Source organism: Cenococcum geophilum (genome assembly GCF_001692895.1).
Source record: "Cenococcum geophilum 1.58 unplaced genomic scaffold K441scaffold_11, whole genome shotgun sequence".
Classification (NCBI taxonomy): domain Eukaryota; kingdom Fungi; phylum Ascomycota; class Dothideomycetes; order Gloniales; family Gloniaceae; genus Cenococcum; species Cenococcum geophilum.
Window position 1 is genome coordinate 3,052,374 of NW_027137569.1, and position 72,089 is coordinate 3,124,462.

The 72,089-nt window shown below is 36.9% G+C and overlaps 5 protein-coding genes across 5 annotated transcripts; 3 read left to right on the plus strand and 2 right to left on the minus strand.

Moving 5' to 3' along the window:
• Window positions 1–35,008: 35,008 nt before the first annotated feature.
• On the minus strand, window positions 35,009–36,156 carry K441DRAFT_656547 (uncharacterized protein). Its single transcript, XM_067648026.1, has one exon. The coding sequence runs from the start codon at window positions 36,064–36,066 to the stop codon at window positions 35,449–35,451; it is 618 nt and encodes a 205-aa protein (XP_067506639.1). The 5' UTR covers window positions 36,067–36,156; the 3' UTR covers window positions 35,009–35,448.
• A 444-nt stretch (window positions 36,157–36,600) lies between these two features.
• Window positions 36,601–39,496, plus strand: K441DRAFT_632070 (nucleolar protein 14). The gene is made up of 2 exons (XM_067646331.1): window positions 36,601–36,919; window positions 36,977–39,496. Exons 1-2 carry the CDS (start codon window positions 36,638–36,640, stop codon window positions 39,236–39,238), a joined length of 2,544 nt encoding a protein of 847 aa, XP_067506640.1. The 5' UTR covers window positions 36,601–36,637; the 3' UTR covers window positions 39,239–39,496.
• K441DRAFT_606842 (LETM1-domain-containing protein) lies at window positions 39,492–41,713 on the minus strand. The gene is made up of 3 exons (XM_067645419.1): window positions 40,980–41,713; window positions 40,646–40,924; window positions 39,492–40,589 (listed from the first exon to the last, which is right to left on the minus strand). Exons 1-3 carry the CDS (start codon window positions 41,553–41,555, stop codon window positions 39,807–39,809), a joined length of 1,638 nt encoding a protein of 545 aa, XP_067506641.1. The 5' UTR covers window positions 41,556–41,713; the 3' UTR covers window positions 39,492–39,806.
• A 124-nt stretch (window positions 41,714–41,837) lies between these two features.
• K441DRAFT_632076 (adenylate kinase-like protein) lies at window positions 41,838–43,239 on the plus strand. The gene is made up of 2 exons (XM_067646332.1): window positions 41,838–42,312; window positions 42,368–43,239. Exons 1-2 carry the CDS (start codon window positions 42,156–42,158, stop codon window positions 43,009–43,011), a joined length of 801 nt encoding a protein of 266 aa, XP_067506642.1. The 5' UTR covers window positions 41,838–42,155; the 3' UTR covers window positions 43,012–43,239.
• Window positions 43,240–62,346: 19,107 nt separating this feature from the next.
• On the plus strand, window positions 62,347–62,688 carry K441DRAFT_656550 (uncharacterized protein; the record flags this gene model as incomplete). Its single annotated transcript, XM_067648027.1, has 3 exons — window positions 62,347–62,395; window positions 62,461–62,552; window positions 62,639–62,688. Exons 1-3 carry the CDS (start codon window positions 62,370–62,372, stop codon window positions 62,683–62,685), a joined length of 165 nt encoding a protein of 54 aa, XP_067506643.1. The 5' UTR covers window positions 62,347–62,369.
• Between the last annotated feature and the right edge of the window lie 9,401 nt (window positions 62,689–72,089).

Consider the following 72,089-nt stretch of genomic DNA (forward strand, 5'->3'; position numbering starts at 1 on the left):
TAATCTACCTATCGCCGGCCACCCGGGCTAAGGAAAGACCCTAAAACTACTTTAACGGGAGTATTATTAGCCGAATATGCATAATACGATACAAAGGTACGTCTTTAGCTACTATACCTACTAGCGAGCTAAAGCCTCGCATAAGACATATAACGGTCTTTTAAAGCCGCTGCCTGTTCCAGACCGAAGATAGAAGGATATCTTAATTAACTTTATTATTAACCTTCTTAAGAGTAGAGGCTGTATAAACATTATAGTAGTTATAGACCGACTATCTAAAATAAGACACTTAATCGCCTGCCCCAATATATTAACGCCGACTATCGCCTAACTATTCCTAGATTACGTATAGAAACTCTACGGACTCCCCAAAATAATTATCTCCAATAAAGGCAGCTAGTTTATCTTAGCATTCTAAAAGGAACTAACTACTTAACTCCGCATTAAAGCACTATTATTTACTACGTATTACCTAGAAACGGATAGCTAAATAGAACGCGTAAATGCTATAATGGAATAGTATATTCGGATATATATATTATATTTATAGGATAACTAAATTAACTGGCTTACATTTGCCGAGTTTATTGTAAATAATTCCGTCTCAGAAATTACAAAAGTCTCCCCGTTTTTAGCCAATTACGGCCAGCACCCACGAATGGGTTTTAAACCCTTTAGTAATGTTCCTTACCCCACTTATTACGCCTTATAAGTTATAGAAGTAAATAAATTTATAGAGAAGATGGAGGAACTACAATAGTTCCTTACTAATGAGATAATATAGGCTTAATCTGTCTATAAAGCCGTAGCGAATAAGAAATAAACCCCAGCACCAGCCTATTAAATTAGTAATTTCGTCTAGCTAAATATAAGAAATCTAAACACAAGACGACCTACTAAGAAACTTAATTAAAAGAACGCTGGCCCTTATAAGGTTGAAAAGGTTATTTCTCCTTATACCTACCGACTAAAGCTCCCTAATACGGTTAAAATCCACCCTATATTCTATACGTTAGTCCTCCGCCCTACTACCCCTATATTAGACGCCCTGCCTAAATAGATATAAGACCCTCCCCTACTAGTTGAAGTAGATAGTGAGAATAAGTACTTTATTAAAAGAATTAACGATATTAAGTACAATAAACGGAAACGCTAATATATATACCTTACGAAATAGAGAGGCTTTACTAAGTCCTTATGGGAACCCGTTAACTCTATAGGACTTATATAAGCCACAGAAGACTTTCACAAACTCTACCTAGAACTACTACAGCCCTATCTCGCAGAAGCTTAAGTTTAAAGGGGGGGTACTATTATAGGACACCCCCGTAATACCTTATATACATCTACCTATTTCCACTAACTTAGTAATTAAAGACTAACTATAAAATAGCAATCTAATAGTAATCTAATAGCAATCTAATGGTAATTTACGGCATTCTGCTATATTCTACTAAGTTCTACCAAATTCTGCTAAGTTCTGCTAGGACTATAACCTGAACCCTATTCCGCCTATATACGTATTAACTAAGTAACCAAGTTAACAATATATACCCCTTCTTCCTATTTCCCTACTTTTTTTCCTTATATAACGTCTTAACCTTATTATACAGTTTATATACATAGCTTAATAATATCTACTTCGTTATATATTATCACCACTTGTACTTACTCCGTAACAGTATAACCTCTTTATTAAGTGCCAGTATCTCTACCTATACTACAACCTATGCTAGTTATATCTAACACAGAAATCTAACGTCCGCGCTAGGGTAATGGAATTACCCTAACTAATAAGACTACTATAGAAGATATCACTAACTATATTAACTTTAAAATTAATAAGTATACTAAATGTAATTTTAAGGATAAAAGCCTATAGGAATTATACTAAGAGGACTTTAATAATTTTGAGGTATAGACATTTAAAGACGCTAATAGGTCTATAATTAAAAGACTTAAATAACTGCTCCAATGTAATAGAGTATAGGTCTTTAATAAGAAGACTTAAATAACTGCTCCAATGTAATAGAGTATAGGTCTTTAATAAGAAGAGCAAGTTAGTACCACAAGCACTATATAACGTTGCCCACGAGGACAACCCTACGGAATAGTTAGATACAAAAATTAAGCTATTTATTAACAACAAAGGACCCTTTAATTTATATATTATTAACCGTCGCCTCAAATCACGTTCATTAACTCCCTTAACGTTATCTACCCTAACCCCAGCTATCTTAAATAACCTCCATACGGCCAAGCCTTCCTCGTCTATAAACGTTATAGCTCCCCCTATAAACGCCACAGCTCCCTCTACAAAAGCTATAGCCACCATTAACTATAGTAAAAACTTAGTAACCCTAGTAAAGATATATATAAAGGAAAGTAAATATAGCGGAGAGGATAACAACTTTAACTATAAGCTTACAATTTTCAACAACCTTTATAATAGAGTTAGTATACCGTAAAAGGCAAAGATTAAAGGCTTTCCAATAATGCTATATGGTATTACTCTTAACTTCTACTATAAGAATAAGGCAACCTATACCACCTTTAATAGTATCTATAATACTATACGCAACTATTTTAAAGGACCGGAATATAAGCGTAGAATTCTAATAAAGTGGAATGCTATTACTCTTAAGACAGTAATAATAAAAAATAAAAGCAAGTCTATAGGGGATTGCCTACAGCTACTGCTTAACAACCTCTGTTATTTATAGTATAGTCTTAACACTAACCTCTATAATAACGATTTCCTATATAATAAGCTTATCGTCGCTTATTAAAACGTCGCTACTTACTAGGTAGCTTGCCTAAACTTACTTACTACACTTACTAGCCTTATAAACAGCCTATAATTATTAATCGTTACTTATAAGAAGATTAATAGTACTATAGGACAACCTACTAATGTATTCTTACAGCCTACAGAACAACCTATAGACGTATTCTTTACTAACTATTACTACTACCAACCAACGTCTCAACTAAGTTTATTAAATAATCGTTACAGCAATAACGCTAGGACGTGCTTCGTGTGTAAGAAAGGAGACTATTAATTAACTAGGCACACTAAGGAAAAACATAATAAAGTAAGAGAAGAATTTAAAAGACGTGTCTACTAGTACCTTATGGATAATAATATTAATAACTTTAATAAGGATATAGTTCCGACTACCACTAGCGGCAATTTCTTCTATAATAACTATAGTGTTAAGCACTTTATAACTTTAAATAGGCCAATACTAATTAAAACCGCTAAGAATATAGTCACATTTATAAATAACAATGCCTTTATCTACAGCCTTACTAGTAGTATAGAACCTAGTAGTACGGAACCTAGTATAGTAAGGAGTAACGACAAGGAGAACCTCACTGTTAATATCAACTTCCTTAACTATCATTTCGACGACAAATAGGTTATCAGCCCTTCCACCTATTTTCCCCTATAGACACCCCAGTAATACCTTATACGCGCCTACCTGTTTCTACTACAATATCCGCAATATCCGTAACGATATCCGCAACGTCTGCAATATCCGTAATATTCGCAATACCCAAAATATCCGCGATTACTGCCCTAAGCACCTGTTGACCTATATACTTCTCTTTTATACTTTCTTCTTCTTTCCTTTTTATAAATGCCGCCAGTATCTATACGAGTAGAGATTATAAATATTGTTACTAGATAAATGGCGTGGAGTGTATACGGCAGGGGCCGTATAGCGTAGCGTAGGTCACCTAACTACCTACGGCCCAATAGATAGCCCGACCTTTACTACCTCTTTCTTTCTCCTTTAGTAGACGAGGAGGGATACGTATTAATTAAGAACCAGAACTACTATATTGTAATTGCAGTACCCCCCCAGGTAATACTAATAGATAGTAATTAGGATATATCCGGCTTATATTAGGAGTACTATAAAGATATTTAATCCTAAATGCCTATGCTATAACAATCTGCTAATACTTCTTCTTTAACGCTAGTAGTAAGTAAAATTATATAACGCGAGCTATATATAATATATAAACTAGATCGCTTATAGTAGAAAACTTATATTTAGTTAAGAGATACTAAAATATTATATGTCCTCTAAGTATAGGATTAGATATATTATAGATTTATCTAGCCTATAGCTAAATAATAAGAATATTATAAAGATGTACGAAAATATAAGATACTATATCCTAGATAGATCTTATATATAACTAGGTTCTAGTATAGATAGATATAATACTTATATATATTAAAGAATAAAATAAGTATAATATACCCTCTTCTTAGCCTCTAAAAGTGTTTTAGAAGATAAATACCCTATTTAGGCGTGTTTTATTGCGAATATTTAGACCCTTAACTATAAAACTTTTACTACAAGCAAATTATAGTAGAGGACTGGGAAAGAATACGTAAATTATAAAAAAAGTATAATATATCTATAATATTATGCTACTATATCTAAGTTATAATATAGACGTTGCGAACTTTTATACATTTCCTTAGCAATTTAATAGAATTAAATTAAGATAATATTAAACGAAAAGACACGAACACGTAAGATACTTATTTATATTATCTATTTTTCTTAACGTATATATAGGCTTTATAATAGTATTTGTTATATATTTTAGTATTAAATTACCTATATAGAGTAGAATGCTAGTTATAAGTATATCTTTATATTATAAAGTACATAGTGTCTAATAGATCCTAAATATATTACTACTATAACTAAACTATAACCAGTTACTTATATATAAACCTATGGCAAGTATATACTATACTAAGGGAAGTTAAATATAAAACTATAAAAAACACTACCAAAAGTCTCTTTCTTTAGTTTTAAGATACTTATTAAAATATTTAAGAGATTTGCTTAACTAGGGCTATTAGGGTACCCTAGAAACCTATATAGCGGTAAAGTATAGAAAGAAAAGATTAGATAATTGCAGTAAGTTATTATAATATATATATAACTATAATATAACTATAATATATCTAGATTATAACCACACCTAAAGGTCTGGAAAATAGGTACTAGCCGTATATAACGTGGAGTTTAATTATATATGGCTAGATAATATTAAGGGTTGCCCTTATATTATTTTAACTTCTTATAGTAAACATACGTATCCTTTAGCGCCTCCGTTAAAGGTTCTAATATAGCTTATTAAAGAACTTTAATAATAAATCTAGCGATAGTTAGGGCTAGGGCTTACTCTAAGTATATTATATCTAAGCTATATTAATGCTCTATCCTTACTTTATTAGGCTCTTTTATATATAGCTTTTTAATAAAAGAGTTTTATAAAAAAAATATAATATTACTAGCCTTTTAAGCCTTTATTAAAGCCTAGTAAATCTTAATAAGATTTAATATATAATTAAAAAGTAACGGCTTTTACTATTTCTATAAGGTTAAGATATATAAGGGGTAATATTTAAAAAGTATCTGCATTATAAAACTAGTCCTAAATATATATAAGATATACTCCACAAAAATGGTAAGCTAATAATTATATACTTTTAAAAAGGCCAGGCGGAAATACTATTAATATTAAAAATATTTAAGATTAATATGTCGTTTAAACGAGTTGGTATAGCTAGGCTAGATAAGGTTATAATTGCTATAAATATCCCTAAAATTAATAAAGGTATTATATAACCTGGTTATATTACGGTTATATCTTTATTCTAATACGGCTATAGTTATTATATTAATAAGAGTTTTTGTAAACTAAGCTATAGGCTAATTAGCAGAGATATATTAACAACTTTTTTATACTATATTCCGCTTATATAAGAATTGCGGCTAAGTTATTAGAGTTATATTTATAAACGTAGATTTTATATAGCTCTTATAGATATAGATAGGGCGTAGGTAAAAGGTATTTTATAATGCGTATATGTTAGAAATATTACTAAAATATATTAGGGCTTAGCCTTTACCTAGTAGATATTAACCCCTCGCAAACCTAGCAGAGCTATATAAAGTCTGCAATTATATATTACTAAACCTATATTCTTCGCGGTATTTATTAGGTTATTGAAGCTAAAAAATATAGGCTAAGATAGTATTAGGTAATATATGGCTTTAATTATAGAGGTTATAAGCCATAAGCAATATTACGAAATTTTGGACGCTATTAAAGATATAGAGATATTATATCCTTAATTAATCTATATTATATCCATATTCTAATATTTACGGTTATAGAAAAGTATAGTAATAACCATAAAATTGTAAACTGGTGTTAATATAAGCAATATATATATTATAGTAGAATAGACAGTAATATATTCTTTATAATTATAAAGAATATAAACGCTGTTAAATGCTTCTCTTTTTAAGCGAATAATCTTGGGCGTTAATTAAGCCTTTTAGCTGCTATTTTAATGTTAGTATATCTTATATATCCGTAATATAGTATTATAATAATAATTATAGTGGGCAAAGAATTAATGTTTTTAATTTTAAAGCGTGGAAGGCGTATTATTAGCATAGAATTTTATATATATTACGAACTACATCTATCGCCAAAAGAATGGCTCTAGTAGAGAAGGGTAAATATATAAATTTATTATAGGTTTAATGTAGATATATCGCTAATATAATCTGCTATAGTTCTACAAGTTTTAAAAGAGCTAGAAAAATTAATAAAATAGGCCTATACTAGTAAAGGAAAAGCTAATACTATATTTATAAGTATTAAAGAGGATAAAGATTTTAATTTTAATAATATTATCTTGGATATATTATCTTCTGGAACTAGTATACGCCTATAGTTGTAATTACGAAGTTTGCAAGGCATATAATTAAAATCTCGCTTATAATCTATTGCTTTTATTTGCTCTAGTATATTATATTCTAGATTTTACCAAATTCTATAAAGCTAATATTTTTTTAGTTTCCTCTATTATAACATTAAATGATAGTTAGGTTTCGCTCTCTCCTAGGCCTATTTTACCATTAGGTAGGATTATTTAGATATATCCTTAATATATTTAGCTTATAAGCTAACTATATTTAGAATATAAAGTAGCACAGTCCTTACTTTATATAACTGTTACTTAACAAGCTTAATTTTTATAATAGTTAACGATATAGTAATCCTAATTAAATATTTATAAGTAAGAAGCCTAGGTTTTACGTATAGAAGCTAAAGTAAAAGTAATTAAACTAAAAATCGGAAGATATAATTGGAGCTTAGAAAATTAGAATAAGAACTTAGTTAATATAAAATTTTATATTTATAAGCATAAAGGGTAGAGGTTATATTAAGGTAACTACCTAAATAGAATAACATTATAATATTTAAGAGAAAGCTTAACATAAATTCTCCGCGCTATGCCTATGCTCTATATAATATTCTATAGCCCGCGCATAATGCTTTATAGTATTTATAATATAACTAGGATATAACTAGGATATATTTAAGATATATAAACGCCTTAACCTATTTAACCTATACACCGTAGTCCTCCTTAGCATTAAATAACTCCCTATTATTAAAGTTATCTATAACCTTTAGCAGCGTTATATTAGGTAAAATAAAGTTCCATTTATAATTAGATTATAAATATATTAGTAATATAATTAAAAACTATCCGTGGCCTGCGTATTTTCGCCTTAACTACCTACCTAAAGGGTGGGTAGTAGACACCTAAATCGCTAGAACACCTCAATCGCCACACTAAAAATTTAAAAATTTACATCTTAATATCTTAATAACCACTAAATAATAAATTCTAATAATTTGGATTTAGGCTTTTGTATATACTTTATAGCTTCTATTAAAGTTATAAAATAAATAGTTTAGTAGTTTTTAAGATACTAAAATTTGGAGGCTAAAATGAGGCTTAAATAAGGCCAAAATACTGTCTTTAAAACTACTAAACTATTTATTATATAATTTTAATAGAAGCTGTCAGTATCACCCAAGTGCACTTAATTGGCCTATTAACTATTAAATTTGATTTTTGTCTAATAGGTGTTAAAAGCAGATGATCGTAAGGATTGCAGTACCTAAGTAGGGGGCTGATGAGTTACCGTAAGGATGACTAATTAGAGACGTGACCACGTAACCTCTGTCCATATATTCTTGTCTATATATTCTAACAGAAGCTATAGAGTATATATAAAAGCCTAAATCCAAATTATTAGAATTTATTATTTAGTGGTTGTTAAGATATTAAGATTTAAATTTTTAAATTTTTAGTAGGGTTTATAGTGGCGATTAAGGTATCCTAGCGATTTAGGTATCTACTACCCACTCTTTAGGTAGGTGGTTAAGGCAAAGCTACATAGGCTACAGATATAAGTATACCTTATTAAACTAGATATATATAGCCTAGTTAGATAAGAATACTATTTATATTAGATCTAAGATATAATAGAAATATTACTAGCAAACTTACTCTTACCACTAGTCCTGTATAAAGAACATTTCTAATTTTTAGGCTTACTAATAACTTAAACATTATAATGCGATTAAGCTATATTTAAGTTAGATTATAGTTATATAGTAATTATAACTATCTAAACTTGCCTCGCCCTTAAGGGTTAATAGAATTCTAAAACGGAATATAATACGTATCTGCTTAACTAGCTCCTCTATATAGTTTGGTTAAATTTATAATATAGTAAGATTATAAATAATAATATACCTAGATCTGCTGAAGTTGCTTTATATTTTCTATAACCTTTAGCCATTAAGGGTATATTTTTAGCTAAGGGGGCTAAAATATATTAGTAATATATCCTAGATAGAAGAACAATAGTTTATACCATTATAATATATTCTAGCCTTTCTTACTGCTTTACTAATAGGGTACATAACCTGCAGTTCCTCCTTTATACGAATAGCTCTATAAAGCGTCTTCTAAGCCGCTAAGATAAGTTAGATTTAGGATATAATATAGATAAATAGATAAATATACTATCCAAATTATCTAATTTTAGTTCTTTTTAACCTCTAGACTTTATATTCCTAATTATATAGCCTCTACCTTTCTTTATTTTAAGGTTAGAAGGAGGTTATAACGTGGATACATCTAGGATTTTACTAAAAAATGCGACTTAATATGCTTGATTAATCCTCTATAACTATTTGCGAATTTTTTTCCTAAATATAAATAGTGTGCTTGGCATTTAGATTCTATTATAGTTAAATTTAGGATATAATAGGGATATATAGCACTTATAATTTATAGTCTTCCTAATAGCATAATTCTATTTATAGAAAATCTCCTCTAGTAGAATATAAGCGAGGAAATGTTTACCGCGAGGCTATATTTAGGTTATATCTTAGATATAAGCTAGATATATACTAGATATTACCTTAATATAAAAAAACGGAATCTATCCTAGGCGCTTTTTAAGTTTAAGGTACTATACCTTAGTGTATTAAGCGGGGGCACCGGAAATATGCCCCTTTATAATATTTGGCTAAAGAGCAGTATTATAAGTGCTAGAACACTTACCCTTACTACTATCTAACTCTAGATTAGAATATATCTTAAAAGCTACTGCCCTATTCGCTAAAGTGCTATATATAGCTATTATAATGGCGTTTAGATCTTAGATAGAGCCGCTAGGGCTACTAAGGACTTTATTAATAATCTATTAAGGTTAAATTATAGATATAATATAGTTTTGTTTAAATATAACTTATATATTTTCTAACCTCCATTTTAGTAAACGTATTTACCTGCCTATTTTGTAGAAAATTTTCGATTTATATCCTAGTTAGAACCTTTTTATAACTACTAGAAGTTACTTTACCTTATTATAAAATTGCGTGTTTAGACTATTAAGTGGTGTCTATTTTATGTTATATTATAAATATAACCTAAATATATACCTACGCTGCTTATATAAAAGTTATTATAGTTATTCTCTAGAGGCTAAAAGGGATTTGGCGGCAACTAATGTAGTTAAGTTAGATTATAATAATAATGTAGATAGAATATTAATAAATACCTCTCCTGCTTTAGATTGCTGGTTCTTTAGGATTTATTGCCATATTAGATCCTTAATAAAACCTTAATAAAACCTTAATATAATCTCCCAAAACTTACCTTATCTATATTATTACCAAGTTCTTTTAAAATCGTGTTAAATAATAGGAAGTATTTAATTAAAGCTTGTAAACGGCTGTAATGGCGTTATAATTAAAATATAATTGCGTTATTAACTTTAAACGTAATGTAATAAGAGTTTAATTATATACCAAGTAAAGCTTTATCAGAGTCAAAATATTAACACTAGCCGAGGTTTTAGTGCCTTGGCGGGCACTAACGGAGCTTTTAGCAATACTGGCTAAGCTATATATTCTTAAAAGTGTTATAGAGTAAGTATAAGCGACGATAATATATAGCAAAGTAGATATTATTAAGCTATATATATAAACTGTATAATAAAATTAAGACGTTATATAAGGAAAGAAGGTAGGAAAACGGGAAGAAATGGTATATATTATTAACTTAATTACTTAGTTAATACGTATATAAAGTAAAATAGGATTTAGGTTGTAGTCCTAGCAGAACTTAGTAGGATTTAGTAGAACTTAGCGGAATATAGCAGAATATAGCAGATTGCTGTTAGATTGCTATAGGTTGCGGTAAATTACGGTTTTATAGTTAGTAGAAATAAGTAGGCGTGTATAAGGTGTTACGGGGGTGTCCTATAATAGTACCCCCCCTTTAAACTCGAGCTTCCGCGAGATAGGGCTGTAGTAGTTCTAGGTGGAGTTTATAAAAGTCTTCTGCGGCTTATATAAGTTCTATAGAGTTAACGGGTTCCTATAAGGGCTTAGAAAAGCCTCTATCTAGTTCTTTTTAAGTTGCTATAATTTTTAGATAATTATACCTAATTAGTCTATCCGTGTCTTTTTGCAGTAAAGCCCCTAATAGCTTTTTATTATTTTATAGTTTAGCTTTTTAACTTAGAGCATCTGCTTATATATTGTCTATATCCTTAGTATACTAAATTTCAAAATAATATTCTATAAGTATCTTTACCTATTTAACCTGTCTTTAGTTAAGCTCTTTTATTATTAGGAATCTTATTAGGTTTTTATAATCCGTCTTAACTATAAATAGTTTCTCTATACCTTATAAGAATGCTCTCTATTTCTTTAATACTATAACTATACCTAATAACTCCTTATTATAAATGTTATAGTTTAACTCTAGTAGTATTATCTTCCAACTATAATATGCTACTAGGTGCTATCCGTCCTAATATTTTTATATAAAGTATGCCCCTAGTATAAAGTCTAATATATCTATTTCTATAACCGTCTTTAATCCTAGTTAATATATCTTAAGAACTGGCTCCTAGGTAAATAATTCTTTAACTTTTTTAAATAATTCTTTTTATTCCTCTCCCTATACCTATAGTTCTTCTTTCTTTATTAGTCGCGTAAACGGTTTAATATCCTTTAACTATTGCGCTATAAACCTTCTATAGTAATTGCAAACCCCTAGAAACAATTTTAATTATATAACGTTCTCTAGTTCTTACTAATTCACTATAGCCTTAATCTTCTTTAGATCTATACTAAGTTAGCCTAGAGCTATAGGCTTAATGTTAAGACTCTAGGAGGAGTATATTATTAACGGAATTTAGGGCTTAGCGCGAAAAGTTATAAAAGAATATTTAAATTACTAGAGAAATAAACTAACGAGGTATAAGCTATATAGAGGGCTATAACCTATTAAAATACTAGAAAGACTATAGGAGGTTATATTATAGGACTTTATTATAAAGCTACTAAAATTAAGAGACCTTATTTTACCGGATAAAATTATAACGTAATCTTAGTAATAGTAGACAAGCTTATAAAGTAGGAATACTTTATAGTATATACGGAAGAAATATTAGCAGAAGATATCGCTAGAATCTATATTAAAGAAGTATTTATAAGAACGGAGTACTAAGCAAAATTATATTAGACAGAGATCTAAGATTTATAGCAGCATTTTAGGAGGTATTCTTAGCGGAATAAGGAGTTAAGGTAGTAACTTTTACCGCATATTATCTGCAGATAGACGGTTAAACGGAAAGATTAAATTAGACACTAGAGCAGTATCTAAGATATTATATTAATTACGCATAAAACAATTAGGTATTATTATTACTAGTTATATAGTTTATATATAATGCAATACCATAAGAAGGGATAGGCATATTATTATTTAAGGCAAACTATAAATATAAGCCAAGAATATCGTTATTACTATAGTAAGCGAAGAAAACAAGTAGTATAGCTAAGGAAAGAATAAAGACACTAATAAATCTTTATATAGACCTTATAGAATTAATAAAAGAGGTATAAAAGAGAATAAAAAGGTATTATAATACTAAGAGATCTAAGGGACTAGATCTTAAGGAGGGAGATAAAGTATAGCTATTATATAAAAATTTTAAGAGTTAATAACTAAGCAAGAAGTTAGACTATGTTAGATTAGGACCTTTTAAAATTAAATAGAAGATTTTACTAGTTATATTTAAGCTAAATCTACTAGCTAAGATAAAAATCTACCCTATACAGTATATCGCGATGCTAGAGCCAGTATATAGGAATATTAAGCTATTAGTTTATAAGGCAGACACATATAGAGGATAAGAAGAAGACAAATAGTAAGTTTTAAGGATTTTTAGCTATAAGGACATTAACGACGAAATATAGTATAAGGTAAAGTGGATAGGCTATAATAAGACTACCTAGGAGCCATTATAAAATTTAAAGAATACTATAAAAAAGGTATAGGAGTATCGGGAGAAATTAGGTTAGGTAGCATTAATAAAAAGGATTACTAAAAAATAAGTTACTTAAGGGGGACCTAAGAAGAGCAGTTGCTGAACTACTTAGATTTATTTCCTTCTTAGTTAGAGGAGAATCTGTTTTTTATTGCTAAGTTTCTATAGACCCTATTTTATAAGTTTATACTCCTTAAAACGGACCTTCTTATAAACCTTTTTAAGACGGAGTGTCACGGGACACCCCCGTGACACTTTATACACGTCTACCTGTTTCTACCAACTTAGCAATTAAAGACTAACCGCAAAATAGCAATCTAACGGCAATCTAGCGGCAATCTATAGCATTCTGCTATATTCTGCCAAGTTCTACTAAATTCTGCTAAGTTCTACCAGGACTATAACCTAAACCCTATTCTGCCCTATATACGTATTAACTAAGCAACTAAGTTAACAATATATGCCCTTTCTTCCCGATCTCCTACCTTCTCTCCTTACGTAACGTCTTAACCTTATTATACAGTTTATGTATATAGCTTAATAATATCTACTTCGTTATATATTATCACCACTTATACTTACTCCGTAACACTACGTTACGTTAACTACTTATACTACTACCCGAAATGGAAAACGCACCTAAAGCCCCTATAACGGCCGCCAATATTATATCTATCCTTTAAGAATAAATGGCAAGCATATAGAAGTCCTTTATAGAGGCCCTTAAATAATAATAAGTTACCCTAACTTAATAACAAACCAAATAAGAAGTACGGTATTAGAAAATAATAGAAGCCCTCTAAGAAGAAGTTTATACCCTTAAAATGCCTACGCCAAAACCCTAAGACCAAATACCATCTCTAGAGTTAAATACGCGAAACGTGAGTCCCAAACCTATAGTAGCTATTTACCCTAAACTAACTACTATATTATAACGATCTAAGCGGTTACCTAACCCCTTAGTATTTACCGGTAAATAATAAGAGCTCCGATTATTCCTAAGCTAGCTAAAAAATAAGCTAACTAGTAATATTAACCGTTACCTAACCGAAGCTAACTGACTCTGTTACGCCCTAAGTCGACTAGGAGGAGAGGTAGCTAACCTTATTAAACCTCTTCAGCTAACCTTAGTATAAAGCCTAGTTGTACTTCTTAAAGCTTTATACGGTAACCTAAACCGCTAAGCTACTACCTAGAGAAAGATAAACTACATAGCTTAAGGAACGAAAAGTTTCCTAGTATACTTCTCCGAATTTAACCGTTATATAAGGGAAACAGGCTGGAACGACTCCGCACTAATTAACAGCCTTATTAAATCTCTACATCAGGAAATTTTTTTCGGGCTCGTTGTTGCAGTTTGCGGCAATTTGCGGCAAACTGTACGGTCGCGGCAGTCGTATATGGTCTTGTGCGGTTTGCGCATTTTACGGCAAACTGTACAGAGCCTGCGTATTTTACAGTAACTTGCAGCAAACTGCACAGAGCCTGCGTATTTTATAGCAACTCGCAGCAAACGCGCAGAGCCTATATATTTTACACGTTTTGTATATTTTATATATTTTATATATTTTGCACATTTTACACATTTTATACATTTTATATTTTGCATATTTTATATTTTTATATAACTATATAAAATATAGAGCTATTTATTAAGCAATTAAGATAAGGGGGATACCCTTTACAAAGGCTCCAAATTATCAATTAGCGGTATTCCTAACAATCTGCTGGCTATATACTAATTTCCTAACTAGGCCTAGTGCCTGCCTGCCTGCCTGCCTGCCTACCTATCTGTCTATCTGTCTGTACCTACCTATGCCTACCTACCTATACCTACTGTCTATGCCTACTATCTGTGCCTACCTGTCTGTGCCTACTGTCTGTGCCTACCTGTCTATACTTACCTATCTGTGCTACCTGTCTATGCCTACCTGTCTATACCTACCGTCTGTGCCTACCGTCTGTGCCTCCTATCTGTGCTACTGTCTATACCTACCTGTCTGTAATTTAGGGGAAAGGTCAGCCCAATCGAAGGCTCCGCCTGATTTAATTAATCGATTAATCGTATTAATTCGAATCGTTCTCTACGGCCGTTCGCTGGCTGTATATTCGAACGGTGGTCGTCTGGCTCTGGCGACGGTCAACAGTCGTCTGGTTCTGGCGACGGTCGACGGTTGTCTGGTTCTTGGCGACGGTCGACGGTCGTCTGGTTCTGGCGACGGTTCCTCAGCTGGCTGCCGTTCTGGTGCCTCCCTAGGTAGGGAGGATGTAAGGAAGGAAGGGTAAAAAATAAGGTGGCTACCTAGGTATATAGATAAGGGGTACACTTGGCAGAGGCACGTGTAGAGGCTATCGGGAATATAGCGGGGACCCGATGCAGAGCTTCGTGTAGAGCCTCCGTATGTCGCGCAAAGCCTCGTGCAGAGCCTCTGTACGTAGAGCTTCGTGTAGAGCTTCGTGCAGAGCTTCGTGTAGAGCCTCCGTATGTAGAGCTTCGGCGCAAAGCCTCGTGCAGAGCCTCTGTACGTAGAGCTTCGTGTAGAGCCCTTGTGTATAGGCTTCGTGCAGAGCTTCGTGTAGAGCCTTATGCAGAGCCTGTGTGCAAAAGCTTCGTGTAGAGCTTCGTGTAGAGCCTCGCGCAAAGCTTCGTGCAGAGCTTTGTGTAGAGCTTCGTGTAGAGCTTCGTGCAGAGCTTCGTGTAGAGCTTCGTGCAGAGCCTCGTACAGAGCCTCTGTACGCAGAGCTTCGTATAGAGCCTCGTGTAGAGCCTCGTGCAAAGCTTTGTGCAGAGCTTCGTGTAGAGCTTCGTGCAGAGCTCTTCGTGTAGAGCTTCGTGCAGAGCTTCGTGTAGAGCTTCGTGTAGAGCTTCGTGTAGAGCTTCGTGCAGAGCCTCGTGTAGAGCTTCCTGTGCAGAGCTCGTACAGAGCCCTCTGTACGCAGAGCTTCGTATAGAGCCTCGTGTAGAGCCTCGTGCAAAGCTTTGTGCAGAGCTTCGTGTAGAGCTTCGTGCAGAGCTTCGTGTAGTAGAGCTTCGTGCAGAGCTTCGTGTAGAGCTTCGTGTAGAGCTTCGTGTAGAGCTTCGTGCAGAGCCTCGTGTAGAGCTTCGTGCAGAGCCTCGTACAGAGCCTCTATACGCAGAGCTTCGTATAGAGCTTCGTGCAGAGCTTCGTGCAGAGCTTCGTGTAGAGCCTCATGCAGAGCCTTGTGCAAAGCTTCGTGTAGAGCTTCGTGTAGAGCCTCGCGCAAAGCTTCGTGCAGAGCTTTGTGTAGAGCTTCGTGTAGAGCTTCGTGTAGAGCTTTCGTGTAGAGCTTTATGCAAAGCTTCGTGCAGAGCTTCGTGTAGAGCTTCGTGCAGAGCCTCGTGTAGAGCTTCGTGTAGAGCTTTATGCAGAGCTTCGTGTAGAGCTTCGTGTAGACGCTTCGTGTAGAGCTTCGTGTAGAGCTTCGTGTAGAGCTTCGTGTAGAGCCTCGTGTAGAGCTTCGTGCAAAGCTTCGTGTAGAGCTTCGTGCAAAGCTTCGTGTAGAGCTTCGTGCAAAGCTTCGTGTAGAGCTTCGTGCAAAGCTTCGTGTAGAGCTTCGTGCAAAGCTTCGTGTAGAGCTTCGTGCAAAGCTTCGTGTAAGAGCTTCGTGCAGAGCCTCGTGTAGAGACTTCGTGCAAAGCCTTCGTGTAGAGCTTCGTGCAGAGCCCTCGTGTAGAGCTTCGTGCAGAGCCTCGTACAGAGCCCTCTATACGCAGAGCTTCGTATAGAGCTTCGTGCAGAGCTTCGTGCAGAGCTTCGTGCAGAGCTTCGTGTAGAGCTTTGTGCAGAGCCTCGTGCAGAGCTTCGTGCAGAGCTTCGTGTAGAGCTTTGTGCAGAGCTTCGTGCAGAGCTTTGTGTAGAGCTTCGTGTAGAGCTTTATAGTATTTTTGTTGCGTTTTTATTGCAGCCAAAAATTAGGGTCTACTTAAGTCGCAATTTGCGGCGATTTACATGGGTAGCCTATGTATTTGTAGCAAATTGCCGCAAGTTGCCGCAAATCGCTAAAATCGCGACTTACGCAGGTTTTGCAGACCCCGATTTTCGCTTGCGACAACGTGCCCAAAATTTTTTTTCCTGATGTAAGCCCTAAACTAAAAACCTCCTTAATAGGCGTAGACTTACCGGGAGCCTTTAACGCCTATATAAACGTTGTTAATAAACGGTATAATAATATACTACACCTAATACTAAAACACGCCCCTTAATACAATACGACAGCCCCGTAAATGTTTACTAAGTCGTTTTAGCCTAAGCACCCTAACGCCATGGATATTAACACTAGAACCCTAGAGTACGCCCTACTAGGGTCCCCTAAATAAGAAAGACGTATTAAGCTAGGCCTCTACTTTAAGTATAGAAGTAAGAACTACATCTTAAAATATTATCTTGTCCCCTTACCTACGCCCTAAAACGATTTATAAACGGCTAATACTAATAGCCGTTCACCGTATTAATCTTCTAGTTACCATCCCCAATCTTTACCTGGTTCCAGCCCTATGTTTAGTAAACACTATTTATAAGGACGAAGCTACAGCTAATGTCCTATAAAAACCTTACCCTAATCTCCTCTAAAAGGAAGGTCCTGGAGCTAAGTCGCTCTCTAAAACGGCTCTGCTATAGGATCTCGTTAAACGCATTTAACGTTACAAACTCCGACGCTTAGGACCATAGTATAACTATTAACTACCGTCTTTAGTAGAATGGTTAATAGGCTAATGCTTAAATCCTAATTAACATAGGAGCTAGTGGTATAGGATTTATTAACAAGATCTTTATGTAAGATAATAGTTTTACCCTAACCCCCCTTAACCGGCATATTAACGTATTTGGATTTAATAGCAAACGCACCATCTTAGGCCGTATTACCTACGTAGTATTCCTGAGACTCTAATACCTAAACCACAAAGAATTGATTAAACTTTTTGTTACCACCCTAGGTCACTTAGTAATCCTTAGACAACCCTAGATAAAGCTATATAAGGTAACTATTAATTAGGACAACCTTAAGCTTCTATTTACCGCCTCCCGTTATAAGCAGAAGTGCCTTATAACTCGCTACTTAGACCAGCGTGGTTTTCGATATCAATACTGCTAATAATATTGATCAATATTGTTACTAATCAATATTGGCGAGTATTGGCGAGTATTGGCGATATTTATAATATTTGCAGATCTTCTTGGCACCCCACCAAATTTTGGCCCTGCTAGTTATATACCCTCTTCCTAGTATATAGCTTTTGGCGTTCTATCTAGATCGTGCTAATTGACTACTAGAGCAAACGCAGAGATGTGCGTACGGCTGCGCAGCGCCGGCGCTGCGACGTGGTGGTGCGAAGAAGTCTCTGCTGGGAGGGTAAGCCCTAGCGAAGGCCTACGAGCACTACTATGTCTTTTCGTATAAGTCTAGTATACTTAAACTACGGCATCTAAACCAGCGTTACCCCTTTCTCCCTTCCGTACGGTATATAACTATATATACGGCAAAACCTATACGGCACGGCGCTGCGACTGAACGTATACGGCTGTAACTAAGCGTAACGGTATATAACCGAACGCGTACGGACTAAACGTATACGGTATGACCGAACGTATACGGTATGGCGGCTAAACACATATATATACGCCTTAGGAAGTCTATAATAAGCCTCTTATTCCCTACCTTACCTAATAGCCTAGACTTACCTATATAGTATTTTGTCTTCCTCTATATCTTTAGCTATAGATATATATAGGGGACCTAGGTTAGGGACCTAGGATAAGATACCTAGTTCTATATTTATCCCGCTAGCTTCTTTATAATAGAAATTATACTATAAGTAGAAGGACCTATGCGTATATATATATATATATATATATATATAGGGTAATTAGGGGAGTAAGGGTAGGCATATAAAACTATACGGCAATTTAACTTTATTAGGAAGTATAGTACGAGCGGTAAATAGGGTAAGATAGGCAATTAGAATACTCCTATACGCGTACGCGTACGGGAGTTTTAGATTAGCGACCTAAAAGGTACTTTTTCTCCCGTTTTTCTCCCGTTAATATAGTACGGATACTATCTAAAGTACTACCCCTTATATCTCCCTATGGAGGTTTTTTATATCTATATTACGGTAGTAGTCTATATAGACTTATAAGAGAACCGCATTAGATATAAAATAAGAACTAATAATAATAATATATATACCCTCTAAATAATATATATATACTACCCACCTAAATAAACTTAAATCCTTTCTCTTTATATTAAAATATTATATATATCCGCAAGTAACTATTATATACCTATACCTAAATTAATACTTTATATTTACTCTATTTTCCCTATATCTACTATAGCTTTTAATCTACCTCTATTAAAGCTATATAACTATATAAGCCTTACTTTTAATAATATCTATAAGTTTATTAAAAGGTAGGGCTATATAATATTAATTTTCTACTAAAAAACTAATAAGTAATTACTGTATACTATATATAAAATATAGCTCTATAGGCGTAGGTATAGGTAATAAGTAAAGGNAGTAGTAGCTAAATTATTAGNGACCTAGTTAATTAAGGCACGAGTACGGTAAGAGGGACGCGTAAGCCTATATAATTAGTAGTCTATAAANNAGGATNTAAAGCTAGAGAAAGGAAAAGAGATAAAGGGTGGCGCCGCTNAAACGTTATATATAATCCTATAGTTATATAACGGCAACTATATAAAACTATAAAACTATCTATAATTATCCGCTATAATCTACTAATATCTACTAGCGCCGTAATATAAATTAGTTTATATACTACTTTATAAGTTACTACATAATTTAATTAATTAACTTAAAAGTAAATAATACTAACGTGTCTGTAGGCTTATTACGGCAATAGTAGTTCCTAAGGAGATTAAAAAGTAAGGTAGTAGAGTACTATAAGTAACTTATAGACAACTTATAGGCGAGTCTTAAAAGGCAAAGAGACGGATTATAGGGTTTTCTTAAATAGAGTTTTCTCCCTATATATATATATAAGGAGTAGTCTATATTGGCCTAATAGGGATCTAAATTAGATATTAAGTAATAAATAATAATAATAATATACCTATTTGTTAAATAAATAAATATTTATATCTAAAATATTAATAAGCTTTTATAAATAAATAAATAANATATTATTTANAAGTATAAGATAAGATAAGATATTTAATTACGCTATTATANCTCCTATTAAGGTCTATATAGTGGGCCTATATANGTATATATATAAGAGGGAAACTATATAGCTATCTAAAGCTAGATAAAACCTCTATTTAAAAGTATAATAAGGTAAATTTAATACTTAAANTTTATATTTATTAGCTAAGTAGTTATATATTTTTAATTAAACNCTATTATACTATATAGAGGCTCTATATATAAAAGCCCTATAATCGCGAAGTCCTACGTACGGAGACTCTATATATAGCTCTATATAAAGCTCTATANAAAGCTCTANATAAAGCTCTGCACNAAGCTCTANANAAAGCTCTATATAAAGCTCTATACAAATAAAGCTCTATATACGGAGGCTCTGCACAAAGCTCTGCANGNNGCTCTNCACGAAGCTCCGCACGAAGCTCTGTACAAAGCTCTACANNAAGCTCTACATACGGAGGCTCCGCGGGAAGCTCTGCGGAGGCTCTGCACGAAGCCCTGCACGAAGCTCTACACGAAGATCTACANAAAGCTTTATATAGAGTCTCTGTAGTAGAGCCGTCATACGCAGAACCGTTGTACGCAGAACTGTCGTACGCAAAGCCGTCCTGCAGAGCCTCCGTAAGCAGAGCTTCGTGCAAAGCCGTCGTGCAGAGCCTCCGTAAGCAGAGCTTCGTGCAAAGCTTTATGCAGAGCTTCGTGCAGAGCCCCATACAGAGCTTCGTGCAGAGCTTCGTGCAGAGCCCCGCGCAGAGCTTCGTGCAGAGCCTCTGTAGAGCTTCGCGCAGAGCCTTCGTACACAGAGCTTTGCGCAGAGCTTTGTGCAGGCAAGAAATTAAAATACTATTATAAAAACTGCTAATATATGCCAATAATTTATATAATCTTTCTTTTTAGAATAAGTATACTTTTATTATAATAATTTGGTCTAAACTATTGCCAATATTTAATATTGGCGCTGCAAATATTGGCAAATGCCGATATTTTATTGGCTGAATATTCGCTTATTGAAACCCACGCTGACTTAGACTTAGAACTAAAATCTAAAAAACCTACTAGGATCCACCAGTCTAAAATTTCCATAACTGTCCACCCTACGCCTAAAGAATTTACCAGATTCCACCAACCTAGGAATTCCACCGAATTCCACCGACGTAAGATTTCCACCGATATTTATTAAGGATCTAAAAATTCCACCGAACCCTACAAACAGACCCTAAGTACTGCACCGCCCCGAGCTAAGCAGAAGCTTAAGCTTAATACACGAAAATACTAAAAGGACTGGTATTCTACTATAAAAAGGATTCTTAAAGAACCCGAACCCGAATTTAACACTAACTCCGTACCCGATACTGAACCTAAACCTAAGTAAGAAATTACGAGCAATCCAAGCGAGCTTAGCACCCTGGATATCCGCATGATTAGAGCTACCCTGTTAGCGCAACTTGCTAAGAAACCTAAGTATACGATCTTTACTATTACGATAGCCGATATTAAGAAGGCCTTAGCACTAAGGAAGCACACTAACCCTGCTATAAAGGTACTAATAGAGTATTATTATCGCCTAGATACGTTCTTATAAAAGGAAGCCGATAAGCTACTAGAATACCGACTATACGACTATAAGATTATACTTAAAGAAGGAAAGCAGCCCGGATTTAGACCCTTATACGGGATGTCCTAAAATGAACTCTAAGTGCTATAAAAGTATTTAGACAAGAACCTAAGTAAAGGATTTATTAGAGCAAGCTTATTGCTTATGGCCACACTAGTGATCTTTATTAAGAAACCCAGCGGTGGTCTGCGCTTCTGTATAGACTACTAAGCTCTTAACGCCGTTACCGTTAAGAACTAATACCCAATCCCGTTAATATAAGAGACGCTAAACTAACTAAGTAAGGCTCGTTACTACACGAAGCTCGATATCATCTTTATATTTAACCGTCTCCGTATTATAAAAGGGGACGAATGGCTTACTGCATTTCGTACCCAATATGGACTATTTAAATACTTAGTAACACCCTTCGGCCTCGTAAACACTCCAAGCTTGTTTTAACATTATATAAACGACACCCTGCGCCCCTACCTAGACATCTTCTATACTACTTATATTAACGATATCCTGATATATAGTAATAACCTAACCGAATATTGGAAATACGTTAACCTTGTCCTATAAGCCCTATACGGAGCTAGTCTATAATTAGATATAGATAAATGCGAGTTCTATAAAATGGAAGTCCTATACCTTAAACTTCTTATTTTTATAAACGGTATATAAATAGACCTAAAGAAAGTCAAAGCAATTGTAAACTGGTAAGAACCTGAGAATGTTAAGGACGTAAGAGCCTTTATAGAATTTGCTAATTTCTACTAACGGTTTATTAATAACTTCTCCGCCCTGGTTTTACCCCTTATAGCTCTAACCTAAAAGGATAAAGTCTTTGTCTTTAATAAGGAATATAAGAAGGCCTTTACCTATCTAAAGGTTATATTTACTACTGCGCCTGTACTTTAATACTTTAACCTAAACTAAATAAGTGTTATAGAAGCCGACTTATCTAACTATATTACTAAAGGCATCCTGTCTTAATATAACGAGGATAGAGTATTACACCCTATAGTATACTTTTTAAAACAACTAAGCCTAGCCGAATATAACTACGAGATCTATAATAAGGAATTGTTAGCTATTATTAGATGCTTTAAATAATAGCAACCTAAACTAGAAGGTGCTGGATTTCTAATTAAGGTCCTTAGCGACTATAAAAACCTATAGTGTAACGGCGCTATCGCACGTTACCTGCCAAATTCTGCCATATTCTGCCGACCTGCGATTGGCCCGCCTAAAGCTAGCGCCTTGGCGGCTTACCCTATATATTTGTTTACATCGGTCCTAGCGACCCCTTTTCCTTCTCTTTAGCTTAGTATCTTTGTAATACAGCATTCGTTTAAGCTTCGGTTTAGAGGCATTTATTTAAGCCGTGACATTATACTAAGCTCTCCCTACCTTGCCTGGGAAGGCCTCAATAATATCCCACCCTAAAGAAACTTCGTCTACAACGACGTATTAACGCGCTATACTTAGACACCAAAACAACTCTATATTACCTGGGAAGGCCTAGATAATATCCCACCTTATAAGCCAGATAGGACTGGACCTATACCCCTAGAATTAAAACTAAAGCATACAATACCGACAAACCTTAGGAAGCTAACGATGGCACCTAAAGTAAGCTTATTTAAGAGAGCTGCCTCTACCTAAGAGGAACCTAAAATCTAATTAGGATCAGAAATTGAAGATAATAATAATGTTATAGATATACGCGAGTAGATTCGCGCCCTTGTAGCCAGCTAGGAAGCTAATTATCTTAAAGCAAGAAATATATAAGAGACCCTATAAGAGATCTTAGAAAGCCTTACGGCCCTATAAAATAGCCCAGCTTCCCCTTCTTAAAGCCCTAACTAACCTATTTACTCTACTAAATATAATACACCAGGGAGTACGGATACAATAATGAAGTAATTAAAGTCCATTAAGCTCCCTAACCCCCTACCACTATCTAACGGAATAGACCCTACCTTTAAGAATTAGAGAATTTAAGTATGAGGAAAGCTCCGCGTTAACTATAACCATTTCCTTTCTAAAAAAGCTAAAATCCTCTACCTCTTTAGTTAAACCACTAGGGACGCCTAACGGCACCTTTAAGCCAAGTTTAAGGACAACTCCCCTATCTAATTTATATCTATTAATAAGATAATATAGCACTTAGCGGCTATCTACGTTAACCTAAACAAAGTACGGGATGCCTATTATAACTATAATTACCTAATAATAAAACCAAACCAACCCTTTACCAAATTTTAGACTTAATTCCTACACCTTACAGGAGAAGGCTAGGTTCCCCTTAAGAACTACTAATTAGACCTATACAATAAGCTAACAATTCGGCTATAAGAAAAGATTACTATAACCTTAGATAACCTACTAACCTATAAAAGACTCGCAACTTGTTGCCTATTATTAGACTTAGAACTAAAGCGGATTAACGCCCGCCCTAATTAGTAGAAGTAACTCCGTAACGATCGGAACTCGCTAGCTACACCTATAGGAGCTAAAGTAGGAAGATAAGTTACAACTGCTCTTATACTAAAGGCGGTTATAACTATGCACTAGCGAGCCTTACCCGACTAGCTATATACCACGCCATTAACTAGTATTCGCCGTAATACTCCAATCAACCCTGCCTCGGCTACGTGCTTTAACTGTAATAAGTAAGGTTACTTTACCTTATCCTACCCGGAGCTAAAGGATATAGGCGATATTAAGGAGATAGAGGAAGGAGAAACGTCTAATAAGTTAGGAAAAGAAGAACTCTAGGGAAAAACTCCCCCCTAGGGTACCCTATCGATCTTAAAGAGATTAATCTTAGTTAGTTAATAGGTAGAAAGCATTTTATAGTTCTATATATAGTATCTTAAAATGGATATAAAGTTAATATAACCGCCCTTATTAACACTGGAGCAAATGGCTTCGCCTTTATAAATACTACCTGTGCAAATAATGTTGCTAAGTTTCTAAATACAGAAGCTATCTAACTAGAGAAGCCTGTCTAGGTAAAGGGCTATAACGGCCAAGCCGGTTAGCCTGTTACCCACGTCTTAAAGTTATATATTGCTCTTAACAGACGACGCCAATACGGTATCCCCTTTTGCATCCTAGACCTAGGGTCCCACGATATAATCCTCGGACGAAAATAGATGTCCTATTTTGATATTTAGTTAAATATACAAAAAAGACGGTTTATCTAGCCGGAGGATAGACTAAGGTTGCCCTCCTTTATTAGGGAGATCCGAACTAACCGCAAGACACTAGCTATAAGGGGTAACCCTACCTACTAGTAGGATGTCCGGGCCCGTAACCTAGCCTTTACCTAAGAGGACGCCCGCCGCAAAGCTAGAAAGAACTCTATACTAATAAAGATACTCTCCCAAAACGCTACATTTAAAGAGGACTCTACGTACGGAAGCAGGACAGATAATAACGTAGATAACGTCTAAATCGCACAGATCTAACCGTTATGGAAAAGAACGTATTAACAGGATATAAGGGATAACCTCTAAAAGATGCAACAGGAGCTAAAAGGAGTAATAATAATGCTAGTACCCTGGAAGTCCCTAAAGTTATATACGCCCCTATTGTCAGTTAACCCCCCTACCATAGACATCGCCGTAATTAGCGCTATAGCGTTCCACTTTAATATATACCGGAAGGACAATAAGGTCTTTACAACGAGCCTATATAAGATTAACTAAATTATTAATAATAAAGAGGAAAGGCCAGATAAGGAAACCGACAAGAAACTAGTTAAACGCCTCTTTCTTACCATTTATATAGGCTATAAGGATATATTCTTAAAGGCGGCCTTAAACAAGTTACCCCCCTACCAGATATACGATTATAAGATTTAATTAAAGGCCAATAACTCGCTAGGCTATAGCCCCCTCTACTATTAATTAATAGATAAGCTAAAAGTAATAAAGTAGTATTTAATTAATAACCTGGATAAAGGGTTTATCGAGCTAAGTTAAGCCCCTTTTACTTCCCCTATCCTGTTCGTAAAAAAGCCTAATAGAGGCCTTTATTTTTATATTAACTATCGGAAGCTAAACGCTATTACTTAAAAGGACCGGTATTCTATTCCTTTAATTAACGAGACCCTTACACGTCTAAGCTAGGTAAAGATCTTTACTAAACTTAATATCCGCCAAGCTTTTTACCAAATTAGGATAGACCCTGTATCTAAAGATTTAACAACATTCCGTACCCGCTATAGTTTTTATAAATATAAAGTTCTTCCTTTTAGACTAATAAACGGACCGGCTACGTACTAAAGGTATATAAATAACGTTCTTTTTAATTACCTTAACGAATTCTACACGGCATACCTAGACGACATTCTTATATACTTAAACAACAAACTTAAGTATTAAGTTTATGTTAAGAAGGTCCTGAAGAGGCTACGGAACGCAGGCTTATAAGTTAATATTAAGAAATATAAGTTTAGGGTAAAATGTATAAAATACCTTAGGTTCATTATAACTATAGAAGGAATTAAAGTTAACCCTAAGAAGGTAGAGGTAATCCGTAACTAGAAGCCCCCTTATACAGTAAAAGGAATCCAGTCCTTTCTTAGTTTTTGTAATTTCTACTACTAGTTTATCCGTAACTACGGAATTGTGGCAAAACCTCTTATATAACTAACTAGGAAGGATACGCCTTTTGTCTTTAATAATAGCTATATAAAGGCCTTTAAAGAGGTAAAGGATTGGCTTATCTCTTCTTTAATCCTTCGTTACTATAACCTGGACCTTAAATTAATGCTAGAAATAGACGCCTCTAATGGGGTCGTAGCGGGAATCCTATTATAGTTATATCTAAACAGCGAATGGTACCCTGTGGCTTTCTTCTTAAAGATAATAGACCCGGCTAAGTATAACTATAAAGTATATAACAAAGAAATGCTAGCTATTATTTAATTACTCTTTTAATAGCGCGTAGAGCTTATAGGTATAAACTTCCGGATTAAGATATATATAGATTACAAAGCCCTAGAGTACTTTATAACTATAAAGTAGCTTATAGGGCGATAAGCCTAGTAGGCCGAAATACTCTCCTAATTCTTCTTTATAATTATATATTATTCTAGTAAGCAAAACTCTAAGGCTAATACCCTAACCTAAAGAGAATAAGATATAGGACCCTAGGATAAGCTAAAGACCCAATATTGGACGCGCGCCCTCCTCTATCTAGAACAGCTTAACCCACGGATCTTTAAGGAGCTAAACTCCTAGCAAAACAAACTAGCACTAATAGAGGAGTCCTTAGATAAGCTAATAGGGCTAATTAACCGCCTCCTAACTGTAAACCGCACGGCTGACGCCCTAAGGGCCCTCCGCGAATAAGCTGTAAAAGGAGACCCCAATTTTAAGACGGAGGAAGGATTGCTCCTATACTAGGAGCGGCTTATAGTCCCTAACGTTAATAATTTACGGACTGAACTAATCCGCAAAGCTTATTATTAAGTCTCTATGGCATACCCTAGCAAGAACAAGACCCGTAAAATTATTAACTGCCGCTACTACTAGCCGAGAATGGTTGTGGATATTAATTAATATATATGGAACTGCAAAGACTGCCAGAGAGCTATAATCCCACGGGATAAGACCCTAGGACTACTTAAGCTACTCCTAATACTAAAGCGCCCTTAGCAGTATATCTTTATAGACTTTTATAAACTACCTAGGGACCGTAACGGATACGATATAGTTATGGTTATAGTTAACCGCTTTAGTAAACGCCCGTTCTTAATTCCATATCACAAGAATATTAATACTAAAGAGGCAGCCTAGCTATATGTTTATTACGTCTACCAAATCTATAGACTATTAGATACTATTGTGTCTAATTATAGGCCATAGTTTATATCGGCCTTTTAGAATAAGTTTACCTAGATCCTAGGCATTAAGCTAAAGCTTTCTACGGCTTATTACCCCTAGACAAACGGTTAGATAGAGATCGTAAATTAGTACCTAAACTAAAGGCTTAGGCCCTTCGTTAACTATTTCTAGGATAACTGGTCTAAATTACTACCCTTAATAGACTACGCGCAAGTAACCCTACCCCATAACTCTACAGGGTTTACCCCGATTTAGCTAGAAATAGGATACTTACCCCATATAAGCTTTAACTGGAAAAGGCTAGAAGAACCCTAGACTGTACAAGAGAAGCTATTCTATACTAAGGCCTAATAGTACGCCAAATGATTAAAGGAGGCCTGGACGGTAGCCCGCGAGAACCTAGAAAAAGCTTAGAGGTTAATAAAATAGTAGGCGAACAAACACCGTTAAGAGCCCAATTTTGCCCCTAGCGATATAGTCTAGGTTATAATAAGGAATTAGAGGACTGAACGACCTAGCCATAAGCTAAACTACTAGATAGTAGGACCATATAAGGTTTTTAAGAAGATAGGTAACTTATATAAGATAAAGCTCCCAAACTTAATTAGGGTTTACCCTATCTTCTTACCAGATAAGTTACGGAAAGCTATAAACAACCTATTACCTAGACAAAAGAACAAGCCTCCCCTACCAGTTTAAGTAAACGGTGATAATAAATAGGAGGTTAATAAAATACTAGCCTATAAGATAGTATAGGGAGCGCTAAAATACCATGTCTAATAGAAGGGCTATAATCCTAACCTAACCTAGTACCCTATATGGAACTTTATAGGCTGCCCCTAAAAGCTTAAAGAATTCTATAACTAATACCCTAATGCGCCTAAACCCCCAAAGTACCTAGACAAATAGATAGAATACTAGTATAATAAAGATAATAAGTTACCGGAAGAATATAGGGATAAAAACGCCCTAAAGCCCTAATATAGCTATCTGCCAAATTCTGCCATATTCTGCCGTTTTCTGCTAGTACCGTAAAATTTCAAATATCTAGGAACTTTGACCACCGGTTAAAGTTATCTAATTAGTTAGATCCGTGCTAAGACTTTTAGCGGCTACTTTTTCTAGCCTAGTGCTTCCACTTAGCCCATAATTGCCCTTTATACTTAGTCAGGACGGACTCGTGTCCCCTTTATCTCCTCATCTTATATTTTTATAATCCTACATTTATAAGCCTAGTGCTACCCTATTTTTTCTAACTAAGCCTAAGGGCAGGCTTTCTTTTAAAGAGGGGGGTGATGTAACGGCGCTATCGCACGTTACCTGCCAAATTCTGCCATATTCTGCCGACCTGTAATTGGCCCGCCCAAAGCTAGCGCCTTAGCGGCTTACCCTATATATTTGTTTATATTGGTCCTAGCGACCCCTTTTCCTTCTCTTTAGCTTAGTATCTTCGTAATACAGCATTCGTTCAAGCTTTGGTTTAGAGGCATTTGTTCGAGCCGTGATATATAGTACTTCACGACCATAAAATAGCTGAGTTATTATTAGGCCCGCTAGTTAGAATATCTGTTTTATTTCCAATTCTTAATTATATACCGCCTAGGCGTCTAAGGTTAGAAGCCTAATGCCCTAACCTAACGCTCGTAAGATACGCTAGCCCTAGAAGAAGCGCGCTCTTACCGAAATTAGACCCTACTTCGCCCTAAACTATTTACCCCTTCTACTAAAGATCTTATAGTACACGTCCTTAAAATGACTAATTAATTAATTAAGCAGATTATAGTTAACGAATACCTAAATAACGAGTTTATCTAAGAGACGCTTAAGCTAATATAAGATAGCACTAGACGCTCTAAAAAGATTTCTTTAAGTAAATATAAAGCCTATAGAAACCGCTTATATTACCGGAACTATTTAGTTATCCCTAATTATAATAAGCTTAAGCTTAAGCTCCTTAAACACGTATATAATTTACTAGTAGCCGGCTACCTAGGCTAAGGAAAAACCCTAGAACTGCTCTAACGAGAATACTATTAGCCAAATATGCATAATATAATATAAAGGTACGTCTTTAGCTGCTATATTTGCCGACGAGCTAAAGCTTCGCATAAGACGTACAACGGCCTTCTAAAGCCACTGCCTGCTCTAGACCGAAGATAGAAGGACATCTTAATCGACTTCGTTGTTAATCTCCCCGTAAGTAAAGGCTGCACAAATATTATAGTAGTTGTAGACCGACTGTCTAAAATAAGACACTTAATCGCCTGCCCTAATATATTAATACCTGCCGTCGCCTAGCTATTCCTGGATTACGTATAGAAACTCTACAGACTCCCTGAAACGATTATCTCTAATAAAGGCAGCTAGTTTGTCTCTATATTTTAGGAAGAACTAACTACCCAACTCCGCATTAAAGTACTATTGTCTACGGCATACTATCTAGAAATGGATGGTTAAATGGAACGTATAAATGCTATAATAAAGTAGTATATTCGGATATACACGTCGTACTTATAAGATAACTAGATTAACTGGCTTATATTCGCCGAGTTTACGGCAAATAATTCCGTTTTAGAAACTATAAAGGTCTCCCCGTTCCTGGCTAACTACGGCTAGCATCTATAAATGGGTTTTAAACCCTTTAGTAACATTCCTCGCCCCGCTTATTAAGCCTTATAAGTTATAGAAGTAAACAAATTTGTAAAAAAGATGGAGGAACTACAACAGTTCCTTATTAATGAAATAATATAGGCCCAATCTGTCTATAAAGCCGCAGCGAATAAGAAACGAACCCTAGCACCAGCCTACTAAATTAGTAACTTCGTCTGGCTAGATATAAGAAATCTAAATACGAAACGACCTACTAAGAAACTTAATTAGAAGAACGCTGGCCCTTATAAGGTCGAGAAGGTCGTCTCCTCTTACTCTTACCAATTAAAGCTCCCTAATACGGTTAAAATCCACCCTATATTCTACACGTCAGTCCTCCATCCTCCTACCCCCGTATTAGACGCCCTGCCTAGACAGATATAGGACCTTCCCCTACCAGTTAAAGTAGATAGTGAGAACAAGTACTTTATTAAAAGAATTAATAATATTAAGTACGATAAACGGAAACGCTAATATATATATCTTATAAAATGGAGAGGCTTTACTAAGTCCTTATGGGAACCCGTTAACTCTATAGGATTTATATAAGCCGCAGAAGACTTTCACAAACTCTACCTAGAACTACTATAGCCCCACCTCGCAGAAGCTTAAGTTTAAAGGGGGGGGTACTATTACGGGACACCCCCGTAACACCTTGCACACATCTACCTATTTCCACCAACTTAGCAATTAGAGACTAACTGTAAAATGGCAATCTAACGGCAATCTAGCGGCAATCTATAGCATTCTGCCATATTCTGCTAAGTTCTACTAAATTCTACTAAGTTCTGCTAGGACCACGACCTAAACCCTATTCTGCCCCATATACATATTAACCAAGCAACCAAGTCAACGATATATGCCCTTTCTTCCCAATCTCCTACCTTCTCTCCTTACGCAACGTCTTGACCTTATTACATAGTTTATGTACATAGCTTAATAATATCTACTTCGTTATATATTATCACCACTTATGCTCACTCCGTGACACAGAGTAACTAAGCAGACGCCGCGATATAGGCTTTAAGAGCCTTCTACTCTATATTATAAGAACGTTCCAGCTTAGTAAGAGCCTAAGATAGTTTACTATCTAGCTATATAGCAGTAGATTAAATATAAAACCCTAAGATAAATTAATTAGGGAACTAGACGACTATTAAGAGTAATAAGTCGTATATATTTAGTATTAGAGATAGAGCGAACGTTATAGGACAAACGAATATTTGCTTTAGTGCACTCTAAATAAAAGGATAGTTATTACAAAGATGGGTTCGCTAATACTACGTAAACTAACCCCTCTTTTAAATAGCGAGAATACGGAGACAGTATAATCTTACTAAGAGATAATATCGCAGTAATAGTATAGGCGCGACGTTGCGCTTATAAAGAAGAAAGAGCTTTAGGTATAATAAGCAATAATATTAACTAAATTAATTAGACGGATATTACACCTCTAGTAAATAACTTAGAGATATTTAGGATCTTTAAGAACAAAGATAAAAAGAGGGAGATAGTGTTACGGACGCTTTAAGTATAATATTATAACTACTTAGGGAAGAGTTGGAAGAAGCTAGTTAGTTAATTTAGGCACGGTCTAAGATAGAGCCGATAGAGCTATATAACGAGAAATAGTAACTAAAGTTATATAACATTATACACAGTATACGTAGTATATAAAAGGTGTTAATAATAAGCTCTAATATTGCTTATGTAAGCATTATATAAGAATACACTAGAAGAACCCTACGGCTTTACGCGGTATATTAGATAGTATTAGCTAGTATATTAGCTAGTATATTAGGTAATATATTACCTAGTATATTAGGTAACGTATTAGGTAATATATTAGGTAACGTATTAAAATATAAGCTAGAACGTAGACGTTTTAAAACTAGGGTCTTCTAGGTATATAAAGACTTAATCTCCTACAGATAGATATTATTAATTGCATTAAGTTTATCCACTTTACTTACTTTACTACATCGTTTACCCTGTCGTCCTCCAACCTCCGCTTACCCAAATTAATAAAAGGAACGTACGTATAATATATATAATACGTATATTATATATAAAAAGGATTTTATAGGAGTACGGTTGTGTATTTAAGGACTTTTAGTCCCTACCTAGATAGTTCCTTCCTTATAGTAATTCTTAGAATACAATTAGAGTTAATCTATTAGGCAACTACTCCACCAGTTATTATTACGTTATTAACTTTAATTTTCATTACCTATACACCTAGCCCATTAACGAGCCCCCCGTAGTACTTACTATAAGGTTTTATTATATTACTAAATAAATAAAACTACTAAACAAAATTGATAAATAAAAATAATAAATAAAAATAATAAATAAAATATTATAAAACAAAATATTATTTATAGGGGCGTATTAATAATAAGCTCTAATGTTACTTATATAAGCGTTACATAAAAACATCCTAGAAGAACCCTACGGCTTTACGCGGTATATTAAATGGTATTAGCTAGTATATTAGCTAGTATATTAGGTAACGTATTACCTAGTATATATTAATTTAGGTAAGTAGAGGTTAGAGGACGATAGGGTAAACGATGTAGTAAAGTAAGTAAAGTGAATAAACTTAATATAATTAATAATGTCTATCTGTGGAGGATTAAGTCTCTATATACCTAAAAGACCTTAATTCTAGAACGTTTATATTCCGTTTTATATTCTAATATATTACCTAATACGCTAGGTAATACGTTACCTAATATACTAGGTAATACGTTACTTAATATACTAGGTAATACTTTACCTAATATACTAGCTAATATACTAGCTAATATACTAGCTAATACTATCTAATACACTAGCTAATATACTAGTTAATACTATCTAATACACTATATAAAGCCGTAGGGTTCTTTTAAAATGTTTTTATATAACGTTTATATAAGCAATATTAGAGCTTATTATTAATAGTATATTAGGTAATATATTAAGTAACGTATTAGGTAACGTATTAGGTAACGTATTACCTAGTATATTAGGTAACGTATTAGAATATAAGCTAAAATATAGATATTCTAGAACTAGGGTCTTTTAGGTATATAAAGACTTAATCTCCCGTAAATAGATATTATTAATTGCATCAAGTTTATCTACTTTACTTACTTCACTATATTGTTCACCCTGTTGTCCTCCGACCTTCGCTTACCTAAATTAACATATATTGTTTATCCATCATACCTATTTAAGTTATTAAAAACTCTTAGGGCTATAGACCAATCTATATATCTATAAAAGGCCTATATACTCCCTAGACTATACCTAATCTAGATATTAAATCTAGTAGGCTAATTTACCCTACTATAATAGAAGAGGGAATAATATAGTAAAGAGTATAGTAATAGCCTTATACGGAGACAAACTAATAAGGAGGGAAAGGGCTATAAGCTTATAAGAAGGTACTAAGCCTAGCCTTTAGCTAGGCCTTAGCTACCCCTAAATAGCCCTTAGGTAATATACCTAAGTAAGGGTTAAAATAACCCTTATATATAGACTATATCTTAATAGTTAAAGATAATGGCAAGCTAAGGCTCTATACGTTAAAACCTATACTAAAAAGTTTTATAGAACTATACTAGAATACTAAATTGCTTATAATATTTATAATTAATTATAAACTAGTATAGAGGCTTAGAAGTAAAGTTATATAAAAATTCCTATATTAGTTTAGGTAGTTACTAGTATACTTCTAGTAGGCTTCTAATGGGGGTTTTTTTAGCAATCCTTATATCTTTTCTCTAGTTATATTTTTTCCTTATTAAGGTTTTTTAGGAGTTTAAAGTAGGGGTTAGATAGATAGATAATATATAGTAGTATACTAATATTTCTCTAATCTCTCCAAACCCCTTCTGGGATAAGCCCTTATAATCTCCCTTTACCGCAAGGTAATAGCGATCGGGGGCCGACCGCAAGAAGGGGGGGGGGCAATGTAAGGGATATTATTGCGGACACCTTGGGTTGCCCTCAGGACAACCCCGGATGCCCCTCGGATGGTCGCCGGTCACGTGCTGGAGGCACGTGCCCCGTAGTATATAGTCTCCACAATCCTGGAGGCCTTACCTCCTTAAGGATTCGTCTCTCTCACCAATCTATCCTGTTCCACAATCGTGTCCTTATAGCCCCCTGTCTACAAAGTCCCCTCACACTTCCATCCTTTCTGCCCACCTACTTTAAGCCACTCCTCTGCTTCCCTCTTAAATTCTACCAAATCTCCGTGCTTTTTTTCATCAATCCACCTGACCTTCGCCGCTATTCCTATTAAGCCCTTCAGCTCCCGCACAAAAGACGTTTGATGTATATGATCAGTATAGATTAGCCTCGTCTCCACTTGACTCTGCCCTGAGCCACCTAACATATAGAAAGGCCGGGTGTATTGATATCCGTAAGGCTCTTTCAGATTTTTAGCATGTAAGTATACCTCAAGCTTTAGCTCCTCGCATTGAGCAAGCAGAGGAATTTCTAGAATGGTATTTCGTGCGTCAGTGGCGTTGATACCACCGCGCAGAGTAAAATTGATGCGTATAGGTTCCGGCGTCCAACAACCCCGAGGGTTTCCAGCAGGTAGACAAGACTAAGGTCCCCAGTGATATCGAAGGTGTTTGAAGAGGAGAAGACGGCAATTGCTTCAAGGCGCATTTGGTGAGAGATGAGAGTAAGTGAGTACAGGTGACGGCGACACCATAGTGTGTAGGACATGCGGTGACTTGGGTGCCCGAATATCGGAGGGGATGAGCCAGACTTTCAAAACCGAGTTCTGACGGTTGGGCCTCCTGGTAGGACACATATTTTCCGGTTCTCATAGTGAACAAATAGCCACTAATCTATCACACTACTATCAAAGGTTATTAGAGATATGAATAGCTCTATAAGTAATTGATTCTAGAATTGTCGAAATGGTTTGGGACCAAGCTTGGAGATTTTGTTGAACGTTTGCAGTGTGAAACACGACCTCACGCTCACTCGGTCTCTTAAGTTCCCCTATTCCTCACCACTCATACACAGCTGGTATGATGTAGTTTTATTGCTTGAAAGCGCTGAATTAAGCATGTGAGTGGAGATTTAATTGGCGTGGATGGTACATTCTAGCATAGAAACTATAATTATGGGCGAAAGTTTTGATGGAAAGCCTTTTAACTAAACATGGCAAAGAGACTGCTGGGCTGTAAAGGCAGAAGAGGGCCGCTGAGCTGTAAAGGCCGAAGAGGACCGCTGTGCTCTATCTAGACGGTCATAACGGCCTCAAGGAGTTAAAAGAGCTCTTTTCATTTCAACGCGCCCGAGGGAGCTCCAGTAGACGTGGCTGTTCATCATCCTCTTCTTCTCTTTGTTTTTGATTGGTAATACTCAGGTACTGTTGTCACCTTGCGCAGCAGCTCTTACCCTCTCCATCCGTGCTAAGGTCGCCAACGCCTGTTCAGCTATTCGAGTCTCGTCATCCGTCATACGCCCACCCCGTTGAATAATGTCGTCCTGCGAAACTGGCCTGTCTCCTTCATTTAGAACCATAGCTTCCCTACGACGGCGTCGTAGTGCCTGCTCTTCTGGGCTCTCCTCGTGGGGACGAGCTCTTGCTCCTCGCACTGGCAAGGTTCGGAAATAGGTAGAGCGGAGAGGAAGGTCTGCAAGTTCAGAACTTGAGTACCAATCACCAGATACAGCATGATAATCCAAGAGCGTCAGAGCCTTCAGAGCATTCTCTTGGAGTTCAGGATTAGGACTATGAAAGTCGGAGATAAGGAGCTGTTTAGCTTCGGAATTCTTCATAAAGCGATCGCAAAGTATTTTAGTAGCTCTAAGGGCAGAAAAATTATTAGAGAAGTAGAGGATCAAATTTACAAAATCATATTGTAGCGTACGCTTTGCGGATCTCGACATTTGAACAAGTTGCGAGAGTCTCAAGCGACTCTGTTTTAATAGCTTCGAGGAAACAATCAGCAGCTGATTAAATATTGCGACGACCATTCAGCTTCGCTAGGGGAAACCAATACCATCTTCAGATAACCGGGTGTGTTTTCTTGGACATGGCGGTTGTTTGCTGACTTCGGTAAGCCTTACGACTTCACGCAAGCCGTAAGCAACACCCTTGATGGCGAAGAACGTGAAAACGCCTAGATACGATGAGGATAGTATAATGCAAATATGGGATGGGAAATTCTACCAAGTCCAAGCCAAAGCCAACGGTCATCTATCCTCAAGGCCATGATGGCTTTGTTGTACTTATTGAGGGTATGATATTGTGTAAAGGTTGTCGTTTGAGCAGTCCTAAGGGCTAGAAGTCTGGGCCGGCTCGTGCACGCGACAGCTCGTGCACGATTTCTTGGCTAATAAATGCATTACCGGGTTTGAAGTACCGAGGTAGATCTTCAATTTTTTGATTTCGGTGAGCGCAAGGTGGGTCCGTGCATAAGCAGATCAAGACGCTTATGAACGAGGCACGGAACATTAGGTAATTTCGTGGATGGCAGACTCTTGGCATTTCGCTTCAACACTACGAAAGCCACAGGCAGAGATATTATTATTCTATTCAAGCAAAATGCCACCGTCTCAGTTGAAACGCCTGAAAGAATCTTTAAGAGAGCAAGGAATCAACGCTCCCGAGAAGGCCAAGAAACATAAGAAAAAGAGTCATGAAGAAAACTCCAACCCAAAAGCACAGCGCAATGCCGCCCTGTCTCGCATACAGGAAAGCTTCAATCCATTCGAGTTCAAGACCCTTGCACGACCAAAGAAATTCAATATTACTGTGAATCGATCTGCTACCCTAAAAGGCATGGTCGGAAGACCTGGAGTCACTAAAAGCCTCGGCGAAGAAACCGTTCGTTTTCCCATACCCTGCGGCTTAGATACCATGGCTAACGATATTATTTCTTAGAGGAGAAGGACTCTATTGCCGGAGATGAACAAGCGTAACAAAGTTGGTGGAATCCTTGACCGTCGAATAGGCGAAAACGACCCTACTATGACCCCAGATGAGAGGATGCTGGAACGTTTCACACGTGAAAAGCAGAGGATGAAGGGATCGTTGTTATTTGATCTTGAAGAGGCTGAAGATGAAGGAGGACTCACCCATCTGGGCCGCTCGCTAAGTTCTGGAAAAGAGGTAATCAGAGTCGACGACTACGATGCGGCGAGTGTACAGGCTTCTAGCGGTGATGATGATGCGGGTACATTGCAGTTACTTAAGAGGAGGAGGAGCCCTTCAATCGGTGCAGATAGGCTTGGTGATGATACTGAAAAGGAACAGCCCAAGCGGAAGAAGTCCAAGGCAGAGGTAATGAAAGAGGTGATCGCTAAGTCAAAATTTCACAAACATGAGCGACAGGTAGCAAAAGAAGAGGATGATGGTTTACGCGAAGAGTTGGATAAAGGCCTCCCAGATGTCCTTGCTGCTTTGAGAGGGCGCTTGAACTTCCTCCACCCGCTTCCCCGATCTCCCCCAAAAAAAGCTCTAGCTAATAATTTTTCTATCAACCCTGACCGAGCAGCTCTTTTGAACGAGCTTCCGAAGGAAACTACTGATAAGGAGTATGATGAGCGGGTTCGTCAAATGTTATTCGACCAACGATCTAAACCTATGGAAAGGACTAAAACTGAAGACGAGAAGGCTGAGGAGGAGGCAAAACTACTAAAGGACTTAGAGGAACAGCGCCTTTGCAGAATGAAGGGTGACCCAGACGAGAAAACCCAGAGTGATCAAATGCATGGTAATGGCGGCATGGAAGATGAAGATATTACAGACGATGAGCCAGAAGACGATGCAGCAGAGTTTGGTTTCTCGGGAATGTCCCACGGTAGCCGGCCTGTAGGAGTTGATGATGAGGATGACTTTCTCATGGACGCCTATACGGTCAAAAATTATTCAGAAAGTGATATTGAGTTGTCAGAAAGCGGCTATGAAGAAGCAGATGGTGGTAATGACACTCAAAAATCAGAGGACGATGAATTTTTGAAGGATATATTTCTCGAGGATGGAAAAGACAATGGTGTTTCCTCCACTACGGGAAGCGGCCGAGAACCCTCTCAATCATTCGGACTGGCATACACATATCCATGTCCTCGATCCCACGAGGACTTCCTCAATGTTCTCGAAGACGTTCCCATTTCAGCTATCCATACTATTATTCAAAGAATTAGGGCACTTTACCATCCGAAACTGCACCACGAGAATAAGGAAATGCTCGCCGACTTCGCTGGAGTGCTTGTCAACCACCTTGCGTACATGTCGTCCCAGAAGCCCAGCCCGCCGCTCGCCACCACAGAAACTCTCATTCGTCATATACACTCTCTATCCCGAACCTTTCCGGACCAGATCGCGAAGGAATTTCGTTCCCATCTCCAGCATTTCCACACTACTAACACCCTAACACCTGGAGACCTCATCATTCTCACTGCCATTGGATCAATATATCCTACCTCTGACCATTTCCATCAGGTAGTGACCCCTGCGATTACGCTTATGGCACGGTGGCTTGGTATGACGACTCCGAAGAATGTTGAAGACCTTGCAACGGGTGCCTATATTGGTGCACTGTGCCTCCAGTACCAAAAACTATCTAGACGTTATATACCCGAGCTCGTCAGATTCACAAACATTGCTTTAAGTTCTCCTCTTAAAACGCCGGATCTTATCGAAACGCACATTAAAAATCTGGCTGCGATGGCCGACTTATGGTTCTCTAAATCAGCCTTCACGGAAATCTTTACTCCGGGTACCCTGGAAACCCTTTCAACACTCAAGCAGACAAAAGCACATCAGCGCCTCCAAATTTTGCTAAACCAAGCCCGCCTTGTGCGCCGTCCGCTAGAGTTGCACTATCACCGCCCACTCCCCATAAAAACGGCGATACCGAAATTTGAAGAGGGTTTTAGCCCAGATAAACATTATGATCCTGACCGAGACCGAGCAAATGCAAGTAAACTGCGAGCGGAGTATAAGAGGGAGAAAAAAGGGGCGTTACGTGAACTGCGGAAAGATGCAAATTTCATTGCGAGGGAGAAGCTTAGGGAGAAGAAAGAGAAGGACAAGGCGTATGAGGCCAAGTATAGGCGGCTTGTGGCAGAGATTCAGGGTGATGAGGGGAGGGAGAAGAATGCCTATGATCGAGAGAAGAGGGCGAGAAAAGGGAAACTGTAGGAGGATTAGATCCTGGCTACGGGGAGGGTAGAGAGTAGTAGAGGTAATGACGTACTGGAGCTCCTCTCTGCTTGAATTGAAATATTTTAGCAAATATATTTGTACTCGATACTGGTAATTGGCTATAACATGGTATCAAAAGGCCTTATAAGATATATGCGCTTCTACCTCGGGATCTTAAATCACAAGCCTGCTTCGCTAAGCCTCTCACTTTTACCGTTGCTTTAGGACTGTAAGCTACGGATATCTAGTTCTCGGATATGTTTCTATCTGATGGGTCGAGTGATTTTGCAATTTGAGACTATCCGGACAGCTAGCCAGGAGTTCTACCTTCCCTCAGGGTTTACTATAATATCAAGCGATTCCCGTAGCCCTTCCGTCGCATTTATAATTGCGAACTAGTAGCGCTGGCCAATCTCGGACGCCTTCAGGAACTCTTCTTCAACTCAACAGGGCTTGCAGCAAAAGGTAGTGGAACGATGGGTATTTCTTTTATTTATGGGGTCCAAAACCCCCAGTCTCGGAGAGATTAATATACACGAGTGGCGATCGCTACTGCTTAATAAGCCTACTTACTCGATACCTCCTCTGATTTCGTTTCTTTCCCGGGGGTATCCTCCCTAGTGGAAGCCTTAGCTGCCTTTCGTAACCCGTCAATAGAGGCGGCGTCCTTGTCTACTTTCACGACTTCCTTCGCTGCTTTGTCATCCTCATCAATATTCTCAGTATCCTTTGGAGATGCGTTCGCGCTGTTTTCGTGCACCTGATTCTGTTCGTTTTCTTCCTCGATTAATTCTTGTTGCTCCTTCAGAACTTCAAGACGCTGTTTGTTCGTTGCTGCGCCCTCCGCATTATGCACTTCTAACTCAATCTCGTGATACAACTCCTCCGGTATGCTGGATAAAACGGCTTGGAGGGCATCGATTTGAGAGTTAAGCTCGCTCTCCTTGCCCTGAGCATACATAAAGGCATTGCTAAGCACAAGGAGCGTAGAAGGCACACCATATTTCAGTCGTAAGTCGAGCCACATCTGAAGATCTTCTCGAAGTCGCGCAGGGCTCACTCCATGCGTGCGGAGCCCTCGACTTGCGCAAGCGGTCTGGAGCTCTGGAACGGAGAGGGAATCCACGCCTTCAAAAGAAATTGCCCGATCGTCTCGTTTGATTTGACGCATACGATGCCGAATTTGATACCGGAAAAAATTATCCGTACCGAATGAAGTCATATTCATGTAACGGCAGATAGCGACAAGCTGCGGTCGCGAGAGGTTGTCTAGAGTCAAGTCATCTTTGAATATCTTGCAGACTTTAATAACATCAGCCTGAGTTGGCGACTCTCCGGTAGTGCGGACCTGTTATTCGTCAAATCAGCACGGGAAAGCCATGAGGACAACAACAATATCACTACCTTGCGAAAGAATTCTGCAAACTCTTCCCTCTGCGCGTTCTCAGCGCTCACTGGCAAGCCAGTCTCCTTCATGGTTTGCCGAAGGAAACTACTGACTTCTTTGCGTGTAGCTCGCAAGTTTTTAGCTTTCACATCTTTGGCACTCTGCCCTTCATAAGTGCTGGGGAGTAGATTTGGAAATAGCTTCAAGGCTACTGGCAGTAATAACTCGGCAAAGGGAACAATGACGAAAACCGAAAATGGTATTAAACGACCAAGATCTTGGACGGTTCGTGTCAACTATTAGCGAAAATCAGCCGTTTTTCATGAAAGCATATTGATCCACCATACATACTTGTCGATGCTCTCTCCGAGTGAGCTCATACCCAGCAGCCATCTTCAGTGCCAATTTTGAGCTGATCTTGACCTCGGTAACTAGTAGTTTCGTGCCATCCCAATAGTGAAGAGCTTCTCTCTTGACCTTTTGCCATATTGAAAGCTTCTTATCCTCCTCTTTCTTCTTAGCTAATTTCTTCTCTTCTGCTTTATCTGCCGCAGCCTTTTCCGCAGCAAGCTCAGACAGCGTTTGGGCTTCAACAGCCTTCGTTTTCGTGTAGGAGGTAGGTTCGTCTTTTGGAATTGTAACTTCACGCTTCTCCGAGGCTGTGGCAGCTACCTTCCCGCCGAGGGATTTCTGTTGCTCTTCCTTTGGAATTGGTTTCTTGGCTTGGTCGGCGTTAAAGCCGGGAGGCGGATATGTTCCTCCTGATCCTGCAGAGGTGGCCGTGTCCGTAGATAGGCCACGATGCGGTAATAATATGGCGATAGCGGGTACCTCATGATGTAGTGGTCGCAGATTTCGTTGGAATGCTCTAGTGGAGCTCCTGAGCAACAATGGCGTTACCCTAGAGGCAGTGCGATTCAGATACATGGTGCCGGAGCCGGCGGAAACAGGTAAGGAGTGACGATCAAAACGACAGGAAAGAGAATCGGGGCGATGAATGCAGTCGGCGATGATGGAAAAGTGTGGCTTGAGTGCAAAGTGGTTTGATTTGGTCGAGAGAATGAAGTGAATGAATTGTGCAAGAGATGGCCCGATAGTGATTGTTTCCAGATGATTTGCGCCAGGAACGATCACTAAGCTGCCAAGCCGTTCTCACACGCACTTCAATGACACGGACCAGTATCCGGCTCCGCGGCCTTCGGGGACCTGAGTGCTCAACCAATTCTTTCATGACGCCGGCCCCTCACCCACCACATTCACTTCCTTCCCCCGAATTGTGAGCCTTACTCCGATCCCGATTAGAAATCCAATAATTTTTTTTTAATATTCCACACTCGTGTCTTCGTTTTGTTCTCCTTTCTTATACAGCACTTTATAATTCTTAGTTCTGCTCCAAATATGCACGTCCGCTAAATCCGTTGGACCTTGTCTGGAGCCATTTGGCTTCCATTCCTCCGACTTTGCGCCAGAAAAACGACGAGATTCTTATCGCTGATACTTTCTTAATCTCGAACATTCTGCAAAAAAATGTCCCTCTCGAGAGCGGCGCGTATTATACTGGTAGGAGCACCGGGTGTAGGCAAGGGCACGCAGACAGAACGCTTGATGAAGCGGTTTCCTGAGTTGTCATCAATAAGTTCTGGGGATTTATTGCGACTTAATGTGCGTAATAGAACTCCTTTAGGTACACGCATCCTCAGACGTAGTCTATAATTCAGCTAACATCTGACTGCTCTTAGGTATTCAAGCAGAGTCCAAAATGAAAGTTGGCGCATTGGTTCCTGACTCCATGATCCTCCGACTCATAATCAACGAACTCACCAACCGCGGCTGGCTTACCTCGGACACAATCAGGCCCTACACTGTTTACACATCTTCAATCAGCATGGAAAGCAATGACACCGTTGACTCCGTCTTCATCCCGTCACCACTCCGAGCTCAAAAGTACAATTACTCCGACTCCCCATCAGCCTCTTTCGTACTGGATGGGTTTCCGCGGACAGCCGCTCAGGCAAGCCAGCTTGACGACCTAATACCAATCAACCTCGTTATCAACATCAGCACGCCTACAGATATCATCATCGACCGCATCTGCAACCGATGGGTGCATGCGCCTTCAGGACGAGTCTATAACACCACCTTCAATGCACCCAAAATTGAGGGCAGGGATGATATTACTGGAGAACCTTTGATGCGCCGGGAAGACGATGACCCTGAGGTCTGGAAAGCGCGACTGAAAAGCTTCGAAGAAACTAGTCTCCCATTATTAGAGCACTATGACAAGCTTGGAGTTCTCTGGACAGTGAAGGGAAACAGCAGTGATGAAATTACACCTCAGCTTTTCAAGGAGTTTGGGAAACGTTTTGGTGTCCTCGAGAACTGATGCGCGGGCTAGCTAAGTTCTTGGGTTGAGATACTCGATCTTGCGTGTAATTGCTGTTTTAGATTCCTTTCTCGTGTATACATTGCCCTTGCCGTTTTACAGAGGCAGGGCCAGAGGAGTCGTCATTGTACCAATTTATTTAGCCGTTATTTCTACGAATGAATATTTTCCGACCGACGTATAATCATGAATACTGGATTCGAGCCAACAGAATTCAGCAATCGGAGCGTTTGGTACAGTCGCTTGTTCTGCCCAATACCGGTACACGGCTCGTTCCGGAATATCCCTTCGTCTAGCAAAAGAGACTTTTCGTATTGGGCGCTTTAGGCGCTCCTGCTTGGGTTAGCATGCTGCAGGCACCCTCGCTAGCGTGATTTTATTAGCAAACCTAACTAACACGCGTCAATATTGCGATGCCGATGAAATGCTGCAGAAGGCCACCGCTAAAAACACCAATATATAAAAAGTCGTAATATATGACGTAATGACTGTAGGTTTCTGCCCTTCCTCTATTAACCGGCTGCTAACTATATAGGAAAATCCTCTATTAGAGTCCCCCAAATTGCCGCCACCTATTGGCTTTATACACGTTCTTAACGTTAATAAGGATAAGCCAGTAAAGGATCAGCTTAAGGTTATAAGGGAGGACGTGCTATATACGTCAAATAAGATATATTAAGTGCTATAAGTAGTTAAACAGTTTAGCCAGCGGCTATTTAATATAGAGTATTAATTAAAGGTAGTAGAGGAGGGCTTAAATGTCAGGTGACGAAGTCACCTCGCCTACGGAGGATTGCGCGAAAATAGATTTCTCCTTCCTTTTTGGGAAAAGCGCGGTTTTGGTGCCAAGACCCCACCAAAAATACCAAATTTTTGACTTCGAGCTTGTAAACAGCAACTCTACAGCAACTTTTTAATATAATCTACTCACTTAATCGCTTGCAATATCCTCTATACGTCTTCTACGCTTTCTTGAGCTCAAAATGCCTTACTACGGCCTTGTAACGAGAGCGTAGGCCGTAGTAATGAGGGCTCTAGGTACTCCTCTAAAAGCGATCGCTTAAGTTACCGGAATTAGCACTAAACACATCGGCAACCTGCTAAAAAGGGCAGTAGAGAATGGCTGGCATGCAGATTGGGTCCTCCTTAATGACTACCTTAAGGATAAGCCCGGCCAAGGGCGTAAGAAAAAGATTACTCCTGATCTTAAGTAAAAAGTTATTAACGCCGTCACATGCGATCGTTACGGACGTGAAAAAAGTACTAAAAGGATTGCTCGCGAAATAGGCCTATCTCCGTCATGCGATCGTTACGGACGTGAAAAAAGTACTAAAAGGATTGCTCGCGAAATAGGCCTATCTCCATTATCTGTTTAAGTTATACTTAAAAAATACAGCTACTGTAAAATAAAGCCAAGAAGGAAGCCTGGATTAACTATAGCTATAAAGAGCGAACGATATAAGTTTGTATTAGCCCACCGTTATTAGACCTTAGAAGATTAGAAGGCTGTAATTTGGTTAGATAAGATGAGTATTATTTTAGGCCACCGTTGAGGAGGCTATTGGGTATAGCGACGTCCTCACGAGGCTTATATACGCAGCTGTGTACGAGAATAATAGAAGGGGTACTCTAAGTTTATGTTTTGGAGTTGTTTTATATACGACTTTAAAGGTCCTTATTATATTTAGAAGCCTCAAATAAAGAAGGAATTGGATAAATTAAAATCAATTATTAAGATCTGGAATTAAGCTCTAGAGCTAGAGGCATATAAGGCTTAGAAAAAATAATAAGACGCTAAAAGAAGAGCATACAAACTATGTTATAATAGGTGTATAAGCGGAGCATGTGCTAAGTAGAAGTTTATAACATCGTACAGAGCTTTTACTTAATTAGATGGAGGTGGAATTAACTAATAGCGATATTTAACGAATATCCTAATACTAAAACTTCTTCCGTTCGCCTAGAGCCTTACGTGCTTAAATCCTAATACGATTATACAAGAAGATAAGGCTACTTCTTATATTATAAAGATTTACTAAACCTACTTTAACGCCTGCGAGATTCAACGTCTTCTTTGGCCAGGTAATTCGCCTAATCTAAATATAATTAAGCCCTATTGGGGTTACCTAAAACGGGTTACTACAAAAAGGGGCCTACCTACTTCTCGTACAGCTGCAGAGAAGGCTTGGCTTAGAGCTTAGCAAGATCTTAAGCAGTGGCGAATTTAACAGTGGATTAAGAGGATCCCTTGCCATATTTAAAAGATTATAGAACTTAAAGGAGGCAACGATTATAGAGAGGGAGCAGAGGAGAGGCAGCGAAGTCAGAAGCAGCTCCGTAAGGCAGCCAATTATAAGCTTCCTATAATCGTTGAGGTGCTTCAAACGGGCTACGAGACGTTGCGCAATCACTGTGGTTTACCTAACGCCTATCTACAATTCTTCCTTCCTACGCAAAGCCGTAAGGAAATTGAGGAAATTATAGAGGAAGAGTGGCAAAAATTAGTTAATATAATCGTTCCAAATCCACGTCAAAATAGTTAAGGCCCTGGCTTAATTGCAGATCGACAGCTCTATAATTAAAGACGCTAAAGGAACAATCGCAATTAGGTAGTTGAACGGGTAGAGAGCCAGGTAGAGAGCCAGGTAGAGAGCCAGGTAGAAAGCCAGGTAGAAAGTTAAGAGCAGCGGAGGCTGTTCTGCCCAATACCGGTACACGCTTTATTCCGGAATATTTCTGCCTCATTCCGGAACAGATCGTCCTCAAAGAGGAACAAATCGTGTATCGCTTTGAGCTGCTTCATTCCGGATTAATTGCTTCATTCCGGAATAGATTTGAAGCCATATGAAGCTTTTTGATGAAGTTTTTCAGTAGATTTTAGCTGTTTCTACGAGTTGACTTAGGAAGTATGGTGCAGTCAATGGTTATAAATAAGGACTAATATATAATCTTATTAATTTTGGGCGTAAAATAAGTAATAATATATCCTTGATATTATAATTGATCATCTGGTGGAGCATAATTATATAAAATCTTAATTTTCTAACGAGATTTTGCAAGGCTCTAGAGATCAAATTTGACTACCCCCCTAAACCACCACAATACTATCAGATTCCATCTAAACCAGGTTACGCTGTAATTTATAAGTGTATTTAAAGGCCTTTCTAGGTTGTGGATATAGTCTATAAGTAGTAGAAACCAATTGGGTGGGGGGTGGTCGATCGCGTTCCCCGATACCAAAATTTGCAAATCGCGTAAAGCCTCAAACCCACCAAGATCTGTCGAAAGCCGGGCTCTCCAACGTTCTGCCGGCCATAGACTGATTGCCTAATTAGGTTTAGTGCAGTTGCGATTTAGATTTCTCCTGCCTGCGCTATCCTTGCCCGCTCTGTTGTCCTCCTCTCCTTCGACTTCCGTAGCCTTTGTGGTGGGCTTGATTGATTGCTTTCCTCATTTGCTGTTGCCGATTGAGGTTGTGTGAGGCTTTAAGGTTGTGTAGAGCTTTAAGGTTGTGTAGAGCTTTGAGGCTTCGTCTCCTGCCGGGGGCGCTTTAGCTGAGAGGTTATCTGAGAACTAGCAAGTCTCCTATGGCTTATAGCTCTCAAAGGTGCTTCGCCAGAGTCTTCGGTTGGTTGATTTGTACAAGCTCTTCCTCTATGGCAGTAGGAAGAACACTCTGCATTTCCTTTTCGACAGCTATATCGGGGTTGGGCGCGGAGGCCGATATCGCTGTTGCTGTCAGATTTAACCCGGCAATTAAGTTAGATATATATTCAGAACTTACAGAGAAGGCCTGCATATTGTTAAGGATCTAATTGAGTCGTAGAAAAGGTGGTGGCTGAGGAGCGATTAATGAGAATTTTTCAAAGTTCGTCGCAAAGTTCGTCGCAAAGTTCGAAGTTTAAGTTTGAAGCCCCTGAGCTAAGCCTAATTGGGCGATTACTAAGCAAAATCAACACCATAAGGGGCTCACGAGAGCTCTCCAAAAAATGCTTACAGTTAATTGCGAAATATTATTCGACTACCAAATATACACTTATCAAGTAGATCTTTTGGCGACGTCGTGTAGGCGTCGCAGGCGCAATTTAGGGTTACTGTAGGCCTAATGCGATAACTATTTACCAATAAAATCTAAAGGTGAAATAAAAATTAAGCATATGGCGCAACTATTTTGAATAGCTTCGCGATTGGCGGTGTAGATGCAGCGTTGGTGAGCCTCAACTGGGCTGTACCATCTTGTAATTGGCCTGATCTTTAAAAGATCTGTTCCGGAATAAAGCAATTAATCCGGAATGAAGCAGCTCAAAGCGATACACGATTTGTTCCTCTTTGAGGACGATCTGTTCCGGAATGAGGCAGAAATATTCCGGAATAAGGCGTGTACCGGTATCGGGCAGAACAAGGCAGTTAAGGCCTCGAAAACCTTAAAAGCCTATAGAATATAAGGTGCGATAGAACGAGGTAAATCACGTGAATGTCCAGCGGTAAAACACTATAATTTAGAAGCTATATAGGTGATATATTAGTATCAAAAGCTTTAATTAAATTGACTGAGCTGATTTTTGGTGGGGTCTTGGCACCAAAACCGCGCTTTTCCCAAAAAGGAAGGAGAAATCTATTTTCGCGCAATCCTCCGTATATGTATTGTTCCGCACAGCCGTGCCTGGCATCAAGCCAGTCACTTGCTTACCTTTTGGTTTGTGTGGCTAAGTGGTGCGGAGCTTATTACCTCACATTAAAGGAGGCTAGGAAGGAGGCTAAAGTAAAGGCTTAATTGGCTTTAGGGTCTTAATATTAGAGGCGTAAGGAAGTAGAGGACCCAAAATAATTACCTAGTTATCGCCTACTAAATAAAAATTATTAAAGCACTGAAGGCACAGAGGAAGCCTATAAGCCTCGCATTTATATACTATTTGCCTAATCTTTACTATAAGCTTCTTTACCTCCTTCCATCTATATATCTAGCGCCTTAGTAGGCCCTTATAGCCTTGCTTCCTTATAAAGCTTTTAATAGAACGGTAAGTTCGTATCTTATACTATTAAATTATAGGTAGTAGGTTTTTAGCTATAACGTAGGTAGTTCTTTAATTTATTTTAATATTTTTATAACTAGGCCTAATACTAGGTTAATACGGCCTATATTTTAGTAAGCTTTAATAATAATAATTTATTGCTTAACGTCTAATTTAGATCCCTATTAGGCCTACGCGGACTACTCCTTATATACATATAGGGAGAAAACTCTATTTAAGAAAACCCTATAATCTATCTCCCTACCTTTTGGGACTCGCCTATAGGGCGCCTACAAGGCGTCTGTGAGTTACCTATAGTACTCTACTACCTTACTTTTTGACCTTTTTAGGAACTACTACTGCCGTAATAAGCTTACGGACGCGCTAGTATTTTAAACTTTTACTCTACTACTATAGAGTTATTAGGGGGCGCCTATTGCTCGCCCCTTTACCTTTTATTCCTATTTCTTTTATAACCCAGAACTAGTTTAGTATATTTTAGCTAATAAGCTACTAGGTAACCGTCTTAAGACCTTTTTATATTAAGAGTAGTATATTATAGTTCTTTGTGCTAGCTACTAAAAGCATTACTTTTTAGTTTATACATAAGGGGCATAATAGTATTACGTGTTTTAGTGTCTGTTTTAGCTAGCTATATTCGTATCTTAGGCTATTTACTAGGATACCTACCTAATAGAGCCAATCTTTTAGTCCTATTATTCCTATTCTTAAAAGTGTTGCTATTATATTTTTTGCCTTTATTAGGCCTTCTTAGAGCCCTTAGGTATTTACTCCCTATAGTATTAACTATACTACGGCTTAGGTACCTCTCCCCTAAGTTAGCCTCTGTATCTTTAACTCCTATATACCTCTCTAGTGTTAGTCTAACCAGTATTATATTACGGTAGATAGTTTCCTAATATTCTTTTAAGCTCTACTTTAGCTCCTCTCCCTTTCTTACTATTGTCTTTACTGGCCTCTTACGCGTCTTCCTTTTTTCTCTATATGGGCCTAGGCCCAAATACGGTACTATTTTTCTTCTACTTTTTTTTATACCTGTTTCTCTAATATATCTTCCCTACTTTTAGGTTATTAGTTTATTCGCCTACAAGGCACCCTAGGGTCCCTCTATAATTTATTTAGACGTATCTTAATATACTCTATAACCTTAGAGTTACGCTCCTTTTACGCCCTTTATATTGCGGCGGCTTTAATATATAGTTATAGGGGGGGGATATTCACTTCCTTCTTCAGCAGTACTATGGCCGTTTGCTTATACCCGCCTGTTATACTCTAAAGGTAGGCTATTTAGACCTTTTAGAGTAGTTTAAGAAGTGATTTAAGGGGGCCTTTTTTAGTTTCTCCTATAGCCTAAATACTATATCTATATGTTATAGTTAGCCGGATAACCGCTGTATATAGTAGGCGAGACCTCTAAAAGTATGGGCCCTATATAGAATTAATAATCCTAAATATTATAGTGTATTATACTTGGCCTTTATGGGCTGCTTATAATGTATATACGCTCTACCGGAGCTTACTGTCTACTTATACTCTTAGTACCCTTAGGCCTTAAATTAGTTAACCCCTAAAGCCTTAAATATAAATTATATGCTAGAGGTTTGTAGATTAGTTACGTTTTCTTATAAAATAGATTAGCTGGTATTTCTCTAGTAAGAATTAAACTCTATATTGTCTTGCCTATTCTATATAGGTATTATAGGCTTTCTTTAGTGTTCTATAATTCTTTATAGCTATTAGCCCGTATATAATTAGGTTTATATTATTAATAAAGCCTATCCCCTAGGTCGCCCCCTCCTTAAAATTAAGTAGGTTGCTTATAAAGAAAAGAAAGAGTATAGGCGAAAGGGGTAATTCTTATAGTATTCCTATTATAACTGCGATAGGGGGGCTCTGGTATCCGCTAAAGGCTAGTAATATTTCTTTCTAGTCTATAAACCCTTAGGTGAGTTATATAATCTATTCTAAGAAGCCCTTTGCCCTAAGGATATATAGGAGGCGCTTATAAGGTATATTATTATAAGCGCTACTAATATCTAGGCTAAGTATTAATACTATAAAGTTCCTTCGTATTACCTATATGGATTTAATAGTGGCAATAAGTAGTATAAGTGCTAATAGTATTAAGCGGTTCTTTCTTACCCTTATTTAGCTTTGTAGTAATAGGGCGTATTCCTTAGCTATATCTACTATATAATCCACTATTACCCTTTTAAGGATCTTACTAAGGGTATTCTCTAGGGTAATAGGGCGATAGCTTCCTAGAATTAAGTAGTCTACTTTACCTTCTTTTTGTAAAATAACCGTTGTTATAGATCTTCTAAGTTATAGGTAATAGCCTATAGCAAAGTATGCTTTAGCTACGTCTATAAGCTAAGGTGCTATAAGTAGACTATAGGTCTTTAAGGCCTTACTTAGAATCCTATCTAGTCCTAGTACTATATTATTTAAAAGGCGGCTAATAGTTCTAGCTATTTCCTCTATTGTTATATCGCCGTTAACCTATAGGCGAGTTACCGGTGTTTTACCTATAATATTGCTAAGGTCTACTAGAGCCGGTTAGGGGAAGAACCTTTTTATAAGGATCTTTACCTTCTTATTATTGTTATTAGTGGCCTATAATTCCCCTGCTCTTTATAGGGGCAGTAGGTATAAGTCTTCTACTAGGCGTCCTGCCTTTTTCTTTACCTATTTTACTATAGCCTAAAGGCCCTTATTATAGGGGGGGCTTAAGTTAAAAATATGCTTATTTATAAACCGTCTTTAGTTGTTCCTTACTTCTTTTTTTTAGGGTATTCTTTAACTGGTTTCTTGTATCTTTATATTATCTTTTATCTTTAGGGTTATAGCTGCTTATATACTTTCTTCTTGTTTATTATTAGCTGGTAATAAGAATTATATATTGTGCGGACTATATATATTACGTATAGGGGCCCGGTTTTAAGACCGGGCAGTTTTTTTAGCCTATTTTTAATTGCTGCCTATATCCTTTTTAATCTTTAGTTAATTTCCTTAGGGGTAGCTACTAAGCCTTACTTATTTAATATTAGGTAGATTTCTTCTAGGTCTTAAAGTTATTATTTAACTATATTAAGGAAACTGTTTATCTTTAGCTTTCTTATTACATATCTTTTACTATTTAGTTACACCTTAATATCTAGATCTAGCTATATTTAGATAGGGATATAGTTTAAGGTAAGTGCCTATTCTTCTTTAGGGTTATACTTTTTAAGTCTCTAGTATAGGCCTTCGTCTATAAGTATAAGGTTAATTATACTTTTAGCGGTGCCTTATTGCTATATAATTGCTCCTAGAGGGGTGGCTAGCTTAAGGCTCTAGGTGTTTATAGCTTTTAGTAAGTATTCTACCTATTATTTAGCAGCTATATAAACACCCCCCTACTACGGGTAGTAGAGGTTTATATCTCCTAATAGGATAAACTCTATACCTTCGGTTTCTAGTAAGCTTATTACCAATATAATATTCTCTATTTGTGGGACCCCTATAACCCTAGGGTTATATATATTAATAATTTATACTAGACCCCTATATATTTAGATTATTATAACTGCAATATCTAGGTTAAATGCCTATTATAACTATAAGGATAGGCTAATAGCCTTACTAATTATAAAGCACACGCATATAGCTGCTTTTAGTTTATATAGGAGCTGGAATCTATAGGGGCAGTATGTTAATTATATGCAGGAATTGTAATACGGCTCTTATATAGCTAGGATATAGTATTTCTCTAGGTCTAAACTGTTTAGTAGGGGCCTTACAAAACAGTAGTTTATATTGCCGCAGTTATACTATATAATAGATAGGTGGCGGACCCCTAGTAGGGGTCCTTTGCCTTTCCTTTATTCCTTACTTCTTCTACTTCCACTTTCTTTAGGATATTTAGAACTTCTGTCTCTTATATCTACGCCCTAGTCACTACTTATTTTATATAAAGCTTTCTATTCCTATATTTTATATTCTTACTAGCCCTTTTAAATCTAAGTCTATTATTATCTCTAGTTCTTTCTCTATTTTTACTAGTTAGCTATATATCCTTTATAGATTAGCTATAAATATTATATTTACCGCGTTAAGTCTAATTTTTAATTGTCTTAGTTTTAAGCTTACTATAGCTATCCATAGGGGTCTTTCTATAGGGCGTCCTCTCCCTTATGTCCCCTGTAACCCTTATATCCCTATTTAGGCTAGTAATATCGCGCAGCGTCGCTTCTGGCCTGTTAAGGCTTGGGATAGCTAGCCTAGCCCTAGTATTAAAGGTAGGAAACGCTAAAAAGGCACCTATATCCCCTTAGCTTATCGCCTATTATTTCTATTTATATAATCTAGCGTATAGTTATTCCCGTAGCTATTAAGCCCTTACTTTCCGTCTCCTATATTTAATATAGTCTTCTCTCTCCTACGCCTTATATGTGCTATAGTAGTAGTTTACACATTTTATTTAGTCTTAATTTAAGCAGTATTTTATATTATAAGGGCCTATATAGTAGCCGTAGCACACCTATACTGCGTATATGGATTAGGTGTGTCTCTATTATATATAGTAATAGTATTACTTTAGGCGTAGTCTATAGTTATAGAGTCTTATATTATATATAAGGCTATTTATAATTATTCCTTTTTAGATAAGGAGTTTTTATATTCCTAGTATATATATACTAATAATAAGAGAGCTATGCGTTTAGCTAGCGTCTCCTTAGTAAGTCTCTAGTAACCCTTATATCCTTTTATTATTCCTATTATATACTTAGTTTACATTTTTCTATTAAAGCCATTAGATTCTAGTAACCTTAAGTCCTAGTATAAGGCGTTCCATTAATTTTACTATCTTCTATATAGTTGCTGTATTGTCCGCCTAGCGTCCCTTTTTTACCCTAAGGCTTATAGGGACCGCTAGGACTTTAACTAGGTAGTCTTTACGGAGTACTTTTATGCCAATACGTTCTCCTAGCCTATCTCCTACCCTTACGGCTTATTCCTTCGCCTATTGGTCTTTTAAGGTAACTCTAATATCTCTACTCCTAAGATATTAAACTATAACAGCGTTATAGACCTCTTTATAAATCTTTATAAGGACCTCTGTTTCTAATTATCCCCTAAGCCCCTCTACTTTCTCTATATTTGGTTATATTATAATTATATACCCAGTTATTATCTTAAGGGAGGTAGGTTCCCTATACTATAAAAGCGCAGCTACGGCGCCCTAGGTACGGTTTACTGGTAAAAAGGGGTTTTATTTATTTTTAATTTTGCCTAGCCGTTAGAGAATTTAATTAAGGGTTTGCTAAAGGGGCGCCTATTATAGAAGTGGGCACGAGCTAGAATACAATATACTAAACAGGGTAGTAATTAAAGAATGCTACATACGCGTAACTATACGTAGTTAATATAAAGATATTTAGATGCAGAAATAGAATAGGTTAGGTACGGGTATAAATAGGAGTTATAGGGGAACGTGTATAGGTGTCTTAGAACGAATATAAGCACGGGTTAAAAACGTTAAAACGCGTAGAGACGTAAGAGCGTGTAAGTCCCGTAATAGTACCCCTCCCTTACTTCTAAGCTCCTACGAGGCGTGTTGTGTATACTAAAAAAACCCAATACGGGGAAAAAAAATTCGTTAGCCCTTCTCTACCCTTCTACGTTCTCCGTTGCACAGGTTCCTCTAGTTCGGTCCTTCTATGTTTAATTATTAAGCCACTAACTTATTAGGCCCGAAGTATAGCCTAGCTTCTATTACTAGCTATACTCCTATCCTTACTGCTTAGAAACGCATTACTAAAGCTTATATAGTCCCTTTCTTACTTTTAGTAGCTCTACGGCCTTCCCTTTCTATACTCCAGGTCCCCCTAAAAAATTACCCTAATTTTTAATCTAAAATAAGCGTTTTAGGCAGTATTTATTAGCTTAAACGGCAGTATAGTACGGTTAGTACGGTGTTTGTAGTTATAGTAAGGTATATTCTTAGTAGGTTCTTATTATATAGTATAGTATTTATATTATAGGCAGGTTCTTATTAGTGGTAGTATAGTACTAGCGTGGGTTCCGTAGGCATATTAGTATAGGATCTTATTAAATTCGGGTAGTAGTACGGTACTAGCAATATATTTGGGTTCCGTAGGCAAATCGGTACGGAGCTTATTAGTTTATATAGTAGCAGTATAGTGCTAGCAATAGGGTCGTCTTATAGGTATATCGGCACAAGGCTTGTTAGTTTAGGTAGATAGTAGTATAATACCAGTAATAGGTCGTCTTGTAGGCGTATTAGCACGAGGCTTATTAGTTTAGGCAGTAGTATAATATAAGCAACGAGTTTAGGGGTCTAGGGAGTGAGGCTCTACCTAGTTATAATTAGCTTATAGGCGTATCGGCATAAGGCTTATTAGTTTAGGTAGCAGTATAATGCAAGCGATAGGGTTATAGGCGTATTGACATAACGGGTTATTAGGGTCGTTTCGCAGGCGTATTAGCGCGAGGTCTTGTTAGTACGTAGGGCAGTAATAGTGTAGGTTAGTAGGACAGTAGTACAATGCCAGCGCTAGGGTTAGGGTTGTTATGCAGTAGAATGCGAGCCATTAGGTTAAACCAAGGGGCAGTAACGTGCCTATTCGTAGTTGTGAGAGCGTATGAGTCCCGTGATAGCGCCTAAGGTTCGCTAAACTAGCGGAGCCATTCTACTAGCTATATTAGTTTGTTATAGCTAACGGTTACTTCTCTATAATTCTAGATACTAGACGCGTTTAATAGGCTTTATATTTTATTAGATGCCTTCTTAATAGAGGTCTTTCCGCTTTATAGTATAGTATTCGCCCGTCCTTATTATAGGAGGCCATTACTAGGCATGGTGCTGGCGGTCGTACGTAAGTGCGAACTACCGTCGTTTAATGTGTACCTCCCCTGCAATATATACATAGGGGGATTCTCTAGGTGTTTTTTAAGGTTCTTTTAGTTGGTTTTAGTCTTTTGGGCCGGGTGTAGCAAGAGCTCCAATCTTATAAACTTATATCTTTTTAGTAAGCTTTAATAAAGAAGACGCTTAGTATTGCGCTTATTTAGGCCTATCTGCTAACTACCTATAATAACGAGGTTCTATACCAATTGTATATAAAAACGGCGGTGGGTTTAGAAGAACTTCCTTAATATTTAGAAGATCTTCCTACTAATAATATAGGTATTAATTATAGCCATATTAAGCGCCTAGAAGAATAAAGGCAGCTAAGTATATACATTAGTAATCTAGGTAGTATAGTAGCTTTAAAGCTAATTATAAATATTAATACTACCTATTTAGTTATTATAGTTAATAAAGAGCCTAAAAAGCGCTAGCTTCTTAATTAGATTATTACCTTAAATATTAGCTACTAGGTTTTTAAGGAAGGAATTATATACCTATAACTGACGCCAATTAACTTTATTAACGTCCTTATTATTATATAAGTAAACTATTATTAAAAAAACGTACTAAATTCTTGTCTTACTATATAATTAAAAGTACTAAGTTAACTACGCTAATAACTACTCCTGTAATAAAGTTAAATAGTAGTCTCTCCTTTTTTTATTAGCCCTTTTATATACCTTTAGATAGTCCTTTAAGTTTAATTAAGCCGTACTAGCTATAGTAATTTTAAGTTATTAAAATACCTAGAGTAACGGAATATTTATAAAGTAGTTATCTAAAAATAGGTAGAATTAACGAGCCTAAAAAGGGAGCTATTAGGTTAAGTTGAGGATATACTTAAAGGTATTTAAGAGAATAATATCTTAATAATCTGTTTAAAAAAGAAGCCTAAAAAAGTAGCTAGGTAAGATAAAGATAAGGCTATAGTAATACTGTAACGATCGCCTATCGAGCCAAACGAACGCAACTGGCCAAAAGGTATAGTGTCGAACCGAATGGTTTGACGGCTCGGTAACTAATATATATACGTTCGTTGCCCCTTACTGTCACCTAACAAATACCTATATTAATAAAGGCTTGTTATTTTAAAGTCCTTAAATATTAGCTTACTAGGCAATTTAATTATAGCTGTAAATTATCTAGTAACATCGGGAAAATATTCGCAGGATGAGATTTAAGTAGACTTTGGTTTTCGCGTTTCGCGTAATTGACATGCAATTTGACCAACTCGACACGCAATTAACCAACTTGACACGCAGTTAACCTACTTAATATACAATTTAACTAACTTAATACGCAGTTAACCTACTTAACATGCAATTTAATTAACTTAACATGTAGTTGACCTACTTAATATACAATTTAACTAACTTAATACGTAGTTAACCTACTTAATATGCAATTTAACTAACTTAACATATAGTTAACATACTTGACATATAATTTAACCAACTTAACACGCAGTTGACCTACTTAATATGCAATTTAACTAACTTAACACGTAGTTGACCTACTTAATATATAATTTAACTAACTTAACACGCAGTTAACCTACTTAACATACAATTTAACTAACTTAATATGCAGTTAACCTACTTAATAACTTTAAAAGCTAACTGCATATCCTTTAACACGCAGTTAACCTACTTAATAACTTTAAAAGCTAACTGTATATTTCTTGACGTGCGATTAAGGTAAAGTTATATACTATATATTTAACTATTATATATAATCTTATACAATCTTATACAATCTCATACAATCTTATAGTCTTATTACTTGGAGGCTCTGCATGAGGCTCTACACGAAGCTCTACACGAAGCTCTGCGTACAGAGGCTCTGCACGAAGCTCTGCGCATAGAGGCTCTGCACAAAGCTCTGCACGAAGCTTCGCATAAGGCTCTACACGAGGCTCTACACGAAGCTCTGCGTACAGAGGCTCTGCACGAAGCTCTGCACGAAGCTCTGCACGAGGGTCTGCGCGAGGGTCTGCGCGAGGGTCTGCGCGAAGCTCTGCGTACAGAGGCTCTACACGAAGCTCTGCATCGGGTCCCCGCTATATTCCGATAGCCTCTACACGTGGCCTCTACCCTATGTAGCACCTTATTTTTTACCCTTCCTTCCTCTTTATATCCTCCCTACCTAAGGGAGGGCACCCAGAACGGCAGCCAGCAGAGGACCGTTGCTAGAACTAGACGACCGTCGCCAGAACCAGATGACCGTTACCAGAACCAGACGAACCATCGTCAGCCAGACGACCGTCGCCAGAACCAGACGACCGTTGCCAGAGCCAGACGATCGTCGCCAGAACCAGACGACCGTCGCCAGCCAGACGACCGTTACCAGAACCAGACGACCGTCGCCAGCCAGACGACCGTTACCAGAACTAGACAACTGTCGCCAGAACCAGACGACCGTCGCCAGCCAGACGACCGTTACCAGAACCAGACGACCGTTGCCAGAGCCAGACGGACCGTCGCTAGAACCAGACGACCGTTGCCAGAGCCAAGACGACCGTCGCTAGAACCAGACGACTGTCACCAGAACCAGACGACCGTCGCCAGAACCAGACGACCGTCGCCAGCCAGACGACCGTTACCAGAACCAGACGACCGTTGCCAGAGCCAGACGATCGTCGCCAGAACCAGACGACCGTCGCCAGCCAGAACGACCGTTACCAGAACCAGACGACCGTCGCCAGCCAGACGACCGTTACCAGAACCAGACGACCGTCGCCAGAACCAGACGACCGTTACCAGAACTAGACGACCGTTGCCAGAGCCAGACGACCGTCGCCAGAACCAGACGACCGTCGCCAGAACAGACAAACCGTCGCCAGAGCCAGACGACAACGACTAGCCAGCCAACACTATAAACGATTCGATCGATCGATCGAATTAAGGTAGCACAGACAGGTAGGCATAAACAGGTAGATGCTGACGGGTAGGTAGATGTAGACAGGTAGGTAGATGCAGACAGGTAAGCAGATATAGATAGGCAGGCAGATGCAGATAGGTTAAGTAGATGCAGATAGGCAAGCAGATGTAGATAGGTAGGTAGATGCTGACGGGTAGGCAGATATAGATAGGTAGGTAGATGCAGATAAGTAGATATAAATAGGTAGGTAGATGCAGACAGGTAAGCAGATGTAGATAGGTAGGTAAATGCTAACGGGTAGGTAAATATAGATAGGTAGGCAGATATAGATAGGTAGGCAAATGTAGATAGGTAGATATAGATAGGTAGGCGATGCAAATAGGTAGGCGATGCAGGCAGGTAGGTAAGTCAATAGGTAGATAGGTAGAAGAGAACCATCGCTGTATTATATTAAATTATCTAAAATAATAATATTTATTTTGCTAGCCTTATAAATAGCTTTAAAATAGCTTTTATTTATTTAAAATATATTATTAGTATAAAAGAGGTAAATATAATTATGGTTGCCAAATGCGCAGATTACTGGCAGGCTGCGCGCAGGCTGCGTGTCAAAAAAACACGATATAGGCTAGTCGGTCGAGTTGCCAAATGCCCTCAACTGCGCGCCAATTGCGTCAACCACCAACCATTGAGGCCATTGAAAGGGTACCATATTTTGCCGATGAAACCTTACTATTATTTTATTAAAGCTAATTATAGATTTAGGTAGAATGCACTTTCTAAACGCCTTGTCTAAAGGAGTTATTAATAGCTTAATTTTCTTAAAGACTTAACGTTTAATGCCCTTTAGTAAAGGTAGTGAGATATAAAAGAAGCGCTTAAGTTACTCCTATTTTTTTAGGCCTATAAATAAGCTGATTAAGTATCTAGGATATTTAGGGTCTATGGCCTAAAGATCTGGCACCTAAGTACCTTTAAAGATGCCTATCCCTTCGGCTGGTAGATTTGGTCCTACGGTTATCGATAAGAGCCAGCTAATAGAATCAATAGGATTAAGGCCCCGTAACCATACGCGTACTTTTGATTCTGGTGTTCGCGTACGGTCCAACTATCGTAAAACCTTACCAGCCGAAGGGATATAGATAATAAGCCTTACCTAAATTATTAATTCGCTAGCAGAGGTCTTCTTTTACGCTCGTAATTGTTTACCTATATATTATCCTAATTAGTAATATCTGCTAGCATTTTAAGAGGCTATATATAGGTGTGTATTAATCGCAAGCCTTTTAAATATACTAATATTAAAGAATAATAAAAATACTTAAATTGGTAAGTTTTATTTAGATCTATACCCGCTAGATACTATACTAATCCAATTTACTAACGTATAGTAAGCAGAGCGCTTACTATTCTTATTTTAATTAGGAAAATTGTTAAATTTAACGTCTGCGTTAACTCTACTAATAGGCTTACTAGCACGCTAAGCGGCGAATATTAACTTATTTAGAAGGTTAATAACTTTAAAATCTAGTTTAGAAATAGTAGCTATAGGCCCCTATAAGTAGAAATAGTAAGAAGGCCTATTCTTATAACTTCTTCAGCTAATAGCGTTAGCGGTTTAGTCTTATCTACCTTATTTGCCTTATCCTTAGTAGTTTTGCTTTAGGCCTTAAAATAGTTCCTAATTCGTCCTTAATATCCTTTATCTAGCTACTTAGCTAAGCCTTAACTACCTACTATATATCTACTACCGACATGCTATTATATATATACTACGTTGCTTAAAAGGATTATAAATATAACTTTTAGGCTTAATATTTTAGGAGGTATTCTTAGCGGAACAAGGGGTTTATATAGTAATATTAACCGCGTATTATCCGCAGACAGATAGGTAAACAGAAAGATTAAATTAGACGCTAGAATAGTATCTAAGGCATTATATTAATTATATACAGAATAATTGGGTATTATTATTACTAGCTATATAGTTCGCATATAATATAATACTATAAAAAGGAATAGGCATATTACTATTTAAGGCAAATTATGGATATAAGCTAAGAACATTGTTGTTACTATAGTAAGCAAAGAAAATAAGTAGCACAGCTAAAGAAAGAATAAAGATATTAATAAACCTTTATATAGACCTTATAGAATTAGTGAAAAAGGTATAAGAAAGAATAAAAAGGTACTATAACGCTAAGAGATCTAAGGGACTAGATCTTAAGGAGGGGGACAAAGTATAGCTACTATATAAAATTTTCAAGAGTTAATAACTAAGTAAAAAGTTAGACTAGGACCTTTTAAAAAATTATATAAAGGATTTCACTAGTTACATTTAAGTTAAACCTACTAGCTAAAATAAAAATCTACCCTATATAATATATCGCAATGCTAAAGCTAGTATATAGGAATATTAAGCCACCAATTTATAAAGTAGATACGCATAGAGGGTAAGAAGAAGACAAATAATAAGTTTTAAAAATTATTAGTTATATAGACGTTAATAATAAAACATAGTATAAGGTTAAGTAGATAAGCTATAATAAGACTATCTAGGAACCACTATAGAATTTAAAGAACGCTATAAGAAAGGTATAGGAGTATTAGAAGAAAAAGGTTAAGTAATATTAAATAGGAGCTAAAATTAAAGGAATTAATTAAGGGTAATAGATAAGCTAGATTATCTAAGGGATCTACTACTAGCGTATAAGTTATTTCTACCTCTTCTTAATTAGAATCCTTTTTAGCCTCCTTAGCCTTAAGCTCATAGAGACCTTGCTTTATAAGATAATACTTTTAAAACGTACCTTTTTATAAACCTTCTTAAGACGGATTAATTAAGCAAACGTAGTCTAATAAGGCTTAAAAACGCGACGCTAGGCTTCTATAAGACGAGTAAACTCTTTAAAGGAATAATAAAGTTTATCGCAAGCTATAATAAGAGAGTCCTTAAGCTTCTTAGCCTTGGATTAGACATAGGACCCTATAGCAAATTAGATAAGGAAGTTGGAGACTTTAAAGACTAATAAAACGCGTATACTTAGCGTTAGAGACAGATTGAATATTACAAGACAACCTTATGTTGGATTTTGTACACTTAGTATAAGAAGAGGGTTAGCGACTAGACGAAGCCGCGATCGCAATATATACTAACTTCTTCTTTATATAATAAGAGTAAGACAGTATAACTTTACTAAAAGAAAGAATCTTAAGTACTACGTAATTATAACGATTAGTAGATAAAAAAAATTGCCTTAGGTATAATAAATAATAAGAAAGGTTATTAAATTAAATATGGGAATACTATACCTCTAATAGATGACTTAGAGATATAAGATATCTTTAAGGACAAAGATAAAAAGGAGGGGGATGGTGTTATGGACCTTATATTAGCAGTAGTAGCACTACTAAGGAGAGATATAAATGGACTAGTGGTAGAAGCACGGGAGGTACTAAAATTAGTTAAACTATGGGATAAGGAGTAAGTTAAGTTATATAATAAGTTATAGGAGGAGATCTATTAATCTGTGGAATCTATAAGATCTACTTATATACCTTACGTACCTTACGTACTTAGTATTTCTTAGGCGCAATATTGTATATTTAAGGAACTATAGTCCCTACTTAGATAGTTCTCTTCTTTATAGTAAATCTTAGAATATAATTAGAGTTAATTTATTAGGCAACTATGTAACGGGACTAGCCTAGTTATAGTAGGAATGTCTTAGTAAAACACTCGACAGATAAATTCCGACACTTTAACTAAATTCTGCTAAATTCTGCTAGATTAATTAAATTGTACTAAAGTCTATTAAAGACCGCGTGTGTATATATATACGCATCGGCCACTAAGCCCCTAACTATTTAATTATATAATTCTCTTATTATTCCTTTCTCTTCTTTACGTAACGTCTTATTCTTAGCAAGAGCTATATACCCTTAGATTTAGATAGAATTTATATTATTTCTTTAAATCTTCCCTAAAGTCTCTCCGCGCTCTTATATTACGTTATATTAAAATAATTACTATTAAAATAGTAAATAAACTCGAACCTACCGCGTTAACTATAAGCATTATAGCCCTAGTTAGGGAATAGTTAACTATAATATAACAGTCCTTTACGGATACTTTGGCCTAATAGCGAGCGACATTAGAAGCTTAGCATTAGTAATTAATAGGAGCAATTCGCAAAGAACTCCGTAACCTTAAAATACTTATATTAGAGACCCTAATAGTAACACCTATAAACGAAATTAAAATAACTATATATAAATCTAGCCTATTAAATATAAACCCTAAACTAGTAATAGTAGCTTAATTTATACCTATAATAAACCTAGTACCTACTACGAAATTTAAAAAGCTCTGTCTTAAACTTTTAATAAACTATAACTAATACCCTATTAAAGCTAGCAAGATTAGCTATAGAATGTCTTATTTAAGTAAAGACGCTATATAAACTGTCACAGTACGTGCGGACTGTCAAGGTACGATGTACGAGGTGACTGTATATGATTGACAAACGATGTCGTGTAAGGATCTATGTAGGAGGTGAGGCGGTATATATACACGTCGCTTAGGGGTCAGGTCCGTGCTCATGCATACGCGTACACAAGCCATAATAACGCGTCAGGTCAGTGCCGTGACAGTATATCCCTCCCCAACAAGGCGAGCTCCTGTGAGCTAAGTAACGGCAGTAAAAACACAGGTAAAAAAAATAGACCATATATCCTCATCCTTCCAGTCCTTAAAGGTTCTTGTCCTTCCAGTCTATAAAGGTCCTCGTCCTTACAGTCCTTAGACCCTCCTACCTATATCCCTACTACATCGCTCTCCGCTAGTGCTTATCTTGAGTACTAAATAAAGCCGAAGGTAAAGGGGTAAAACAAAGGAGACGGGAGAAAATTTATCTATGGGGTGTATGGCGGATGTTGACACTTAAAAGGCTCGGGGTGCGGAGATTAAGGTTAAGGTGTAGACTCGAAAGGCTCGGGGGTTACGGAGATTAAGGTTAAAACGTAGATTCTTGTCGCGGTAAACTTAAAGTACTATCTATACGAATTTGAAGACGGAGAGACAAGGAGACGGAGAGACGAGATCGTAACCTATAGTCTTACACTGTAATTAAGACACGAGGACATAGCCCGTAGGGTGTCTCCCTGCAGCCAGCTTTAGAAACTTGGGACATAAAGTAGAAGCATAGCTAGATACGGAGACTCGGAGACTAAGATAGAGAAACTATAACCCGCAGGGTGTCTCCCTGCTGCCGGCCTAGGAAACTTAGAGACTAAAAAGAGAAACTATAGCCCGCAGGGTGTCTCCCTGCTACCAGCTTAGAAACTTAAAGAGGAGAGATTAGCTTAGGTACTCAAATAGATTTAACAGAGATTTTATTAGGTCGCATTGACGTAGAACGGGGGTAAGAATCCCGCCCGGGGTAGGGTCGTAGCTTTAAAACGTAGCTTTGGAACGGTGGAAACAAAGCCCTACTAGGGGCGTAAGGTATGACACGACATACTGTCATAGTACGTGCGGACTGTCAAGGTACGATGTACGAGGTGACTGTATATGATTGACAAACGATGTCGTGTGAGGATCTATGTAGGAGGTGAGGCGGTATATATACACGTCGCTCAGGGGTCAGGTCCGTACTTATGCATACGCGTACACGAGCCATAACAACGCGTCAGGTCAGTGCCGTGACATAAACTATAGACCTACTCTTCTATAATAGCACCTTTATTAATTTTAAAATCTTTATCTTTCTACTAGAACGAATATATAATAACGCTAGCTATAAATACACAGCTATTACTAAACTTAAAAACCTATAATAACGGAACCGAGACTTTACTAGCTTCTTTTNNGAATTTTTAGNCNTTATTANTAAACTAGATTNGAATNAAGCCGCTAGAGTTANTNCNCTCNATTAAGCTATTTNNGATAAAATTAAAGTATAGTTAGTAGGTAGAGAACTGCTAAAGGACTTACCTAAATTTACTATAATATATTAACAAATTAATAAGGACCTTTAATATAATAAATAGACTTATTCCCTAAAGCTAACTACACCTTATATTTAAAACTCTATAAAACTAGTATATACTTTAAAGCGCGATCCATCTCTAAAACCTAAAAGCCCTATATATAACCCTATAGACCTTAACGCTACTTAATCCTATATACCCTTAGGAACTAATAAATAAAGAATATAAGCCGTAAATAGAGAATATTTTAGATATGGAAAAAAGGGATATATTTAAAGGGATTGCCAAACTTACCCTTTTAAAAAGGTCTACTATAGCTCCTCTTAATCCTTAAGTCGCACTTATTTTATAAATTATACTTAGTTGCTATAAAGCATCTTATCTTTAGTTAATTTAGAAAACAAATTATCCTAGGGCTAAGTCGCGCCTTAAAATAAAAAGTGGAAGAGTATAAGTGTCCAGGCTCTTTTAGCGCTAATATATAACATAACTCCCTTAATATACTTAGCGAAATTTAAATACTTAGAAAATAAAAAGAAGTATAAATCCTTATAGATAGCGGAGCTATTAGTATAGGCTTTATTAATATAAACTACACAAAAACTTAACACTTAAATTTAAAGAAACTTAATAAGCCCTAAGGCCTATAAGGCTTTAATGGTAAGCCTTTAAGATATAGTAAACTAACGCATTACGCTCTTATAAAGATGCGGATAAGCAAATACCTTAAATATATTTCCCTATTTATAATACCTTTAAAGTATTATAAAGTAATACTTAGATACGGATAGCTAAAACAATATAACCCTTTAATTAGCTAGGTGTCACGGAACCCCACCACAGGGGCCTCCATAGGAGAGCCCCGTGCTCTCGCGTACACCTCGCGTACAGCTTATGTCAGCTACGCGTAGGTATATTACCTCCTTACGCCCTTGACCCTTACGATCGATCGCGTAACGTCTTATAGACTCCTCGAATACATACGTCTTATAGCCACTGCCCCGTCCCATAACATTACGTTGCGCCTTTTTACCACTAACACCTAGCCTACAACCAATTCTACGTCTCTATAATACTATAGGCGCTGCTAGAAGTAGCGTACCTATAAGTTACCTTACTTTATACTTCCAAGGAACCCATAATAGTAAGATAATATTCCTTACTAGCTACTATATTAAACCTAAAGAATAATCCAATACCTACACTTAACCTACGACGCCAATCAATCCCAGGAGAATTTAATTTATTAGCCCTAGCCTTAACCCCTAAGGAGATAGACACTAATAATGTCTTATTTTTTATTAACTATATAACTACAAATAAGTAAGCGAAAGGGCTACTACCTATTAAAATTAAAATACGAGACGCCGAGACGTTCGCAAAAATGGTAGTACGAGAACCCGATAAATACTATCGCCTTCTATAGAACTACTACCTAAAGCTTATATAAGCCGAGATGCGTACTACCTAAGATCGCGATATCATCCAAGACCTATAAGCTCGCGAGGCGCTCGCTAATAACACGTGTTAAGAAACTAAAGACGACCTTTACGTATCTAAACGCGACATCTAATAGTTAAAGAAGGCTAAAATCATACTTATTGCTACAGTTACTAAAAGAGAAGGCATAATTAAATACCTATAATCTTAGCTTAACGAGCACATTTATAATAACGCCAGATACCTTTCTACTGCATATAACGCCACTTAAGTCTCTACACCCCTAGTAACTTTACCTACTTAACGCTTAATAGAGGGTTAGCGCCAAGCAGCCTTACTTAATAAGAACCCCTACTAAAGCGACAATAAAAGCTATAATGACCGAACCTAAGCTGCTACCGTAGGGTCTAATACACGTTACCCTAATCCCCTAGTTTTCTAGGGAGACTATAAAGAATATAGCTACTAGAAGATGCAAATCCGTAAGAAACTAACTTAGAGCGCCTGCCTTTTTCCTATAAAAGATATTAAGATTGGCTACATTATCGGGCGAATAAAGGGTATACTATTTAATAGACTCTTCGCCTAATAGGAGACCAATAGCCCCTAGAAGTGGCAGTCCTACTAAAAAGTCCTTAATAATCTCAACCTAATATACCGTAACTATAACCTACTAGCCACTAACCGAGCTAAACTATATGCCCTAAAGATAAGCCCTACTAAATTATTTAATAAGTTCTATATTAAATTCCAGGAATATACCGGAGCCCTCGCCTAAGACAATACTAAAGACTAAAAAGATCTCCTTAAAAAAGTTACTTATTACCTTAATCACGTAGCCGCCAGCCACAACTATAATAATGTTTATAATATGGTAGCAGCTATACGGAAGATTAAATGACGACTAAATTAGATTGCTACTGCAAACCCCTACCTAAAGACCTCCCTATAGAAGCCCCCCGGACCTACTAAACCACTAACGCCCACTACCCTAAGCAATACTACTAGTCCTAATATCGACCTTTCCATACCAACCTTCCCGTAAAAGCTACTAGACGGAGAACGCGAGCTACTCTAAAAGCTAAAGCGTTGCTATAGATATTATTAAGAAGGCTATTACAGCTATAGCCCAAACTGCCTAATAGCTAGGTTTAGCAGCCGCCGCCTAATACCTAACCTAGTACCTTAAACACTAAATACGTCGCTATGTGCTACTACTATATAAGACGAAGACGTAGTAATAGCGGTAAAGTTAGATACGGAAACGGAAAACGCTAAGTCCCAGCCCTAAGTCGCAGGTTAGGACGCCCTAATAATAAGGGGATCTATATATCGGCCTACTTAATAGATAACTTAGTAAAAATAAATAGACGGAAATAAATAGTTTTACCCGTAATAGGAACTACTGCTAAAAAACAATATAAAAGCCGTTCTATAATTAATTGCGGAGCTACTAATAAATTTATAGATACCTAATTTATACGTACTTATAACCTACCTACCTTACCCCTTACTAAAGCCTATGCCCTACAACTCGCCGACGGTAGTTATACCGCATAGAAGATTACCCACATAGTATAACTCCACCTAGATATAAATAGGCACCAGGAAGAACTCTAGGCCTATATTATACCACTTACTAACTACCCTATTATCCTTGGAATGAACTAGCTTAAATAATATAACCCCGCCATTAACTGGAAAAAGAGAGAAGTAACCTTTAACTCTAAATACTATAGAGAGACCTGCCTAGGACATAGCCTAGCCGCCTCTATCTACTCCCCAGGATACCAACCTAAGGAACCCCTTATTACCCTACCTATAACTAACTACCACTATATAAGTGCCGCGGCCTTCTACCGCATAGCACGTAGGAAAGGCTAGATTGTTACCGCAGCTTTCCGATTATAACTATATAAGCTTAATAAAGAATAGGACCACGTCCTCTATAGTAATAGGATAGATATAGTTAACCTTTTAGAAAACGATGCCCCTATAAAACTCTACGGACTTTTACCTTTAGACTTTAAGAAGTTTATAAAGCTTAAAAAAGGACTTACCAATAAGGAACTCCGCAAGCTCCTCCCTAAGAGGTACTATAACTTTATTAACGTATACTTATAAAAGAGCGTAGATACACTCCCCCTATATTAACCTAATAACTATACCATTAATATTAAATAAGGAAAAACGCCACCCTATAAGAGACCCTACTTAATATTAAAAGACGAACTTCTAGTTATTAAAAAGTATATTGACGAACACCTTAACAAAGGGTTTATTCGCCCTAGTATATCCCTAGTAGCTGCCCCCATCCTCCTTACTAAGAAGCTAGAAGGAGGTATTTAATTCTATATTAACTATAGAGGACTTAACGCTATCACAATTAAGAACTAATACCCCGTACTACTTATACGTAAGACTCTTAAGCGGCTTAACCAAGCCAAAATCTATACTAAGCTCGATATTATCGCCACCTTTAACCGCCTCTAAATACAAGAAGGTAACAAATAGAAAACCGCATTCGCATCACGCTTTAGCCAATTCGAATATACTATTATACCCTTTAGCGTATATAACGGCCTAGGCAGCTTCCAAAGCTATATTAATAACGCCTTACGGAACTACCTTAATGACTTCTGCTCTGTATACCTGGACGATATACTTATTTACAGCAATAACCCTTTTAAGTATACTAAGCACGTTTAAAAGGTCCTACAGCGCCTTAGGGACGTAGGACTTTACATTAATTTAAAGAAGTGCGAATTCTTAGTCATAGAAGTAAAATACCTTAGACTAATTATTACTACTAAGGGTGTCCGTATGGACCCTAAAAAGGTATATATAATTACCAAATAGCAAACCCCTAACTGCATTAAAGATGTATAAGCTTTCCTCGGTTTTACCAACTTCTATTAAAAATTTATATACAACTTCTTAGGTGTTATAGCACTACTTATAGCAATAATGTGAATAAAGGGCCTTTCCGTAAAAGGAAGAAAAACATATCTACGTTTTATCTGGACGCCTAAATACAAAAAGGCGTTCTAAGACCTTAAAGATACTTTTACCAAAGCACCTATTCTATTTCACTTTATACTAGGACGATAACTCTATCTTAAGATTAACTCCTTAGACCACGTTAACGCAGGCGTCCTTTTCCAGATAGGTAATAACGGTCTCCTCTACCTAGTCGCATTCTATTTATCTAAGCTTACACCACAAAAATATAACTACGAGATCTATAATAAGGAACTTCTTATAATTATATAAGCGTTTAAGGAATTCTAACCAGAACTCTTCTTAGCAGAACCTAACTAGCTAACTAAAGTCCTTACGGATTATCGTAACCTTAAGTACTTTATAACTATAAAATAGCTAAACTAACGCCAAGTACGCTGGAACGAGTTCCTCTCTAGTTTTAACTTCAAAATTGTATATAGGCCAAAAGTATAAGGTACTAAGCCTAATAGCCTAATACGCCGCTTATAAGACCTTCCTTAGTCTAAAGATAACCCCTATAACCAGTTCCAATAATAAACGATCCTAAAAGCACGGAATTTAGCCCTAGGTATACTACCTATAATAAAGCCAACTATACCTTAGCTCCACACTATAGAACTAGAATTACCTCCCAAAATTAATGAGCTTATTACTACGGCATATAACACCTCTATTAACCTATTACTATATTAACTTATTGCCGTAAAGACCGCTAGCGCCCATACGCTGCTAACTAAACTCTAAAGCTTAGGCCAGATTAATATAGCAGCCTTAAAAGTAAAAGAGAACAGGCTCTATTATAGAGGCCGTCTATTTATCCCTAACTTAGAAAATCTACAACGGCAACTAATCTAAATAGCCCACGACCTCCGATTAAGCGGCTATCTAGGTAAAAAAGGAACCTATAAGCTTCTTAGCCAATACTACTTCTAGCCTAAAATAATAGACTTAGTTAAACGCTTTATAGGCGCCTATTACGGTTATAAGCGCGCTAAGGCCTTTAATATAAAGTACTAAGGACTACTACACCCTCTACTAGTACCTATACGATAATAGGTAGATATCGCTATAGATTTCGTTATTAACCTACCACCCTGTAAGCGATATGGCCGTACCTATAAAAATATCCTTATAATAATATACCGACTTATAAAAGAGCGCCACTATATCCCAACTGAAGGCGTAGCCGTTAGTGACGTTACTAACACCTTCCTTTACGAAATCTACCGATTATATAGGTTACCTAACTTAATTACGTCCGACTAAGGCATATAGTTTGGCTCTAATATATAGAGACGAATCTGCTAACGCCTTAGCATCTTTGTTAAGATATCTATATCCTTCTATTACGAAACTGCTAGGTAACTAGAAAACGCTAATGCTAGCATAAAAGCGTACCTATAATAGGTAGTTGCCTATAGTTAAGATAACTAGGTAGATCACCTCCTACTAGGTGAATTCGCAGCGAATAACTACGTCTTAACTACTATAGGACTTACCCCATTCTTCGCGAATAAGGGATATTACCCCTAATCCGGCATAGAACTACCAAAACCTATTAATAAAAAACTGCCATATAGAAAACGCCTTAAAATACTACTTACTAACTAGTATATAGACCGTATAAAAAATCTACTTAACTACTACAAGGGAGAAATAGCCTAGGCTTAAGTAAAGTAGGCCTACTTTGCTAACCGTTATAAAACGCCACCACCGGAAATACATGTTAGTAACTAGGTATAGCTAGATATACACAATATCTCTACGCAGAGGCCTATAAAGTCACTTAATTATAAAAACCTTAGCCTCTACTCAATTAAACAAGTCATTAATAGGGGAGCCGCATACGAGCTAGAGCTTTTGCCTACCCTAGCCACCCGCGGGATATGGCCTATATTTTACCTATAGCTACTACACCTTCACCAGCCTAACCCCTTACTAGGGCAGATACAGCCTAAACCCCTACTAGTACTAATCCGAGATAAAAATAAAGACAAGAACTATAAGGAGTGGACCGTTAAACGAATTATTAACTCTAAATACTTTAGTAAAGGTAGAGGACGACGGCTCTACTATAGAGCTATATACACAGGATTCGACATAGATTAGCCAAAATGGTAACTATAGGAAGACTTTAAAAATGCAAAGGATCTAATTAGCGACTTTTACTACGCAAACCTATAGAAACTGGGCCTAAGCAGAGATTTTATACCTAATCCTCTATGGGAGCCCTTATAGAGTTAAACCGTTATATATTACTACGTAGGGGCAAATTACCATTAGATTGCTGTTAGATTGCGGCAAAGTACAATTACGTAACCGGAATATTATTAAGATGTCTAGGAACTTTAACCGGCGGTTAAAGTTATCTAATTAGTCGGATTCTTAGATGCTAAGCCTTATTACATAACGTTGTTTTAAGCCTTTAGTAATACCCCCCTTTTTCTTCTTTTCTATACCCTAAGTGTCCCTTCTATATGTACATAGTAACCACAGCGTCGCCGGAGCTCCGCCTCTATAAGAGGGGGGGTAGTGTTACGGAACCCCACCGCAGGGGCCTCCATAGGAGAGCCCCGTGCTCTTACGTACACCTCGCGTACAGCTTATATCAGCTACGCGTAGGTATATCACCTCCTTACGCCCTTAACCCTTACGATCGATCGCGTAACGTCTTATAGACTCCTCGAATACATACGTCTTGTAGCCACTACCCCGTCCCGTGACACTAGGTTAAAGAAATATTAAAATTTTATACAACCTACTACTAAAGTTATTACTTAAAATACTACTTACCCTACAAATATATATATAACTATTTAAATTTAATATAATATAAATTGCCCTTACTATAAACCTTAAACTAATATAATAAAGTTATAACTATTAATTATAGTAAAGAATGCGAAGATAATATATTAAAACCCCTTAAAATTTATATAGTATAAGCCGCACCCTTTTATTTATTAGTAAGAAAACAAGATTATAAGATCTTTACTATAATACTAGAAGATATTAAGAAGGCGTTAAAACTAAAGTAATATATTAACCCCTAACCTCTTATACCTAAAGAATATTATAATCTAATTAATATATTTAAGAAACAATTCGTAAACTAACTACCCGTATATTAAGATAAGCACGATTTTAAAATAGAACTTAAACCTAGTATAATACTAAAGTTTGGCCTATTATACGGTATATCGCGAGAAGAGCTGCTTATAATATAATAATACCTTAAAGAGCACCTAAAGAAAGGATTTATTTGCCCTAGTTAATTACTATTTACCTTACCTATACTATTTATTAAGAAACCTAAAGGAGGCTTAAGGTTCTATATTAATTATTAAGCCCTAAATATAATTATAATTTAAACTAATATCCAATTTCTTTGCTTTAAGAAACGCTTAACTACTTAGTAAAAGCACGATACTTTATAAAGCTTAATATAGTTACTGCCTTTAATTAAATCTGTATTTAGAAAGGAGATAAGAAGTATATAGCTTTCCATATATAATAGGGACTTTTTAAATACCTAGTAATGCCGTTTAGTATAAAGAACGGTCCTAGTACGTTTTAGGAATATATTAATAATACGCTTTACAAATTCCTTAATATATTTATTCCCGCGTATATTAATAATATCTTTATTTATTTATCTTCGCTTTTTAAGTATTAAAAGTATATTTAAATGGTCCTTAAACGCCTATAAAACGCAGGCTTATAATGCAATATTAAGAAATGCAAGTTCTATACGTCTAAAGTTATATACTTAGGCCTAATTATATCCTATAACGGAATTAAAATAGACCCTAAGA

Excerpts from the sequence above, each read along its gene's own strand:
- K441DRAFT_656547 (XM_067648026.1), bottom strand. The coding sequence starts at position 36,066 with ATGGTCGTCGCAATATTTAATCAGCTGCTGATTGTTTCCTCGAAGCTA.
- K441DRAFT_632076 (XM_067646332.1), top strand. The coding sequence starts at position 42,156 with ATGTCCCTCTCGAGAGCGGCGCGTATTATACTGGTAGGAGCACCGGGT. Across the intron at positions 42,313-42,367 it reads GCGTAATAGAACTCCTTTAG|GTATTCAAGCAGAGTCCAAA; the intron begins GTACACGCATCC and ends GACTGCTCTTAG.
- K441DRAFT_632070 (XM_067646331.1), top strand. The coding sequence starts at position 36,638 with ATGCCACCGTCTCAGTTGAAACGCCTGAAAGAATCTTTAAGAGAGCAA. Across the intron at positions 36,920-36,976 it reads AAAGCCTCGGCGAAGAAACC|AGGAGAAGGACTCTATTGCC; the intron begins GTTCGTTTTCCC and ends ATTATTTCTTAG.
- K441DRAFT_606842 (XM_067645419.1), bottom strand. The coding sequence starts at position 41,555 with ATGTATCTGAATCGCACTGCCTCTAGGGTAACGCCATTGTTGCTCAGG. Across the intron at positions 40,925-40,979 it reads CTCGGAGAGAGCATCGACAA|TTGACACGAACCGTCCAAGA; the intron begins GTATGTATGGTG and ends TTTCGCTAATAG. Across the intron at positions 40,590-40,645 it reads TTGCAGAATTCTTTCGCAAG|GTCCGCACTACCGGAGAGTC; the intron begins GTAGTGATATTG and ends GACGAATAACAG.